This window comes from Amblyomma maculatum, chromosome 1 (genome assembly GCF_055883805.1).
Source record: "Amblyomma maculatum isolate TAMU_Amacu chromosome 1, ASM5588380v1, whole genome shotgun sequence".
NCBI classification, from domain to species: Eukaryota; Metazoa; Arthropoda; class Arachnida; order Ixodida; family Ixodidae; genus Amblyomma; species Amblyomma maculatum.
This window is the reverse complement of record NC_139344.1, coordinates 96376697-96437644: the sequence shown is the minus strand read 5'-3', so window position 1 is coordinate 96437644 and position 60948 is coordinate 96376697. Positions and strand designations below refer to the sequence as shown.

At 52.0% G+C, this 60948-nt stretch overlaps 1 protein-coding gene across 3 annotated transcripts; it reads left to right on the top strand.

Moving 5' to 3' along the window:
* The first annotated feature begins 4156 nt into the window (after positions 1 to 4156).
* Positions 4157 to 21070, top strand: LOC146203249 (E3 SUMO-protein ligase PIAS2-like). Of its 3 annotated transcripts, XM_084588617.1 has the most exons (4): positions 4157 to 4332; positions 8033 to 8203; positions 8330 to 8548; positions 19898 to 21070. In XM_084588617.1, the coding sequence occupies exons 2-4, from the start codon at positions 8078 to 8080 to the stop codon at positions 20165 to 20167; spliced, it is 615 nt and encodes a 204-aa protein (XP_084444743.1). In that variant the 5' UTR covers positions 4157 to 4332; positions 8033 to 8077; the 3' UTR covers positions 20168 to 21070. The 3 variants fall into 3 exon arrangements, with proteins under 3 accessions (XP_084444743.1, XP_084444741.1, XP_084444742.1); XM_084588615.1 differs by having other exon boundaries at positions 8033 to 8548; XM_084588616.1 differs by lacking the exon at positions 4157 to 4332 and adding an exon at positions 5676 to 6065 and having other exon boundaries at positions 8033 to 8548.
* The last annotated feature ends 39878 nt before the right edge of the window (positions 21071 to 60948 follow it).

Sequence of the window (60948 nt, the reverse complement as noted above, 5' to 3'; positions counted from 1 at the left end):
TCGGAGCAGCTGGTGGGAGGCTCGGGCTTCCAGGAACTAAGCTGTCTTGACCGGAGGGCTCCTCGCGTATAAAGGCACGGATAATAAAGCACAGGTTACCGTCAATGAGGGCGCCGTTATTGATATTGTCTTGCTGGAGGCGGCACGACTGAAGTTCGTCCAGGCGTTGACAAGTAGTGGTAATGTCTGACACAGTGGAGGGGTTCTGAGCCACAAGGCGTTTAAAGCAACGGTTCCGATGCCCTTAAGATTATGGCGAACACAGTCAGATTCCGTCATATCAGCATCGACTCGGCGGCAAAAGGCTAAAGCGTCATCGATGTACGAAGTGCAGGACACACCAGGCTGCTGAAGACGGGCGGCGAGCTTCTTAGTCAGCTCAGAACGACCAGATGGTGTGCCGAAAATTTTCTGCAGTTGCTCAATGAATGCTGGCCAGTCAGGGATGTGTTCCTCGTGATTGAGAAATCACGTTTTTGCGATGTCAGTCAAATAGAACACAACAATGAGTAGCTTGCGTGAGTCATCCCAGCGGTTGAACGAACTGTCTCTGGTGTAATTATCAAGCCAGTCTTCGACATCGTCACCGAGAAGGCCGGCAAAGAGATGGGGATCGCGTTGGCGGTTGGTGATGGTCCCGGCCGGTGTAGCCTCAATGGTAGGTGCAGATGCCGGCGGCGGGCGGGTGCCCTCGTCCATACCGGAGGGCTGTGAGGGCAAGCGAAAGCCGGAACAGAGCTCCAGGGGGAACAGTAGATGGGTCTAAAGCGTGAGGCTTAGGTTAACAACGGCACCTCCACCACTTGTGAGCCACCGCTCGAACCAACGTCTTTATTCTAACCTGTATCTGGAAATCTGCGCGTGATCTTCCGAACACCGGTGAATGATGACGGCTGCTATACGTACAGGTGAAAGAGGTGAAAGTTCGGGCACCGCGCTTACAATACTTACTTTTTTGCTCGATATGGAGCTCTGACAAAGTGAGATGAGGACCGGAACACAAAAATTAAATCCGCTTTTTCCCAGTCTTCTGTTGTACGTTTCATTCAGCTGTAAAAGAGACAAATTAGGCAAGCTCTCCAGCTGTTTCATGTGCGTCTAGCTATATATTTTCCCACGGGGCGCTAACACGAGAATGTGAGCAATGCTATCCGCAATGGCACGCCATATATAGCCGGAACGGTGCTGCAAAAAAACAAAAACGTGTTTTCTTTTAACTGCTCTAAATTCACGATCATGCGACCCCCTTTGCTGTTGGACTAGATGTTAAAACATATTTTTATAGGATACATGAAGCTAGCTGGCTCCCAATATGATCGATTAGAGCAGCATGACAACGACACGCATAATTGGTATTGTGCTCAAGTGCTGCTGGTCGAAAACATACAACTGTGGTACGCAGGATTTGAATGATTGGGTGAATTTATGGCTAAGGGATAGTGTGTATATACCTTGCACCACGGTCTGGTTTGGTTTCGTTTCGTTTCGTTTAGAGAGTTTAACGTCAAAAAGTGACTTAGGTTATGAGGGAAGCCCTAGTGTAGAGATCTGAAGTTTTCGACCACCAGAGGTTCTTAACGTAAACTGACAACGCACAGCACGCGTGCCTTACTTTCCACCTCCATCAAAAAGTGGCTGCTGGCGCTGCGTATCGCCGTTCCCAGAAAACTGCAGCAACGGAAGTGCCGGGTACGTGACTAAGATATAAAACACAACATAAAGCAAGTCATTACAGCCTTACGCTTTGTTCGAGAATACAGCGCAATACGCAATCAGAAATGCACTATTAATAAAATAGTTTTGTGGATGAACGCAACCTAAAGGTAACATACACTCACTGAAGGCAGGAATGATTACGATGAAGGTTATTGCATAGTGTAGCCATTGCAATATCGTCACCTCCTGGCTATGTTCACGGCTGATTTTGCGGCTATTAGGAATAAAATACTTGACATTATGCAGCCTAAAGGAAAACACACCCCAAGAAACGCGTTAGTAATTTATTTGAATGCTGTGAACTTAAAAAAAAAAAAAAAAGAATTGCACTCACAGGGTCCGAACAAATATTTTAGTGCTGAGATAAGTAGTGTTAATCTATCGCGCCAAAGAAGCGACGGGAATAGCAGACTTTAAATATGCTTTTATTCGTTACCGCACATCCAACTTATTCAACGTACTAAAGATGGCACGACGGACGCAACTGGCATGATCAGCGGATTACTACAAGCAATTTTAATCCAGCAAACTATGTTATTGAGTATTCGTTTTATTGTACTGTACTGTATTGTGCTGTACTGTACTGTATACTGAACAAAACATATGGCTTTATTGACTTGCTTTTTGTTGTGCTTTATTTCTTAGAGGTGAACCCGGCACTTCCGTAGCTGCAGTTTTCGGAATGGCAATACACGCCGGCGCTGGGTACAACAGTCAAGCGCCCTAATCAATGCACCACCGCGGCGGGGCATCACGACCAGGGCTAGGACTACCAGTTTTAATCATCCTCTTCAATCAGACTATACCCACTGTAGGGCGAACACCTTCCCCATACTCCTCTAATTAACCCGGTCCTGTGCTATAGCTGCATCCCCGTGACCCCTGCAAACTTCTCATCCACTCAACTAACTTCTGACCCCGTCGCAGTGGCGCAGTGATATAAGGGCGTTCGACTGCTGCGCCCAGGGATGCAGGATCGAATCCCGACCGCAGCGGCCGTTTTTCGATGGAGGCGAAAAGCAAGGCACCCGTGTGCTGTGCGATGTCAGTGCACGTTAAAGAATCTTAGGTGGTCGAAATTTTCAGATCCCTCCACTACGACGCCTCTCAGTCTGAGTCGCTTTGGGACGATAAACCCCATAAAACCAACCAAAACAACCAGCTAAATTTCTGCCGCCCCCTGCTGCGCTTTCCTTCCCCTGGAGACGTCGTAGTGGAGGGATCTGAAGATTTCGACCACCTGGAATTTTTTAACATGCACTAACGTCGCACAGTACACGGGTATCTTGCTTTTCGCCTCCATTGAAAAGCGGCCGCCGCGGCCGGTATTCGATCCTGCGTCCTTGGGCACAGTACTCGAGCACCCTAACCACGCACCACGGCGGGGATATGAAGAAATTTTGTCAATAATCTAAAGAACACAGCCGCAAGTGTGCACTGTATTCTACGAAAGGGAGTTCGATGGACATATGGTTCAAACATTTAATCCCTATTCGCTTGACGATTTATTAAAATATTGTTTCGCGATAAATGTTTGCCCAAAACACTTGAGGCAAAGTAGAGTTCAGTAAATGCTGTTATGGCAGGCTGCTCAGTACGCTTTGCAAAGTATTCGTACGCTTTGAAAAAATGAAACAGTCCTGTCATGTTCCCGTAACTTCTAGGTATAACATTGAAAGTGACTTGCATCAATACATTTGGGTACCTTGATTATGGAGATGCAACTTTCACTAGATACGACGCTTTTATAAGCCAGCATAGGTCAATAAATGAAGTATAGGCATCGCCATCATCGGGCGTTTATAGAAGCAAATTGCGGTAACCTGGACACTTTTTAGACACTCATTTTTGAGGCTAGCTACAGCTTCATTTACTTCAAATATGGGATCGCAGAGTCTTGTTCGGTCTCGACGTCACGAGTTGGAATCGAATGGCGAGAAAAATGGCCATTTTTTCTCCTCTCATCATTCACCTCTGGTTGACGTTTTTGTTTTTCTCACTCTCTATTCTTTCACTTTCACCTTTATCACTTCCTCACGGCGGGGTTAAAGTGTTCAACCAGAAATAAGACAGTGTTTCCTCTCCTGGAAACAAATTTCGGTATATATATATATATATATATATATATATATATATATATATATATATATATATATATATATATATATATATATATATATATATATATATATATGTATATATATATATATATATATATATATATATATATATATATATATATATATATATATATATATATATATATTTATATATTTTTTTACAGAAGTGAAAGTTTCACGAACTCTGAGTGGTAGTTATCTTGATTTTGATTTTCATGATAGCCTCCCCCGCCCCTCATTTCCTTTTCCTTTTTATGATAGCAAATGCTCGACCCATAGGCGACGTTAAGGCGGCGCCTGCGTCATATCGTGCGTAAGTCACGCCTGCACTGTTCGTTTTCTTCCTGTTCGCATCGTCGTGGTGGATGTTCGTCGCAAACTGTACAAAAGATTGATTTTCGAAGCGAACCATTTCTCTGGATGCCAGCGCGAAAAGCTCTTTTCCGTACAGAGGTGCACTGCCTTAGAAGCGACGGCTTCAACATCGTAACTTCAGGTGCGTAGCACTTCATCCTGGTAAGGCGTTTTCTTTTAAGCCTTTTGTTTGCCCTTCAAGTTCTGTTCCTCCATTGGTGTGGCTTTATGTGTAAAACTATTTGCTTGAGTTAGTGTTACATATGTAACCATCGGTACAAAATGGCCCTCAGAGCAGGCTATATGTGAAGGCATTTTCTGAATTCAAGGTTTTAGGAATAGTTCATTATCCAAAGCAAGGCTCATCTATTACACTGATTCACTACATGCGTCAGACAAAATTATTTAGGCATTCTTGCATTCCGCGGCAGAACGTTCGCACCTTAAGTAAGTATGTGCACAAAACCATTCACAAATCTTTCATGTAAAATGCTTCTTGAAGCTGGGTTCTTTCCAAGAATAATATCCACGGCGTGTCTTGGGAGAGCAGAAAGGAAGGGCAGCCCTGTTCAACTTGACAGATAATTTTCGTGGCAGGCATTTGTTCCAGTGGCGACGTGATTATATGGCTTAATTCTCTAAAACATTAAACAAAAGCTGCTCATAAATTAACCGAGCGATGTCAATTGTGAAAGTTTCTCACAAACGAGACGTCGTTTCATGTCGCCCTGGCTGCCAAAGTTTTAATGTGTGCCATACACCTTGTGCTGGCCTAAACCGATGCAGCGCTTCAACGTCCACTTTGTACCAACTGCACTGTATCTGTTTATTTCAGCCCTCATGCCTTCCGATTCGTCGAATAATTATTTTTATTGCGATAGAGGACCGATCAACATAAAACTGACGTCTGCCAGTGCCCGAATGGGCTGCTTTTGACTGCACGTGCGAAGCCTACCGATAACGCCTATAGTTCCAGATAGGCTACATCTGAGCATGCGCCCCTACACAGATTGCATTTCCCGACTATCGCCGCGCTGGTACTCGGCCAACGTCGCCAACGATCACCAGTGAAGGCGCTATACCGCAGAAACAGTCGAGATAACACGTCTCGAAAAATACTGGACTTTTTTAAATGTGCAAAATTTTCGGAGCCGCACATGACACTTGAGGCAATGCATGGCTCTCTCAAGCGCGCAAAATGCATTTCCGCATCCCAAAGCGAGCATGCTGTCGTGCTTATCACTGTTGCGAGCCGATAACTGTTATCCTAGTTTGTTTCCGCGGCCTGCAGCGCTTTCACCGCCAATCGTTCGCGATCGCTGCTATGAAAGAGCAGAGTGATATGAAGTAGCATGACCTCTAATCAGTGTGAGGGCGCATGCTCAAATGCAGGCTATCTGAAACCAGGCGTTATCAGTAGGCGTCAAGCGTTTGACCACAAGCAACCTGTTGAAGCGCTCTAGAAAGAAGTGCCGACAACTGTACAGCCTTTGTCAAAAGTTTAGAGCCCATGGGGTCTGTTTCTAATCCATCTAGTGGTGTTCCTATAGCATTCGTGGAAGTCGTTCACATTGTATAGGGAAGGAGGAAAATTTCCCTTACCTTCAGCAAAGTTGGAACTCTGAGAAAGCATTGCGAACCGCATGGTGGCTTAGAAGCACACCCCCTGCAAACAGGCCGGATTCCCGAAGTAAATATAGACTATTTTAGTTTCAATGCCTGGGCGCAGCCATCTTAATTTGATGGTGGCGCCCCGTGTGAGCAAAACTGGGAAAGTCCACTCCGACTCCTCTTGACGCACAAGGAAACAGGAACAGGACTGTCCATAAGGCCGCTGGCAAGCAGCCAGAGGAAGACCATCGGCATAGTCTCGACGTGAGTCCGCCGTTCAACTCTACGCTTATTGTTCTCCCATCCTCTCATAATACCTGACTCTTTCATTACACGACTTAAACATAAGCGGAGGTGTTTGTTTTGGGACCTTGTCTCCGGCATTACTTTTCCGATTCTTTCTGGTCTTTCTCGCCGGGCCCAAGTTCTCGCTCACAAGATGCAAGCCGGTGCAGCGTTCACACCGGACATTGAATCGATGGCGCCGAACCAGGAGGGCCCAGTTCCCTTGCTGACTCTGTTGATTATAACACCAGTCCTCCCACGGCGAGCCTCCGTGCCCACTACCTCTGCCCACCACATCCAGACATACGAAGAATGGATGACCCCCAGTGCCGACGCCATGCGCAAACTTAGTGCCCTGCTAGACTTCATTTCGGTTGCAGCGCCCTTACCTTCACCTAACCCACCCACTACAGCCCTAGGCCTTGGGTCACCGTCGGGAATAAATATTACGAATGAATGATGCCGTGCCAGGAGCGTTTTGCGCATGCGTGTCGTTTCATTTCAAGCAGGCATGTCTGGTCGCACGCTTTCCCGTGATGCTCTTGTGACACCCGTGACAGCTGCTCATGCGCCGTATAACCATCGGCGAGCTCCTTTTTCAGCTGCTGCGATGGACGACGGAGCTCCCGAGCGCGTTCTGCGTGGCGCGCAACGTTTTCTGACTCGATTGTATCTTTCTAAAGGCGTTACCTTTTGAGCATGGTTTATTTCATGAAAACCATTACATTAGTTAGTGGCTCGTGCCTGACAAAGTTGCCATCATATTTGTCTAAACACAGCACCGCAATCTCAATATATATATATATATATATATATATATATATATATATATATATATATATATATATATATATATATATATATATATATATATATATATAATCAGCCTTTCTCTTCTCCATATACTACCTACTTCTTGACATTTCAAATGTATTGACACTGCTTCGCCATCAAAGTAAGACCTGGGCCCGTAATGTAACAGGCGATGCGCCGTTTTCAGCTGAGCATGATGACAGGATAACTTTACGGCGACAACCGGCCGTTGTTTTTTTTTTTGTTTTTTTTTATGGCAAAATGCACAAAAAAAACGCGTGCAGTGCGATGAGGTAACGTGGCAATACATAAATGAGGCAGATCTCTGGAGAACATCTTATAGCCTCCTTATAACTGAAGTGAAACTGGAAACTTCTACATTCTCAGTAAATATTCTACTTCGTATTAGTGATGCTGAGAAGGTGCACTCTTTGTAAATGGTGGAACGCACAAGTGAGCTTAGATGAAAAGAAATGTCAAAAATTTTCTTGCTCGACCGGCACGGCTCGCCTGCTGAAAGATATGAGATTCGAGCAACGTTGCGCCGCGCGCAAAAGCCGCCCTGTGAGGCTCGGTTATCTATCGCACCAGCCAAAGCAGACTGACAGTGATGATCACCTGACGCCCAGCGGCAGCCGTAACCATGGGCACGAAGTGCGCGTCATGGAGAAGCGAGCGACACAACGCGTGCGTGGCTCACCATAGCACCCTTGACCACGCTGTGTGACAGCAGATGGCGAGCCATGCAGTTCTGCTTCAAGCACCCTAGTTTTGTTTCGCTCTATCACGCATTGCAGATCCCGCACAGTACAGTACTTTTATTGACAAAGCTCTTTATAGGCACAAAAAAAAACGCCGATTATCGGAGGCCACGTACTCACTGCCGCATTCTTATTCGCTGATCACTAAACAATCCTCCTTTAAAACTAGTTGGCCTTTAATGCTGAAGGAACCATTTTCTGGGGTTGAATGTTAAGGATTTCAACAAATGCAGTTATAAGTATCGGCTATGCATATTTTCTGTTAGGGCACACCACGCCCTTATGAAGCATAGTAAAAAGCCTAACCAAGTTGTTATGATCATGCGCCCTAACTACATGCGACGTTTCCTGACATTGAACTTTATTTTCCAGCTAGAAGAAAGACAGCGGCTCGTCTCATTCCTCACAGCAGTGTCAATGATTCCGGACCAGCCGTTCTACCTCCCAGTGAAGAGGTTGCGGCTGGATGTCGTCACCCAGCTCCAGGGCTCTGATTGCGACGAGAGAAAATTCTCAACAGTCACGGGAAGCCGACAGTATCCGGTAATGGTTCTCATTCACTTCGAGCTCCAATCGCACCATCGCGCTCTCGATGGTCGTACTGCAAGCTTGAGCGTGAACGGCAACACCTATCATGGTTTGCCGTTAACAATGGTCAACGTAACGCAGCTCCTCTCCTGCTTTCACGCTAATCAGCTGGTTGTTTGGGGCGAAGGCATCCCGGCGCACATCAAAGTGAACGTCGCCGAAGTTGTGAAAGTCTCTGAAAGCGAGCTGCTGCGCTGGAGTAACGAAAAAGCTCCTTTCGCGCACAAACGGGAAGACACACTGGCTCTAATGCGGGCCCACTTCGCAAGCAGAGGAGGATCTTACACGGAGGATCTGAAGGTGAGGCTGCATCCTTCATTGGAATATAAATATATCTTAAAAAAAGAACTGGTTGGGAAAATATCATCGCAACAGCATCCAGTTATCAGGGGACAGTGGCATGGCCTTTTATCGCTGAGAACCACTGCATTAGGGTTATTATATACGCCGACAGACTCAGACTTAGCGCTCAGCCATCTCCGATTAATTATTTCAAATCATTCTCTGTTACCTAATAAACATTACCCAGGTTATTTTTGGTGAACATTATTTTCTGGCCGAGGCCGCTATCATAAGTTTTCAAGCGGTAGCAAAATCTATACTCACACAAAATAAAATTGCAAAAATAAACTTCTTTGGGTGCAACTACAAAACTTTTTTGTTCAAATAAAACGGATTGCGCTTTCATGTGCACTAAATTCAACTGAATTTTTTATTTAAACATAAACCACAAAAGGTAGAAAAATATTTGAAATTTATCAAACTATGTTCTCGCAGTATCATTTCAGGTAAGTTTCCCAGAAGGCAGAGAAGCTAATATAAATGTCAGAGAAAAAACAACATAAGTTGTGTCAGATAGTGAATTCTTAATTTGAAAAAATTATTTGCGAGACATTATCAGCCGTCAATTGCGTAGTGAGGTGTCTTATAGTAAAAATATGAAAGAGTAAGTTTCACAGTATCATTCAATGGCAGTTATTCCTGTATGTTTAATCAGAATTATTTGTTTTTGGCAAGAAAATAATTTTGCAAATTTAGCCTTTCGTTCCCAGAGTTGGTCCGTATTTGCTCTTCACTCAGCGAAGGCTAGCCGACGTCAATGAGACACATAAGCAGCGTGCACGGTGCATGCCCTACGTGAATGCTTCTTATAGTTTATTGCTGACAAGGGCCGACTCCTTTTCGCGGAAACACAAGGACCGCGCAAAATGCGCTTCTCGGTCGAAGGGCAGCTCCGTATGGCTTGCATCGAAGAGGTTATAAAAAAAAAACTGCTGGAGTGGCAGTGGCACCCAAGACTTGAAGCCGGCGTCAGTCATCGTGGCAGGAGCAGAAACGGCGCAGTGTCGAAGGTTCGCTCCATATCAAACGACGCATATCTGACGCGCTGAACTGTTTCGCATTTGTCTAAATATTCACGCTCTTGTATCTCATCTAAAATATCATTTTGCCGCAAATTCTCTTCAAAGTGCCATTTTTGGTGATTTTAACACTAAAGTTTGCCGCTGGGTGCAAAGCTATCCGCCTTTTGCGCGAGTTTCCTGCGCATGCGCGAAGTCGTAGCGGCGACCGATGGAAACACATTGGACGGCGTCGACGGCGTTTCTCGGCGCCGCCAGTGCACGGGAGCTGGCGACACCGGGCACCGGACGGCACAGTGACCATCACAGGCTTGGCAAAGCGATGCCAACCACATCTGCCGCGTACGACTGCCACTCTCGAGGCGTGCCGGGATGCAAGACGCGGTTTTTCAGGCTTCCTTCGGCAAGCCGCGACCAACAACGACGTGAAGCTTGAATTAGGGCAACCAAGCGTCAAGATGTGAATGGCCGACCTTAGAAACAGACTGCGTACCCTCGACTGTGCGAAAAACACTTCGTTACAGGTATGTATGCATCTAAAGGAAATGTGCATGATGAAAAGTATCTACTGGAGTTTGCACCAAGCCTGTATAACCCATCAGTGATAGCCGCAATGAGCATTTGTTCGGCGCGTGTTTGCTTTATGTGCGACGGAGCCTGATGGCGATGTAATTTGTCGTTTGTTTTCTTTATGTGCGAAGGGGCTGGGTAGCGCAGATATCACGGGTGCCGCCTGACTAAAAAGAAGAAAAAAATGGGCGTTTGTTGTGATGCATCACCGTTCGCGAGCCGAGTGGTTGAGCTGGTCATGATGCTCGCGAACGGCAGTGCATTACAACAAACGCCGTATTTTTTTTTCTTGTTAGGTGGCAGCCACGATAAAACATGCTAAATATTACGGCCTAGCGCACACAGCCGCCTGTGATATCTGAGCTACCTAGCCCTTTCACACATAAAAAAAAGAAACGACAAAATACATCGCCATCAGGCCCCGGTGCAACTAAAGCAGACACACCCCGAATAAATCCTTATGGCAGCTATCGCTGGTGCGTTACAGGCTGGGTGCAAACTCCAGTAGGTACTTTTCATCATGCATATTTCCTTTAGAGGCATACATACCTGTATAGTATCTGTGTTTTTGCCGCTCGGAGCCTATGACGCACTTGACACTCTTGCACGACGCAGTTTTTTTTTTACCTTACAGGCTCGCCTTCGTACCCGCCAAAGCATTCGGATTTCGTTCCTTCGGTGTACGCAATCAGATGCACTTCGTTAGGAAGCTTGATAATCGTAGTCTTCGTCCAACCGTTTGCAATGGCCAGGAAACCGCGCCCGGTACAAATTTGTCTCCTGGAGGTTTCATGCTCGTTCACTCTCAAAGTGGATCGCTCTGGACCTAGAACAGCGTTGGTTCCTGACCGAGATGCGCATCCGATATGTAGGAGATGCCCATGTGTCACCAAGTCGTCGATTCCGCAGAAATCGCGGTGGAGGCAGAAAGGTTGTAGGTCCTTTCACAACAGAATGACCCTTATCTGTGCACCGAGTACCTTTCCATCGCTGCGACCACATCCGTTCTGAGGGCAGAAACCGGCTACAGCGCTGAATCATCCACTGCCAGAAAAATGCCGTGTGTTTCCTGCAGGTGTGCATTCCGGCCGAGACAATGCCCTTTTCAGCCCACCTAACTTTCTGCCGCCCCCTGCTACGCTTTCCTTCCCTTGGAATCCAGTTTGTTACCCTAAAGGTGGGTTCAGACGAAGGGACCGGAGCGCGGAGGGTCCGTGCGCGTCACCACAGATCTGGTGCCACGTGACCACGCGTCCGCGTGCCCATCCGGCCGTCGAGCATTCGCAGGAAGCCAGCGGACCATCCGCGTGTACCCTCCTCCCCCGCTGTTCGTGCGCGCTACCGAAAACCTTTCTACCGAGAGTTTCAACATGGACGCCGAGCGAAACCGTCGTCTCGCTGCTCAGGCTGTTCTACGTGAAGTGTGCGAGGACGACGAGGACGCCATAAAGCGTTCATTTATTGCAAGCATCTTCAATATTCCATATCGGTGGGCAGCTGCCTACGAGCGCTAAAAACTTGTCTGTCGCTTCATCACTGAGCGCTTTTTTCGCTACTTCACCCATAATAAGCACTAGAAGCCGAGTAAAGTTACAAATCTGGCACACCCACAAGCACAAACACACAAAAACGATGCACTGCTGCGAACACAGAGCGAACGACGCAGCGCATACACAAGAAACATACCCTGCTCGAACTGAATACGAGACGAAAAGCGCGGGCGTAGCAACGATAATGCAAAAAGAGCTAAAACAATCTCGGTCCGCGGCGGACGCTCGGTCCGCGCGGACTGAAAAAGGCTCTCGGCATGTTCAGTCCGCTCCGCGGTGCGGGGCCCCAGACGCGTATTTCGGTTTGCTCGGTACGGTGCATAGAGTTAATACAAAGACTCTAGAGGGAAAGCTGGGCAGGGAAACGAGCTTCTCATTGGTTAGCCGCCATCATCAAATTTATCATTGTGGCCAGTACAGTTTATGCTCACTGCGTCAAAAATGAACAAAGGTTTGAACAAAAGTTTTAAAAACCGCTGCCGATAACACAACTGTAGGAAATTTCTATACATTGTTTTCAAGTTTCAAGCATATTATATAATCTTTCAGGCACCCTCTTGGCCATAAAGGAATGATATAGAACAATTGGAAACCATGTTTGCGAGCAGACATAGCAGATCAACAGTAAACACACACGAGCACCCTTTGACATTTACTGTATGCAGCACTAGCCATCCCGGATAGACCAAGGGCCGTTGCTGTGGAATTCGTTTGTTTTTTTTTTTTAATATACTGTTGTCGTCGTCTTGCGCCAAAGCAAATTTCTGACATATTTTCAGGTGATCGGGCACAGAGGAGATGCATGTGCGCTCGACGGACGAAATGCATGCGAAGCGCGAAACAATCGCAGGGATAGCCGGCCTTGCGATAACAACTCAGAAGAATCAGGACACATATGTGATGTTACAGTAGGTACGCGAAGCATAATATCACAAGAAATGCTCCACACGCGACGATTCTGCCGTTGTTTACAGCACCTACTGAACAGTAGCCGCCCGCCGTCGGTTAACTGCACGCCGCCATATTCCCACGATCTAAGTTGCCAGCTTCAAACCATCTTCATGTGCCAGATTTAGCAAGTGAAATTCATCTGGCAACCAATGAACAGTGGAATAATGGCGGCAATCACGCGGTCACCCATCGAATGCATTGGGTGAACGGGCAGCTTTCCCTCTAGAGTCTTTGTATTAACTCTATGGTACGGTGGCTCCGCAATGGACAAAACGACAGAAGAGACGAAGAAAGCGGGCTGTTCCGACTAGCATCTACCGCCCCCAGTAGCCGAGCAGCCTAGCGATTAGCGACGCATGCTTTTTCAATTGGTGTCATGTTGGACGCAGCATTACCTTAGAGAGCCTATAATAATAATTAGTAGTAGTAGTAGTAGTAGTAGTAGTATGGAGGAAGACTCGTTTCACGAAGTTGGCACTGAACTGTCTGTAGGTAACGGCCGAATTAACTGGTTAAATATTATCTTCACAGTTTTAATTTAGCAGAGAAACATTAATGTGTGTATTATTATTATTATTATTATTATTATTATTATTATTATTATTATTATTATTATTATTATTATTATTATTATTATTATTATTATTATTATTATTATTATTATTTAGTAGTAGTAGTAGTAATAGTATTATAGGCTCTCTGAAGCTAGTGCCGCTTCCATCATCACGCCCATTGAAAAAGCATGCGTCTCTAATCACTAGCCTGCTCGGCTCCTGGGGGCGGTAGATGCTAGTCGGAACAGCCCGCTTTCTTCGTCTCTTCTGCCGTTTTGACCCTTGCGAAACCACCGTACCGAGCAAACCCATATAAATACGCGCCCCGGACGGAAACGCCACTCTCGCCGTCGCTCAGAGCAATGACGTCGGCGTCACGTGGGGCGCGGGTAGCGCTGACGCGCGCGGACCGTCCGCGCTCCGGTCCTCCCGTCAGAACCCACATTGCAGGTGGGTTCAGACGAAAGGCCCGGAGCGCGGATGATCCGCGCGCGTCAGCACGGATCTGGTGCCACGTGACCCCGCGTCCGCGCGTCGATCCGGCCGTCGAGCATTCACACGAAGCCAGCGGACCATCCGCGTGTACCCTCCTCCCCATCGGTGGCGGCGCGCTGCCGAAAACCTTTCTACCGAGAGTTTCAACATGGATGCCGAGCGAAACCATCGTCTCGCTAGGGTCCCTAGACAAATACTTCTAGGGACTCTAGTCTCGCTGCTCTGGCTGTTTTACGTGAAGTGTGCGAGGACGACGAGGAAGCGAAAAAGCGTTCATTTAATGCAAACATCATCAATATTCTATATCGGTGGGCAGCTCTCAACGAGCGCTAAAAACGTGACTGTCGCTTCATCACTGAGCGCTTTTTTCGCTACTTCACCCATAATAAGCACTAGAAACCGAGTAAAGCTACAACTCTGGCACAGCCACAAGCTCTAACACAGAAAACGATCGCAGCGAACACAGAGCGAACGACGCAGCGCATGCACCACAAACAATACGCCGCTCGAACAATGCGAGACGAAAAGCGCGGGCGTAGCAATGCGGAGACAGCAGCGATAAAGCAAAAAGAGCAAAAACAATCTCGGTCCGAAAAAGGCGCTTGGCATATTCAGTCCGCTCCGCCCGGACGACCACGCCGCTCGCCCGCCATCGCTCAGAGCAGTGACGTCGGCGTCACGTGGGGCGCGGGTAGCGATGACGCGCGCGGACCATCCGCGCTCCGGTCCTCCTGTCTGAACCCACCTTAAGCGACCATCGGTTAGCCTCTCTTCGCACTACATGTCCTTCCCATGCCCATTTCTTCTTCTTGATTTCTACTACAATGTCAGTAACTTGAGTTATTTCTCTGACCCACTCTGCACGCTTCCTTTCTCTTAATGTTACCCCTACAATTTTTCGTTCCATAGCCCTCTGCGTTGTCCTCAACTTAAGTAGAACCCTCTTGGTTAGCCTCCACGTTTCAACCCCATAGGTGAGTACAGGTAAGATGCAACTGTTGTATACTTTCCTCTTGAGCGATACCAGTAAGCTGATAGTCATAATCTGCGAGTGCTTGCCAAATGCGCTCCATCCCAATCTTATTCTTCTTGTTATTTCCTTTTCATGGTCCGGATCTGCGGTTACTAACTGTCCTAAGTAGACATATTCGCCTACTACTTCCAGTGCTTCACTACCTAACGTAAACTGCTGTTCCTTCCCGAGGCTGTTGAACATTACCTTAGTCTTCTGCATATTGATTTTTAAGCCTACCTTTCTACTTTTCCTGTCTAGGTCATCAATCATTATTTGCAGTTCATCCCCCGAGTTACTTAGCAAGGCAATGTCATCAGCAAATCACAGATTACTGAGGTATTCTCCATCTACCCTTATCCCTAACTGCTCCCATTCCAAGTCTCTGAATACTTCCTCTAAGCAAGCTGTGAATAGTACTGGGGAGATCGTGTCTCCTTGCCTAACACCTTCCTTTATGGGAATTTTGTTACTTTCTTTATGCGGAACTATGGTTGCTGTGCAGCCACTATATATATCTTCCAGCACTTTCACGTACGGCTCGATCGTCTGCCCCCTGTTTTCGCAGTGCCTGCATCACCGCCGAAATCCTATAGCTGCACGCATTTAGATGACGCGATGAGGAAGCGACGCCCATTGCACCATGCCGGCGCCGCAGTGACCGCATTGTGCTCGGTAACACAAGACACCCCGCGCATATGCGCCGCTCGTAAGTCACAGGAGACGATTCCACCTAGCTCTGCAGCATCAACAAACCCCTGGCTGCATTGCCCTTTGAGATCCCTCTCTCTCTCTCTCCCTCTCTCTCTCTCTCTCTCTCTGCCCCCGTGCTCTCCTGTCTGCCGAAAACCTGCACGCTGAGAGCGTCTCATTCTGTCACGTCGAACACAGCCCGCGCTACACGCTCTTGCAATGCGAAGGCAGTATATATGCGTGCGTTATGAGTGGATTGTGAAAACGCTGTAACATTCCCCCATACTGCGTGAACATGATATACTGCAATCACTGTCACTACTTCCCTTCCTGAGGGCAAAAAAAGGGACAGCTTTCGCTTTTTACCTGCGTTGGCGCAGCCATTTCGTATGGTGTGCTTTCGCGTCGTCTGCTACACTGCCGTCCAATGTGTTTCTTGCCCGTTCCCGCATGATGGCGCCACATCCTCCCGCAAAAGGCGGATTAAGGCTGTGGGAACAAAATGATTAAAGATTGGGTATTGCCGTAACCCCTCTGCCTGTATTTTTTTTATGCAAACAATCCTGTAAATAATGTGTAATGAACTAAGAAGTTAAATTAATTTCTCTATATCTGTATTTAAAATTTATTTTAAACCCCTCAAATTCTTGCTTCTTCAGGATTTCTTGAAGAAAATATTTTGCTGACTTTCGGCGCTAGTGTAAAAATTCAGAAAAGTATGTTCTATCTCCTTGGAGTACTCAACTAAAGACATACATTTTGTATGAATTATTAAAATTTCGATTGTTCACGGCCCATTCATCTATATTTCCGGATTATTTTAGCCAAGTGCACCGTTGGATCGACAAATTTTCATTGAAATGCTATACGATCGCACAAACAAAAAACCTGAGAAGTTTAATAAAATCGCCTGAAATTGAGTACGCTCAGTCCTAGAAATTGTGGGGGGGTTGAGGGGTTATATTTACGAAATTACTTTGGTTAGAGGCCGAGTTTGTCGAAAGGTCACCCGATTATTTACCAGCAAAAAGAAATAATGCAAGCTAAAATAATTCGACTAACAGAAAATTAGAAATTAATCCCAAATACTGTGAGGACCATTTCATTCAATTCCGTGTCGTCTATGGAGTCAACCGCTAACTAAAATACTTGTACAATCAGCTGCGCATGACTAAACAGTTATATATTAAAATTATAAAGTTATAATCACCATGTACACACGATTAATGCAGCTGCATAGATAGGTGCACTAGTGTATTAGGTGTAGGAAGCTGCCGTTTGATCAAATGCATTCTCTTTACGACGCTGTTGCAAATTGTAAACTGAATTGCAACAATACGCCTATAATCGATGGTAACATAGACAACAAACGTCGCTCGTTTCAGTCTAAAATTGCATACTGTCAGTGAATCATAGAGCGCAATCCGAGCATATATATCCATCGTAAAATAGTGCCCAGTAATCAGTGTGTCCACTAATTTTAGAGCTTTTAGGCTTAATAATGCTGCCCATATTAATGTGATGACCGGGTTTAATATATACAGCAGTGTTTCTTTTTATAAAGCATGGGAAGCTGTTTTCCCTCTTACTTTTAATTTTGCAAAATACTGAATTTGATTGTTACTTAGGTTTGTTGCGTGCATTGTTATTTCTCATGCCTTGATTTAGTTGTTTTTCTTTTTGTTGAAAACTTACATGATTGTCAGTTTCTGCGTCTCAAGAGAGTCCATTAAAGAATATGAAGAAACTCATATTATAGACATTTAGTTTACCGCTGCCCCTTACGGCGGCCGTCTACCGCTACCGCGCGCCGTCAGCACTACCATGGAAGGAGGCTAGGGCACTACACGCGCTGATTGGTCCCTGCGTTGGGAGTCCGCCGAAATTTGACTAGGGAGCCGGCGAGACATGTAGGCTCCCTAAATTTGACAGGAATACGGCGCCATCTGTCGCCCTCGGGGTGATCTGTACATGCGTACTGACGCTCGCGCGGTAGCGGCAGATGGTAGCGGTAAGCGGTAGCGTTAAACTAAAGGTCTCTATTATTTTCTACTTTAGGCCGGTGCCAGGTATATTTCAGTCTTAGAGGAAGCTTGTAAATCCAGCCTAGTGGTCCTTGGCAAAGGATTCCACCTGCTCATCCACGGGTCATGGGCCCGATTCCGATTGAGGAAGCTGCATTCTGGTGCCGCTAAAATGGAAAATAAAATGGCCGTCTAACTCCGTATAACCGAGTTAAACGAGTATTAGCTCTATTTTAAATAAATTTTTCGCTCCTTAGCGTTTTAATTTCAATGCTATTCGTCGATGACTTGAAGTTGCGGAATAAAGTACAATTTTAATCATAATTACTAATCATCAGAAGTTAGATAGATAGATGGCTTTATTGAAAGCAAAAGGCAAAGAGGTTGGCCCGAATAATTCAAATCTGGCCTGCTACTCTGCACTGGGGAAGGGGAAGGAGAGAAGAAAGAAGATTATGATGGGTGACGATGTGGGAGAAGGCATATGAAATACATATACAGGCACAGTAGCTTGCTTTACAAGCGCGAATCAAGTCCGATGGCTCACAAAAAATGGCAAAAAGCACGCACTGCATCAGAAGTTGGGACCCTAGTGTAGTGTAACGACATTAGTTTAGTGCAACTGTACTTGATATGAACTACGCAACGATACGACTTGGAAGTATAGCATAAATTTCAATTTTAGTCGCAATTAACTAATTATCATTAATTATGACGCGCAGTTAGTCCAGCGCAATTACACTAAGCATAAGTTTTCCAAGAATATACGACTCGATATTGCCCCAAGTTCAAAGTTTAATGGCAGTTTTATTTAGACGTACAGTTAATCCAGCGCTATTATACTCGACATAATCTACACAACTATATAACACTTGCGTTGCTATGGCTCGACTCAAAGGCTTGATGGTGGTTGAGCTGCGACTTTTGCACTGAGAGCTGAACACGCCCCAGTACTCGGATATAGTCGAAGTTCTTAAAAACCCAAATGAATTAAATAGGTTCGGAGGCATCCAGCATAACTTAAAAATCTTGTAAACACCTGAAACGGACTCGCAACGCCGGCGAACAGCGCTCCCAAGCGCTTGGCAGGCCGCTTCTTGCCCCCCATAAGAAGGCCGCCACAGGCTTCACCCAAGCCAATTGGCCAGAATAGGTGACTTCCACTCCAGCAGTTTTGATAGCCTCCTTGGTTTACACTGAGAAACACTCTAGTCGCTCTCCTCAAGCTCGCATAGAAAGCGGCACCCGCAGTTGATAGCCTTCTCGCAGCTAGGGGATAAGAACCATCGCTGCAGCCGTCTGAATCCGCATCTCCGCTCACTGTGCGGAGGTGTCCTAGTGTCCCTGCCACGCTGCTGATTTACTTTAATTTGTATCCTTGCCTTTTAGCAGATTTCTGTGTTGCCGAAGCTGGCAGCGCATCGGCTTAGCGCACAATTGTGTTCAAGCAGTGCAATGCAATGGTTCTGTATATGTTTGCAGCCGTCGAGAAGTGCGCTGCAGTAAAGAGCAAGAACGCCATGGCTGAATGCAAGGACAACTTGCAAAATTCTCTCGCCTAAAACAGATTACTCTAATTAAACGTTCAGAAATGAATACAATTGAATGGTACTGTGAAACCCCCTTTCATGTCTTTACAAATCCTACCTCCCTACACAATTTATGACTGAATATGCCTAAAAAAAAAATTCTGAAATTTAGATTTTTTTGCAACACACCTTACGTTGAGTGATATGGCATATTTTATAGGCTTTTTGCTTCTGAAAACTTTTAAAAAATTGCTGAAATGACTATTATGATAACATGAAATGAAGGATTTCAATATTCCATCATTTTGTACCTTCTTCTGTGGTTTGTATTTAAAAAAAAAAAACAAATTTAATCTAAGGCACAAGCACGATCAATGTGTATTATGTGTGCAAAAAACTGTTTAACAATTATGCGTAAAAACGTAAGTTTTACAATTGTTTTGTGTGACTAGGTTTTGCTGCTGCTTGCGTACTTAATATGGCGGCGAAAGGCTGAAGAAACTTTTTCGCCTAAAAGAGCTGTGATAATCTTTATCGTAGTAACACAGTAGGCCATGATCTTTTGAAAAGAAATCGAAGATGGTCTGGATCAGTTGACGTGCAATGCTTTTGTACCTTTCGAGTTTTAGACAGGCTGTAAAGGAAGGAAACGTTTATTTCTCTCTCTCTCTCTCTCTCTCTCTCTCTCTCTTGATCATTCTCTTTGTCGCGTTACTTATATTTCTGTTCAATAATTCGTACATACTTACTGCTTGCGCCCGAAGATGTAATTCGCGGTGAGCTCGAAGTCTGATGAGAGTCGTTACTCGTGTGACCATGTTACTTAATTGCCGCATGTGACATGGCGTCATACGTTTGTATTTGCAAAGACGACACACGCCATGACCAAGCATATTTTTGCCGCATGCAGGTGTCTTTACTCTGTCCGCTAACGATGACCAGGATGCGGGTTCCCAGCCGCGGAATCAGCTGCCTCCACATGCAGTGCTTCGACGCGTTCTCGTTCCTTACTGCCAACGAGTGTGTGCTTCGGCCGGCCTGGAACTGTCCCGTGTGCAGTGGAAAAATCCACGTCGAAGACATTCGCGTGGACCTATTCACTCTGGACATCCTCAACGCAACCGATAGCGACTCTACTTTCATGATCTTCCCAGCAAGTTTATATGCTGGCAGAATGTGACTTCGTGTGGCTGCCACTTCTTTGATATCGTCGTTGAGAAGCCAATAGAAGCAACAGCCCCTCCATGATAAGCGTGACTTATCACGTATTCGTCTGACGGGTACTGGAAGCCACCTCCTCCCCACTCATATGCGACCATCATCTGATTAGCTTCGGGGTCTCTTTCCTGCTAGCAAAAGTAAAGTTCTGTGGTAGGCCTAAAACAAAAAGGGGGAGGACGCTTATGCTTAATCTTAAGAGACGCGATAGCGCCTTAAACACTGCCTTTTGATTCTGTGAGTGTTTATTGTAGCGAAAGCTCAGCATAGCTAGAAGCTGTGATACACTAGGCTAGGTTTGCGCATTTCGCCAATGCCTCCAAAAGGCCGTTACTGCGCATGCGCCGTTGACAACCGGTTCCGGCCAAGCGCGACGGTCGCCCGATAGGGAAAACTAGGAGGGAGCTTCTAACTAGGAGAGCGAAAAAACGGGGGAGGGAGCGGCTTTATCGGCACTTCGCTTGCGAAGGCTGGCCGCGTGACGTCATGTTCGCTCCTCCATGATCGCCGGCTCCTCCTCCGCGCGACGCGTAACGTGGCACAAGCCGCTACTGAGCATGCGCCGTAATCATGGAAACCAGCCGCGCCGTTCCAGTGGTGTTCCGCTGCTGTGCTCGCTACAGAAAGGAGGAGGCGGGTAGCGGCATCTCTAAAGGCCCGCGCCGGCGCGGAGAGGAGCTGAAGGTAATTCCGATCCATGGCATGCACGCATGCGGCACCACCGCGAACTGACCGCAAAAAAATTGTACATTTTTACAGAAAACGAGGTTGTCTGCGATTTAGTCGTCCGCGATCGGCTCTATTTTGCCAACATACAGGAGAAATGAACAACAGGTGGAAATGATTGAAAAAAAAAAAAAAAAAAAAAAAAAAAAAACTTCCGAAGTGTTTTTATGCAAACTCAAAATTTAATGACGAGTGAAGCTCCCGTTCATGCTGATGGCATCAGCTATGCGCCGAGGAAGGGACTCGTATAAAGAGTCAGCGTAACCGAGTCGCTCTCAAAGATTGTCCCACCCCGTTTTGACGCCCCCCCCCCCCCCCTCCGCCCCCAAAGGTCATTTGAACGCGTGCTGTGGTTGATGCGTTTCGATTGCTTCACAATATTCCCCAAACATTCTCAATTTTATTAATATTGGTGACTTTTGGCGTCTACTTCAATAGCTGCACAGCCCGTTCTTCAAGCAAGGCTTTCACAACTCGCGCAGTATGGACGGGGCTATAGTCTTTCTGCAGGAGAAACACTCCATCTTTAAATGACACGGCCAACACGTAAGTGATGATAGTGGTCGAGGACGTCGCAGCAGCTTCTCCATTGAACTCTGGTGGCAGTCTAAGGAGAGGGCCGAGGCCTGTTGCACTGACAGCTCCCCAGATATTCGCGGCACAACGACCGCTGCTGATCACTTGCGTCGTGATGTTGGACAGGCACACCTAATGTGCGAAATAACCATGCGTTTATCAGATAAGCCCCTACATAGTGTATAATTAAAAAGGGATTCAACTCAAAAGCATTGTTGTCAGTGCACACAGAGAAAAAAAAAAACCTTTTCGGCTTACAAAACCTAATAACTGTGCGGAGATTCCATTCCCTTCGCCCGCACGACGCGGCGAACACCCTCACCCTCGTTTTTGAGAGGAACTCTCATGCTTTCCCTCCTGGCCTCGGAGCTACTGCGGAGAGGGCGGGAGTGGGAGGGCTGACGTCGCGCGCCGGGCGGCTGTCATGGGCAGTATCGAAGATACATGTATCTTCTATACTATCTTTAGATACACTTTGTGTATCGGTATTAGGTATCGTGTGCTGAAAATGAAAATACCATGGTATCGGTATCAAAAACATATTTTTGAAGTATCGTGTATTTTAAAGATAGTCGATACTAAAGAAAACTTCCAATATTGAAACCGCGCTGAGACTTTGGGTTGATGGCACTAGCTCAGACAGTAGTACAGGCCCTGAGACAGCTCGGCTTGTATAGTACCGTGTGAGTTCCTTACAAATGCCCCGGCCCCTGAACGTTAACCACATTTCCAGATTCCCTTTACTGAATGAGGAAGTTTGAGCACCGAGTGAGTACCACGAAGCTGCTAAGCCGTTAACAAACACGCACAAAGATATGAACGAATTTACGTGTAATAACGGACGCCCACACTCAAACCAGTACATTCATCGCAGCTATGGTTCACTGTAACACGTTGATAAAAGGCATCTTCATCTAATACAACACTGCAATGTGCTTGTGTGCGTATGTAGAGAGGCTTTTCTCATTAGTGTCACTTTTAGAACGCCCACATCACGCTCTTCCCGGACTAAATGACGTTCAGCCATTTTATTTTTGTTTTCCCTCTAGCTTTTAACAATATGCAGAGCCTCAAACGTTTATCACACTAATGGCAATATAACTGCTCAGTTCTCCAAACACAGGCGGGTTGCACATTTTAGCACAGAGAAATTTACGCAGGGGTCACCGGGTAAGTAGCAAATAGTATGAAATGAAAAACAGAATAAAAAGAAAATAAATTCAGATGCATAGTCTAGTGCTCACCGGTCAGTTCCCATGAACAGCATTAGTTTAAAGAAATTTCTCGCTAGGTTGCTTGTGGAGACAACCGCTTCATTGCAATCATGGCTTCAATTCAATGTGAAGTTCTGACAAGGACAGCTGTCCAAACAAAGGAGCTTCAATAACTCCGTGCTGGCGTATCCGTTTAAGCCCTTTCAGAAAAGCTACTCTATAGGAGTGCTCTAAAGATTCCAGAAAGCAGGTTAAAATTTCCTGATTTCGCTAATCGTATTACCACCTTTACTATGTTGTGATTTCAGTGATGTATCGAAGTATCGACGGTACAGTACCGAGTATCGGTATCGGAACTAGATTTCGATCTTGTATCTTGTAACGGCATCGAAAATACAATTTTTCAGGGTATCGAGTATCGGTATCGAAGAAGATTTCTTGCCTAGCCCTGCCGGGCGGCCCCTCTGTCCCCTTCCGCTCTCATCTTGATAGGTAGACTCGGCAGCGGACAGGGACTTTAGAGCGCGCTGACACGCTACTACGAATTGGAAACTCCCAATAAACAGCTTGGCCCGCTGATTGTGCCTCGGTGTGTCGTTCTTCCAGCCATGGATGTGATCGACATGGCTTTCGCCTCTGCAGCGGACAGGAGAGGACGCCGAGACTTCGGAGCGCGCTGACACGCTACTACGAATTGGAAACTCCCAATAAACAGCTTGGCCCGCTGATTGTACCTCGGTGTGTCGTTCTTCCCAGCCACGGATGTGATCGACATGGCTTTCGCCTCTGCAGCGGACAGGAGAGGACGCCGAGACTTCGGAGCGCGCTGACACGCTACTACGAATTGGAAACTCCCAATAAACAGCTTGGCCCGCTGATTGTACCTCGGTGTGTCGTTCTTCCCAGCCACGGATGTGATCGGCATAGCTTTCGCCTCTGCAGCGGACAGGAGAGGACGCCGAGACTTTAGAGCGCGCTGACATGCCACTACGAATTGGGAACTCCCAATAAACAGCTTGGCCCACTGATTGTTCCTCGGTGTCTCGTTCTTCCCAGCCACGGATGTGATCGACATGGCTTTCGCCTCTGCAGCGGACAGGAGAGGACGCCGAGACTTCAGAGCGTGCTGACATGCTACTACGAATTGGGAACTCCCAATAAACAGCTTGGCCCACTGATTGTGCCTCGGTGTCTCGTTCTTCCCAGCCACGGATGTGATCGACATGGCTTTCGCCTCTGCAGCGGACAGGAGAGGACGCCGAGACTTCAGAGCGTGCTGACATGCTACTACGAATTGGGAACTCAAAATAAACAGCTTGGCCCACTAATTGTGCCTCGGTGTCTCGTTCTTCCCAGCCACGGATGTGATCGACATGGCTTTCGCCTCTGCAGCGGACAGGAGAGGACGCCGAGACTTCAGAGCGTGCTGACATGCTACTACGAATTGGGAACTCCCAATAAACAGCTTGGCCCACTGATTGTGCCTCGGTGTCTCGTTCTTCCCAGCCACGGATGTGATCGACATGGCTTTCGCCTCTGCAGCGGACAGGAGAGGACGCCGAGACTTCAGAGCGTGCTGACATGCTACTACGAATTGGGAACTCCCAATAAACAGCTTGGCCCACTGATTGTGCCTCGGTGTCTCGTTCTTCCCAGCCACGGATGTGATCGACATGGCTTTCGCCTCTGCAGCGGACAGGAGAGGACGCCGAGACTTCAGAGCGTGCTGACATGCTACTACGAATTGGGAACTCCCAATAAACAGCTTGGCCCACTGATTGTGCCTCGGTGTCTCGTTCTTCCCAGCCACGGATGTGATCGACATGGCTTTCGCCTCTGCAGCGGACAGGAGAGGACGCCGAGACTTCAGGGCGCGCTGACATGCTACTACGAATTGGGAACTCCCAATAAACAGCTTGGCCCACTGATTGTGCCTCGGTGTCTCGTTCTTACCAGCCACGGATGTGATCGACATGGCTTTCGCCTCTGCAGCGGACAGGAGAGGACGCCGAGACTTCAGAGCGCGCTGACATGCTACTACGAATTGGATACTCCCAATAAACAGCTTGGCCCACTGATTGTGCCTCGGTGTGTCGTTCTTCCCAGCCAAGGATGTGATCGACATGGCTTTCGCCTCTGCAGCGGACAGGACAGGACGCCGAGACTTCAGAGCGCGCTGACGTGCTACTACGAATTGGGAACTCACCAATAAACAGCTTGGCCCACTGATTGTGCCTCGGTGTCTCGTTCTTCCCAGCCACGGATGTGATCGACATGGCTTTCGCCTCTGCAGCGGACAGGAGAGGACGCCGAGACTTCAGAGCGTGCTGACATCCTACTACGAATTGGGAACTCCCAATAAGCAGCTTGGCCCACTGATTGTGCCTCGGTGTCTCGTTCTTCCCAGCCACGGATGTGATCGACATGGCTTTCGCCTCTGCAGCGGACAGGAGAGGACGCCGAGACTTCAGAGCGTGCTGACATGCTACTACGAATTGGGAACTCCCAATAAACAGCTTGGCCCACTGATTGTGCCTCGGTGTCTCGTTCTTCCCAGCCACGGATGTGATCGACATGGCTTTCGCCTCTGCAGCGGACAGGAGAGGACGCCGAGACTTCAGGGCGCGCTGACATGCTACTACGAATTGGGAACTCCCAATAAACAGCTTGGCCCACTGATTGTGCCTCGGTGTCTCGTTCTTCCCAGCCACGGATGTGATCGACATGGCTTTCGCCTCTGCAGCGGACAGGAGTGGACGCCGAGACTTCAGGGCGCGCTGACATGCTACTACGAATTGGGAACTCCCAATAAACAGCTTGGCCCACTGATTGTTCCTCGGTGTCTCGTTCTTCCCAGCCACGGATGTGATCGACATGGCTTTCGCCTCTGCAGCGGACAGGAGAGGACGCCGAGACTTCAGAGCGTGCTGACATGCTACTACGAATTGGGAACTCACCAATAAACAGCTTGGCCCACTGATTGTGCCTCGGTGTCTCGTTCTTCCCAGCCACGGATGTGATCGACATGGCTTTCGCCTCTGCAGCGGACAGGAGAGGACGCCGAGACTTCAGAGCGTGCTGACATGCTACTACGAATTGGGAACTCCCAATAAACAGCTTGGCCCACTGATTGTGCCTCGGTGTTTCGTTCTTCCCAGCCACGGATGTGATCGACATGGCTTTCGCCTCTGCAGCGGACAGGAGAGGACGCCGAGACTTCAGGGCGCGCTGACATGCTACTACGAATTGGGAACTCCCAATAAACAGCTTGGCCCACTGATTGTGCCTCGGTGTCTCGTTCTTCCCAGCCACGGATGTGATCGACATGGCTTTCGCCTCTGCAGCGGACAGGAGAGGACGCCGAGACTTCAGGGCGCGCTGACATGCTACTACGAATTGGGAACTCCCAATAAACAGCTTGGCCCACTGATTGTGCCTCGGTGTCTCGTTCTTCCCAGCCACGGATGTGATCGACATGGCTTTCGCCTCTGCAGCGGACAGGAGAGGACGCCGAGACTTCAGAGCGTGCTGACATGCTACTACGAATTGGGAACTCACCAATAAACAGCTTGGCCCACTGATTGTGCTTCGGTGTCTCGTTCTTCCCAGCCACGGATGTGGTCGACATGGCTTTCGCCTCTGCAGCGCACAGGAGAGGACGCCGAGACTTCAGGGCGCGCTGACATGCTACTACGAATTGGGAACTCCCAATAAACAGCTTGGCCCACTGATTGTGCCTCGGTGTCTCGTTCTTCCCAGCCACGGATGTGATCGACATGGCTTTCGCCTCTGCAGCGGACAGGAGAGGACGCCGAGACTTCAGGGCGCGCTGACATGCTACTACGAATTGGGAACTCCCAATAAACAGCTTGGCCCACTGATTGTGCCTCGGTGTCTCGTTCTTCCCAGCCACGGATGTGATCGACATGGCTTTCGCCTCTGCAGCGGACAGGAGAGGACGCCGAGACTTCAGGGCGCGCTGACATGCTACTACGAATTGGGAACTCCCAATAAACAGCTTGGCCCACTGATTGTGCCTCGGTGTCTCGTTCTTCCCAGCCACGGATGCGATCGACATGGCTTTCGCCTCTGCAGCGGACAGGAGAGGACGCCGAGACTTCAGAGCGTGCTGACATGCTACTACGAATTGGGAACTCACCAATAAACAGCTTGGCCCACTGATTGTGCCTCGGTGTCTCGTTCTTCCCAGCCACGGATGTGATCGACATGGCTTTCGCCTCTGCAGCGGACAGGAGAGGACGCCGAGACTTCAGAGCGTGCTGACATGCTACTACGAATTGGGAACTCCCAATAAACAGCTTGGCCCACTGATTGTGCCTCGGTGTCTCGTTCTTCCCAGCCACGGATGTGATCGACATGGCTTTCGCCTCTGCAGCGGACAGGAGAGGACGCCGAGACTTCAGGGCGCGCTGACATGCTACTACGAATTGGGAACTCCCAATAAACAGCTTGGCCCACTGATTGTGCCTCGGTGTCTCGTTCTTCCCAGCCACGGATGTGATCGACATGGCTTTCGCCTCTGCAGCGGACAGGAGAGGACGCCGAGACTTCAGAGCGCGCTGACATGCTACTACGAATTGGATACTCCCAATAAACAGCTTGGCCCACTGATTGTGCCTCGGTGTGTCGTTCTTCCCAGCCAAGGATGTGATCGACATGGCTTTCGCCTCTGCAGCGGACAGGACAGGACGCCGAGACTTCAGAGCGCGCTGACGTGCTACTACGAATTGGGAACTCACCAATAAACAGCTTGGCCCACTGATTGTGCCTCGGTGTCTCGTTCTTCCCAGCCACGGATGTGATCGACATGGCTTTCGCCTCTGCAGCGGACAGGAGAGGACGCCGAGACTTCAGAGCGTGCTGACACGCTACTACGAATTGGGAACTCCCAATAAACTGCTTGGCCCACTGATTGTGCCTCGGTGTCTCGTTCTTCCCAGCCACGGATGTGATCGACATGGCTTTCGCCTCTGCAGCGGACAGGAGAGGACGCCGAGACTTCAGAGCGTGCTGACATGCTACTACGAATTGGGAACTCCCAATAAACAGCTTGGCCCACTGATTGTGCCTCGGTGTCTCGTTCTTCCCAGCCACGGATGTGATCGACATGGCTTTCGCCTCTGCAGCGGACAGGAGAGGACGCCGAGACTTCAGGGCGCGCTGACATGCTACTACGAATTGGGAACTCCCAATAAACAGCTTGGCCCACTGATTGTGCCTCGGTGTCTCGTTCTTCCCAGCCACGGATGTGATCGACATGGCTTTCGCCTTTGCAGCGGACAGGAGAGGACGCCGAGACTTCAGGGCGCGCTGACATGCTACTACGAATTGGGAACTCCCAATAAACAGCTTGGCCCACTGATTGTGCCTCGGTGTCTCGTTCTTCCCAGCCACGGATGTGATCGACATGGCTTTCGCCTCTGCAGCGGACAGGAGAGGACGCCGAGACTTCAGGGCGCGCTGACATGCTACTACGAATTGGGAACTCCCAATAAACAGCTTGGCCCACTGATTGTGCCTCGGTGTCTCGTTCTTCCCAGCCACGGATGTGATCGACATGGCTTTCGCCTCTGCAGCGGACAGGAGAGGACGCCGAGACTTCAGGGCGCGCTGACATGCTACTACGAATTGGGAACTCCCAATAAACAGCTTGGCCCACTGATTGTGCCTCGGTGTCTCGTTCTTCCCAGCCACGGATGTGATCGACATGGCTTTCGCCTCTGCAGCGGACAGGAGAGGACGCTGAGATTTCAGAGCGTGCTGACATGCCACTACGAATTGGGAACTCACCAATAAACAGCTTGGCCCACTGATTGTGCCTCGGTGTCTCGTTCTTCCCAGCCACGGATGTGATCGACATGGCTTTCGCCTCTGCAGCGGACAGGAGAGGACGCCGAGACTTCAGAGCGTGCTGACATGCTACTACGAATTGGGAACTCCCAATAAACAGCTTGGCCCACTGATTGTGCCTCGGTGTCTCGTTCTTCCCAGCCACGGATGTGATCGACATGGCTTTCGCCTCTGCAGCGGACAGGAGAGGACGCCGAGACTTCAGGGCGCGCTGACATGCTACTACGAATTGGGAACTCCCAATAAACAGCTTGGCCCACTGATTGTGCCTCGGTGTCTCGTTCTTCCCAGCCACGGATGTGATCGACATGGCTTTCGCCTCTGCAGCGGACAGGAGAGGACGCCGAGACTTCAGAGCGTGCTGACATGCTACTACGAATTGGGAACTCACCAATAAACAGCTTGGCCCACTGATTGTGCTTCGGTGTCTCGTTCTTCCCAGCCACGGATGTGATCGACATGGCTTTCGCCTCTGCAGCGGACAGGAGAGGACGCCGAGACTTCAGAGCGTGCTGACATGCTACTACGAATTGGGAACTCCCAATAAACAGCTTGGCCCACTGATTGTGCCTCGGTGTCTCGTTCTTCCCAGCCACGGATGTGATCGACATGGCTTTCGCCTCTGCAGCGGACAGGAGAGGACGCCGAGACTTCAGAGCGTGCTGACATGCTACTACGAATTGGGAACTCCCAATAAACAGCTTGGCCCACTGATTGTGCCTCGGTGTCTCGTTCTTCCCAGCCACGGATGTGATCGACATGGCTTTCGCCTCTGCAGCGGACAGGAGAGGACGCCGAGACTTCAGGGCGCGCTGACATGCTACTACGAATTGGGAACTCCCAATAAACAGCTTGGCCCACTGATTGTGCCTCGGTGTCTCGTTCTTCCCAGCCACGGATGTGATCGACATGGCTTTCGCCTCTGCAGCGGACAGGAGAGGACGCCGAGACTTCAGGGCGCGCTGACATGCTACTACGAATTGGGAACTCCCAATAAACAGCTTGGCCCACTGATTGTGCCTCGGTGTCTCGTTCTTCCCAGCCACGGATGCGATCGACATGGCTTTCGCCTCTGCAGCGGACAGGAGAGGACGCCGAGACTTCAGAGCGTGCTGACATGCTACTACGAATTGGGAACTCACCAATAAACAGCTTGGCCCACTGATTGTGCCTCGGTGTCTCGTTCTTCCCAGCCACGGATGTGATCGACATGGCTTTCGCCTCTGCAGCGGACAGGAGAGGACGCCGAGACTTCAGAGCGTGCTGACATGCTACTACGAATTGGGAACTCCCAATAAACAGCTTGGCCCACTGATTGTGCCTCGGTGTCTCGTTCTTCCCAGCCACGGATGTGATCGACATGGCTTTCGCCTCTGCAGCGGACAGGAGAGGACGCCGAGACTTCAGGGCGCGCTGACATGCTACTACGAATTGGGAACTCCCAATAAACAGCTTGGCCCACTGATTGTGCCTCGGTGTCTCGTTCTTCCCAGCCACGGATGTGATCGACATGGCTTTCGCCTCTGCAGCGGACAGGAGAGGACGCCGAGACTTCAGAGCGCGCTGACATGCTACTACGAATTGGATACTCCCAATAAACAGCTTGGCCCACTGATTGTGCCTCGGTGTGTCGTTCTTCCCAGCCAAGGATGTGATCGACATGGCTTTCGCCTCTGCAGCGGACAGGACAGGACGCCGAGACTTCAGAGCGCGCTGACGTGCTACTACGAATTGGGAACTCACCAATAAACAGCTTGGCCCACTGATTGTGCCTCGGTGTCTCGTTCTTCCCAGCCACGGATGTGATCGACATGGCTTTCGCCTCTGCAGCGGACAGGAGAGGACGCCGAGACTTCAGAGCGTGCTGACACGCTACTACGAATTGGGAACTCCCAATAAACTGCTTGGCCCACTGATTGTGCCTCGGTGTCTCGTTCTTCCCAGCCACGGATGTGATCGACATGGCTTTCGCCTCTGCAGCGGACAGGAGAGGACGCCGAGACTTCAGAGCGTGCTGACATGCTACTACGAATTGGGAACTCCCAATAAACAGCTTGGCCCACTGATTGTGCCTCGGTGTCTCGTTCTTCCCAGCCACGGATGTGATCGACATGGCTTTCGCCTCTGCAGCGGACAGGAGAGGACGCCGAGACTTCAGGGCGCGCTGACATGCTACTACGAATTGGGAACTCCCAATAAACAGCTTGGCCCACTGATTGTGCCTCGGTGTCTCGTTCTTCCCAGCCACGGATGTGATCGACATGGCTTTCGCCTCTGCAGCGGACAGGAGAGGACGCCGAGACTTCAGGGCGCGCTGACATGCTACTACGAATTGGGAACTCCCAATAAACAGCTTGGCCCACTGATTGTGCCTCGGTGTCTCGTTCTTCCCAGCCACGGATGTGATCGACATGGCTTTCGCCTCTGCAGCGGACAGGAGAGGACGCCGAGACTTCAGGGCGCGCTGACATGCTACTACGAATTGGGAACTCCCAATAAACAGCTTGGCCCACTGATTGTGCCTCGGTGTCTCGTTCTTCCCAGCCACGGATGTGATCGACATGGCTTTCGCCTCTGCAGCGGACAGGAGAGGACGCCGAGACTTCAGGGCGCGCTGACATGCTACTACGAATTGGGAACTCCCAATAAACAGCTTGGCCCACTGATTGTGCCTCGGTGTCTCGTTCTTCCCAGCCACGGATGTGATCGACATGGCTTTCGCCTCTGCAGCGGACAGGAGAGGACGCTGAGATTTCAGAGCGTGCTGACATGCCACTACGAATTGGGAACTCACCAATAAACAGCTTGGCCCACTGATTGTGCCTCGGTGTCTCGTTCTTCCCAGCCACGGATGTGGTCGACATGGCTTTCGCCTCTGCAGCGGACAGGAGAGGACGCCGAGACTTCAGGGCGCGCTGACATGCTACTACGAATTGGGAACTCCCAATAAACAGCTTGGCCCACTGATTGTGCCTCGGTGTCTCGTTCTTCCCAGCCACGGATGTGATCGACATGGCTTTCGCCTCTGCAGCGGACAGGAGAGGACGCCGAGACTTCAGGGCGCGCTGACATGCTACTACGAATTGGGAACTCCCAATAAACAGCTTGGCCCACTGATTGTGCCTCGGTGTCTCGTTCTTCCCAGCCACGGATGTGATCGACATGGCTTTCGCCTCTGCAGCGGACAGGAGAGGACGCCGAGACTTCAGAGCGTGCTGACATGCTACTACGAATTGGGAACTCACCAATAAACAGCTTGGCCCACTGATTGTGCCTCGGTGTCTCGTTCTTCCCAGCCACGGATGTGATCGACATGGCTTTCGCCTCTGCAGCGGACAGGAGAGGACGCCGAGACTTCAGAGCGTGCTGACATGCTACTACGAATTGGGAACTCCCAATAAACAGCTTGGCCCACTGATTGTGCCTCGGTGTCTCGTTCTTCCCAGCCACGGATGTGATCGACATGGCTTTCGCCTCTGCAGCGGACAGGAGAGGACGCCGAGACTTCAGGGCGCGCTGACATGCTACTACGAATTGGGAACTCCCAATAAACAGCTTGGCCCACTGATTGTGCCTCGGTGTCTCGTTCTTCCCAGCCACGGATGTGATCGACATGGCTTTCGCCTCTGCAGCGGACAGGAGAGGACGCCGAGACTTCAGAGCGCGCTGACATGCTACTACGAATTGGATACTCCCAATAAACAGCTTGGCCCACTGATTGTGCCTCGGTGTGTCGTTCTTCCCAGCCAAGGATGTGATCGACATGGCTTTCGCCTCTGCAGCGGACAGGACAGGACGCCGAGACTTCAGAGCGCGCTGACGTGCTACTACGAATTGGGAACTCACCAATAAACAGCTTGGCCCACTGATTGTGCCCCGTTGTGTCGTTCTTCCCAGCCACGGATGTGATCGACATAGCTTTCGCCTCTGCAGCGGACAGGAGAGGACGCCGAGACTTCAGAGCGCGCTGACATGCTACTACGAATTGGGAACTCCCAATAAACAGCTTGGCCCACTGATTGTGCCTCGGTGTGTCGTTCTTCCCAGCCACGGATGTGATCGCCTCTGCCGTGGACAGGAGAGGACGCCGAGACTTCAGAGCGCACTGACATGCTACTATGATTTGGGAACTCCCAATAAACAGCTTGGCCCACTCATTGTGCCTCAGTGTGTCGTTCTTCCCAGCCACGGATGTGATCGACATAGCTTTCGCCTCTGCAGCGGACAGGAAAGAACGCCGATACTTCAGAGCGTGCTGACATGCTACTACGAACTGGGAACTCCCAATAAACAGCTTGGCCCGCTGATTGTGCCTCGGTGTGTCGTTTTTCCCAGCCACGGATGTGATCGGCATGGCTTTCGCCTCTGCAGCGGACAGGAGAGGACGCCGAGACTTCAGAGCGCGCTGACATGCTACTACGAATTGGGAACTCCCAATAAACATTTTGGCCCACTGATTGTGCCTCGCTGTGTCGTTCTTCCCAGCCACGGATGTGATCGACATGGCTTTCGCCTCTGCAGCGGACAGGAGAGGATGCCGAGACTTCAGAGCGCGCTGACATGCTACTACGAACTGGGAACTTCCAATAAACAGCTTGGCCCGCTCATTGTGCCTCGGTGTGTCGTTCTTCCCAGCCACGGATGTGATCGACATGGCTTGCGCCTCTGCAGCGGACAGGAGAGGATGCCGAGACTTCAGAGCGCGCTGACATGCTACTACGAATTGGGAACTCCCAATAAACAGCTTGGCCCACTGATTGTGCCTCGGTGTGTCGTTCCTCCCAGCCACGGATGTGATCGGCATGGCTTTCGCCTCTGCAGCGGACAGGAGAGGATGCCGAGACTTCAGAGCGCGCTGACATGCTACTACGAATTGGGAACTCACCAATAAACAGCTTGGCCCACTGATTGTGCCTCGGTGTCTCGTTCTTCCCAGCCACGGATGTGATCGACATGGCTTTCGCCTCTGCAGCGGACAGGAGAGGACGCCGAGACTTCAGAGCGTGCTGACATGCTACTACGAATTGGGAACTCCCAATAAACAGCTTGGCCCACTGATTGTGCCTCGGTGTCTCGTTCTTCCCAGCCACGGATGTGATCGACATGGCTTTCGCCTCTGCAGCGGACAGGAGAGGACGCCGAGACTTCAGGGCGCGCTGACATGCTACTACGAATTGGGAACTCCCAATAAACAGCTTGGCCCACTGATTGTGCCTCGGTGTCTCGTTCTTCCCAGCCACGGATGTGATCGACATGGCTTTCGCCTCTGCAGCGGACAGGAGAGGACGCCGAGACTTCAGAGCGCGCTGACATGCTACTACGAATTGGATACTCCCAATAAACAGCTTGGCCCACTGATTGTGCCTCGGTGTGTCGTTCTTCCCAGCCAAGGATGTGATCGACATGGCTTTCGCCTCTGCAGCGGACAGGACAGGACGCCGAGACTTCAGAGCGCGCTGACGTGCTACTACGAATTGGGAACTCACCAATAAACAGCTTGGCCCACTGATTGTGCCTCGGTGTCTCGTTCTTCCCAGCCACGGATGTGATCGACATGGCTTTCGCCTCTGCAGCGGACAGGAGAGGACGCCGAGACTTCAGAGCGTGCTGACACGCTACTACGAATTGGGAACTCCCAATAAACTGCTTGGCCCACTGATTGTGCCTCGGTGTCTCGTTCTTCCCAGCCACGGATGTGATCGACATGGCTTTCGCCTCTGCAGCGGACAGGAGAGGACGCCGAGACTTCAGAGCGTGCTGACATGCTACTACGAATTGGGAACTCCCAATAAACAGCTTGGCCCACTGATTGTGCCTCGGTGTCTCGTTCTTCCCAGCCACGGATGTGATCGACATGGCTTTCGCCTCTGCAGCGGACAGGAGAGGACGCCGAGACTTCAGGGCGCGCTGACATGCTACTACGAATTGGGAACTCCCAATAAACAGCTTGGCCCACTGATTGTGCCTCGGTGTCTCGTTCTTCCCAGCCACGGATGTGATCGACATGGCTTTCGCCTCTGCAGCGGACAGGAGAGGACGCCGAGACTTCAGGGCGCGCTGACATGCTACTACGAATTGGGAACTCCCAATAAACAGCTTGGCCCACTGATTGTGCCTCGGTGTCTCGTTCTTCCCAGCCACGGATGTGATCGACATGGCTTTCGCCTCTGCAGCGGACAGGAGAGGACGCCGAGACTTCAGGGCGCGCTGACATGCTACTACGAATTGGGAACTCCCAATAAACAGCTTGGCCCACTGATTGTGCCTCGGTGTCTCGTTCTTCCCAGCCACGGATGTGATCGACATGGCTTTCGCCTCTGCAGCGGACAGGAGAGGACGCCGAGACTTCAGGGCGCGCTGACATGCTACTACGAATTGGGAACTCCCAATAAACAGCTTGGCCCACTGATTGTGCCTCGGTGTCTCGTTCTTCCCAGCCACGGATGTGATCGACATGGCTTTCGCCTCTGCAGCGGACAGGAGAGGACGCTGAGATTTCAGAGCGTGCTGACATGCCACTACGAATTGGGAACTCACCAATAAACAGCTTGGCCCACTGATTGTGCCTCGGTGTCTCGTTCTTCCCAGCCACGGATGTGATCGACATGGCTTTCGCCTCTGCAGCGGACAGGAGAGGACGCCGAGACTTCAGAGCGTGCTGACATGCTACTACGAATTGGGAACTCCCAATAAACAGCTTGGCCCACTGATTGTGCCTCGGTGTCTCGTTCTTCCCAGCCACGGATGTGATCGACATGGCTTTCGCCTCTGCAGCGGACAGGAGAGGACGCCGAGACTTCAGGGCGCGCTGACATGCTACTACGAATTGGGAACTCCCAATAAACAGCTTGGCCCACTGATTGTGCCTCGGTGTCTCGTTCTTCCCAGCCACGGATGTGATCGACATGGCTTTCGCCTCTGCAGCGGACAGGAGAGGACGCCGAGACTTCAGAGCGTGCTGACATGCTACTACGAATTGGGAACTCACCAATAAACAGCTTGGCCCACTGATTGTGCTTCGGTGTCTCGTTCTTCCCAGCCACGGATGTGATCGACATGGCTTTCGCCTCTGCAGCGGACAGGAGAGGACGCCGAGACTTCAGAGCGTGCTGACATGCTACTACGAATTGGGAACTCCCAATAAACAGCTTGGCCCACTGATTGTGCCTCGGTGTCTCGTTCTTCCCAGCCACGGATGTGGTCGACATGGCTTTCGCCTCTGCAGCGGACAGGAGAGGACGCCGAGACTTCAGGGCGCGCTGACATGCTACTACGAATTGGGAACTCCCAATAAACAGCTTGGCCCACTGATTGTGCCTCGGTGTCTCGTTCTTCCCAGCCACGGATGTGATCGACATGGCTTTCGCCTCTGCAGCGGACAGGAGAGGACGCCGAGACTTCAGGGCGCGCTGACATGCTACTACGAATTGGGAACTCCCAATAAACAGCTTGGCCCACTGATTGTGCCTCGGTGTCTCGTTCTTCCCAGCCACGGATGTGATCGACATGGCTTTCGCCTCTGCAGCGGACAGGAGAGGACGCCGAGACTTCAGAGCGTGCTGACATGCTACTACGAATTGGGAACTCACCAATAAACAGCTTGGCCCACTGATTGTGCCTCGGTGTCTCGTTCTTCCCAGCCACGGATGTGATCGACATGGCTTTCGCCTCTGCAGCGGACAGGAGAGGACGCCGAGACTTCAGAGCGTGCTGACATGCTACTACGAATTGGGAACTCCCAATAAACAGCTTGGCCCACTGATTGTGCCTCGGTGTCTCGTTCTTCCCAGCCACGGATGTGATCGACATGGCTTTCGCCTCTGCAGCGGACAGGAGAGGACGCCGAGACTTCAGGGCGCGCTGACATGCTACTACGAATTGGGAACTCCCAATAAACAGCTTGGCCCACTGATTGTGCCTCGGTGTCTCGTTCTTCCCAGCCACGGATGTGATCGACATGGCTTTCGCCTCTGCACCGGACAGGAGAGGACGCCGAGACTTCAGAGCGCGCTGACATGCTACTACGAATTGGATACTCCCAATAAACAGCTTGGCCCACTGATTGTGCCTCGGTGTGTCGTTCTTCCCAGCCAAGGATGTGATCGACATGGCTTTCGCCTCTGCAGCGGACAGGACAGGACGCCGAGACTTCAGAGCGCGCTGACGTGCTACTACGAATTGGGAACTCACCAATAAACAGCTTGGCCCACTGATTGTGCCCCGTTGTGTCGTTCTTCCCAGCCACGGATGTGATCGACATAGCTTTCGCCTCTGCAGCGGACAGGAGAGGACGCCGAGACTTCAGAGCGCGCTGACATGCTACTACGAATTGGGAACTCCCAATAAACAGCTTGGCCCACTGATTGTGCCTCGGTGTGTCGTTCTTCCCAGCCACGGATGTGATCGCCTCTGCCGTGGACAGGAGAGGACGCCGAGACTTCAGAGCGCACTGACATGCTACTATGATTTGGGAACTCCCAATAAACAGCTTGGCCCACTCATTGTGCCTCAGTGTGTCGTTCTTCCCAGCCACGGATGTGATCGACATAGCTTTCGCCTCTGCAGCGGACAGGAAAGAACGCCGATACTTCAGAGCGTGCTGACATGCTACTACGAACTGGGAACTCCCAATAAACAGCTTGGCCCGCTGATTGTGCCTCGGTGTGTCGTTTTTCCCAGCCACGGATGTGATCGGCATGGCTTTCGCCTCTGCAGCGGACAGGAGAGGACGCCGAGACTTCAGAGCGCGCTGACATGCTACTACGAATTGGGAACTCCCAATAAACATTTTGGCCCACTGATTGTGCCTCGCTGTGTCGTTCTTCCCAGCCACGGATGTGATCGACATGGCTTTCGCCTCTGCAGCGGACAGGAGAGGATGCCGAGACTTCAGAGCGCGCTGACATGCTACTACGAACTGGGAACTTCCAATAAACAGCTTGGCCCGCTCATTGTGCCTCGGTGTGTCGTTCTTCCCAGCCACGGATGTGATCGACATGGCTTGCGCCTCTGCAGCGGACAGGAGAGGATGCCGAGACTTCAGAGCGCGCTGACATGCTACTACGAATTGGGAACTCCCAATAAACAGCTTGGCCCACTGATTGTGCCTCGGTGTGTCGTTCCTCCCAGCCACGGATGTGATCGGCATGGCTTTCGCCTCTGCAGCGGACAGGAGAGGATGCCGAGACTTCAGAGCGCGCTGACATGCTACTACGAACTGGGAACTTCCAATAAACAGCTTGGCCCGCTGATTGTGCCTCGGTGTGTCGTTCTTCCCAGCCACGGATGTGATCGACATGGCTTGCGCCTCTGCAGCGGACAGGAGAGGATGCCGAGACTTCAGAGCGCGCTGACATGCTACTACGAATTGGGAACTCCCAATAAACATTTTGGCCCACTGATTGTGCCTCGCTGTGTCGTTCTTCCCAGCCACGGATGTGATCGACATGGCTTTCGCCTCTGCAGCGGACAGGAGAGGATGCCGAGACTTCAGAGCGCGCTGACATGCTACTACGAACTGGGAAGTTCCAATAAACAGCTTGGCCCGCTGATTGTGCCTCGGTGTGTCGTTCTTCCCAGCCACGGATGTGATCGACATGGCTTGCGCCTCTGCAGCGGACAGGAGAGGATGCCGAGACTTCAGAGCGCGCTGACATGCTACTACGAATTGGGAACTCCCAATAAACAGCTTGGCCCACTGATTGTGCCTCGGTGTGTCGTTCCTCCCAGCCACGGATGTGATCGGCATGGCTTTCGCCTCTGCAGCGGACAGGAGAGGATGCCGAGACTTCAGAGCGCGCTGACATGCTACTACGAACTGGGAACTCCCAATAAACAGCTTGGCCCCCTGATTGTGCCTCGCTGTGTCGTTCTTCCCAGCCACGGATGTGATCGACATGGCTTTCGCCTCTGCAGCGGACAGGAGAGGATGCCGAGACTTCAGAGCGCGCTGACATGCTACTACGAATTGGGAACTCCCAATAAACAGCTTGGCCCCCTGATTGTGCCTCGCTGTGTCGTTCTTCCCAGCCACGGATGTGATCGACATGGCTTTCGCCTCTGCAGCGGACAGGAGAGGATGCCTAGACTTCAGAGCGCGCTGACATGCTACTACGAATTGGGAACTCCCAATAAACAGCTTGGCCCACTGATTGTGCCTCGGTGTGTCGTTCTTCCCAGCCACGGATGTGATCGACATGGCTTTCGCCTCTGCAGCGGACAGGAGAGGATGCCGAGACTTCAGAGCGCGCTGACATGCTACTACGAATTGGGAACTCCCAATAAACAGCTTGGCCCACTGATTGTGCCTCGGTGTGTCGTTCTTCCCAGCCACGGATGTGATCGACATAGCTTTCGCCTCTGCAGCGGACAGGAAAGGACGCCGAGACTTCAGAGCGTGCTGACATGCTACTACGAACTGGGAACTCCCAATAAACAGCTTGGCCCGCTGATTGTGCCTCGGTGTGTCGTTCTTCCCAGACACGGATGTGATCGACATGGCTTTCGCCTCTGCAGCGGACAGGAGAGGACGCTGAGACCTCAGGGCGCGCTGACATGCTACTACGAATTGGGAACTCCCAGTAAACAGCTTGGCCCACTGATTGTGTCTCGGTGTGTCGTTCTTCCCAGCCACGGATGCGATCGAGATGGCTTTCGCCTCTGCAGCGGACAGGAGAGGACGCCGAGACTTCAGAGCGCGCTGACGTGCTACTACGAATTGGGAACTCACCAATAAACAGCTTGGCCCACTGATTGTGCCTCGTTGTGTCGTTCTTCCCAGCCACGGATGTGATCGACATAGCTTTCGCCTCTGCAGCGGACAGAAGAGGACGCCGAGACTTCAGAGCGCGCTGACATGCTACTACGAATTGGGAACTCCCAATAAACAGCTTTGCCCACTGATTGTGCCTCGGTGTGTCGTTCTTCCCAGCAACGGATGTGATCGACATGGCTTTCGCCTCTGCAGCAGACAGGAGAGAATGCCGAGACTTCAGAGCACGCTGACATGCTACTACGAATTGGGAACTCCAAATAAACATTTTGGCCCACTGATTGTGCCTCGGTGTGTCGTTCTTCCCAGCCACGGATGTGATCGCCTCTGCCGTGGACAGGAGAGGACGCCGAGACTTCAGAGCGCGCTGACATGCTACTACGAATTGGGAACTCCCAATAAACATTTTGGCCCACTGATTGTGCCTCGCTGTGTCGTTCTTCCCAGCCACGGATGTGATCGACATAGCTTTCGCCTCTGCAGCGGACAGGAAAGAACGCCGATACTTCAGAGCGTGCTGACATGCTACTACGAACTGGGAACTCCCAATAAACAGTTGGCCCGCTGATTGTGCCTCGGTGTGTCGTTCTTCCCAGCCACGGATGTGATCGGCATGGCTTTCGCCTCTGCAGCGGACAGGAGAGGACGCCGAGACTTCAGAGCGCGCTGACATGCTACTACGGATTGGGAACTCCCAATAAACATTTTGGCCCACTGATTGTGCCTCGCTGTGTCGTTCTTCCCAGCCACGGATGTGATCGACATGGCTTTCGCCTCTGCAGCGGACAGGAGAGGATGCCGAGACTTCAGAGCGCGCTGACATGCTACTACGAACTGGGAACTTCCAATAAACAGCTTGGCCCGCTGATTGTGCCTCGGTGTGTCGTTCTTCCCAGCCACGGATGTGATCGACATGGCTTTCGCCTCTGCAGCGGACAGGAGAGGACGCCGAGACTTCAGAGCGCGCTGACATGCTACTACGAACTGGGAACTTCCAATAAACAGCTCGACCCACTTATTGTGCCTCGGTGTGTCGTTCGTCCCAGCCACGGATGTGATCGACATAGCTTTCGCCTCTGCAGCGGACAGGGAAGGACGCCGAGACTTCAGAGCGCGCTGACACGCTACTACGAACTGGGAACTCCCAATAAACAGCTTGGCCCGCTGATTGTGCCTCGGTGTGTCGTTCTTCCCAGCCACGGATGTGATCGTCATGGCTTTCGCCTCTGCAGCGGACAGGAGACGACGCTGAGACTTCAGAGCGCGCTGACATGCTACTACGAATTGAGAACTCCCAATAAACAGCTTGACCCACTGATTGTGCCTCGGTGTGTCGTTCGTCCCAGCCACGGATGTGATCGACATAGCTTTCGCCTCTGCAGCGGACAGGAAAGGACGCCGAGACTTCAGAGCGCGCTGACATGCTACTACGAACTGGGAACTCCCAATAAATAGCTTGGCCCGCTGATTGTGCCTCGGTGTGTCGTTCTTCCCAGCCACGGATGTGATCGACATAGCTTTCGCCTCTGCAGCGGACAGGAGAGGACGCCGAGACTTCAGAGCGCGCTGACATGCTACTACGAACTGGGAACTCCCAATAAACAGCTTGGCCCGCTGATTGTGCCTCGGTGTGTCGTTCTTCCCAGCCACGGATGTGATCGACATAGCTTTCGCCTCTGCAGCGGACAGGAAAGGACGCTGAGACTTCAGAGCGCGCTGACATGCTACTACGAACTGGGAACTCCCAATAAACAGCTTGGCCCGCTGATTGTGCCTCGGTGTGTCGTTCTTCCCAGCCACGGATGTGATCGACATAGCTTTCGCCTCTGTAGCGGACAGGAGAGGACGCCGAGACTTCAGAGCGCGCTGACATGCTACTACGAACTGGGAACTCCCAATAAACAGCTTGGCCCGCTGATTGTGCCTCGGTGTGTCGTTCTTCCCAGCCACGGATGTGATCGACATAGCTTTCGCCTCTGCAGCGGACAGGAGAGGACGCCGAGACTTCAGAGCGTGCTGACATGCTACTACGAACTGGGAACTCCCAATAAACAGCTTGGCCCGCTGATTGTGCCTCGGTGTGTCGTTCTTCCCAGCCACGGATGTGATCGACATAGCTTTCGCCTCTGCAGCGGACAGGAAAGGACGCTGAGACTTCAGAGCGCGCTGACATGCTACTACGAACTGGGAACTCCCAATAAACAGCTTGGCCCGCTGATTGTGCCTCGGTGTCTCGTTCTTCCCAGCCACGGATGTGATCGACATAGCTTTCGCCTCTGCAGCGGACAAGAGAGGACGCCGAGACTTCAGAGCGCGCTGACATGCTACTACGAACTGGGAACTCCCAATAAATAGCTTGGCCCGCTGATTGTGCCTCGGTGTGTCGTTCTTCCCAGCCACGGATGTGATCGACATAGCTTTCGCCTCTGCAGCGGACTGGAGAGGACGCCGAGACTTCAGAGCGCACTGACATGCTACTACGAACTGGGAACTCCCAATAAATAGCTTGGCCCGCTGATTGTGCCTCGGTGTGTCGTTCTTCCCAGCCACGGATGTGATCGACATAGCTTTCGCCTCTGCAGCGGACAGGAGCGGACGCCGAGACTTCAGAGCGCGCTGACATGCTACTACGAACTGGGAACTCCCAATAAATAGCTTGGCCCGCTGATTGTGCCTCGGTGTGTCGTTCTTCCCAGCCATGGATGTGATCGACATAGCTTTCGCCTCTGCAGCGGACAGGAGAGGACACCGAGACTTCAGAGCGCGCTGACATGCTACTACGAACTGGGAACTCCCAATAAATAGCTTGGCCCGCTGATTGTGCCTCGGTGTGTCGTTCTTCCCAGCCACGGATGTGATCGACATAGCTTTCGCCTCTGCAGCGGACAGGAGAGGACGCCGAGACTTCAGAGCGCGCTGACATGCTACTACGAACTGGGAACTCCCAATAAACAGCTTGGCCCGCTGATTGTGCCTCGGTGTGTCGTTCTTCCCAGCCACGGATGTGATCGACATAGCTTTCGCCTCTGCAGCGGACAGGAAAGGACGCTGAGACTTCAGAGCGCGCTGACATGCTACTACGAACTGGGAACTCCCAATAAACAGCTTGGCCCGCTGATTGTGCCTCGGTGTGTCGTTCTTCCCAGCCACGGATGTGATCGACATAGCTTTCGCCTCTGCAGCGGACAGGAGAGGACGCCGAGACTTCAGAGCGCGCTGACATGCTACTACGAACTGGGAACTCCCAATAAACAGCTTGGCCCGCTGATTGTGCCTCGGTGTGTCGTTCTTCCCAGCCACGGATGTGATCGACATAGCTTTCGCCTCTGCAGCGGACAGGAAAGGACGCTGAGACTTCAGAGCGCGCTGACATGCTACTACGAACTGGGAACTCCCAATAAACAGCTTGGCCCGCTGATTGTGCCTCGGTGTGTCGTTCTTCCCAGCCACGGATGTGATCGACATAGCTTTCGCCTCTGCAGCGGACAAGAGAGGACGCCGAGACTTCAGAGCGCGCTGACATGCTACTGCGAACTGGGAACTCCCAATAAATAGCTTGGCCCGCTGATTGTGCCTCGGTGTGTCGTTCTTCCCAGCCACGGATGTGATCGACATAGCTTTCGCCTCTGCAGCGGACAGGAGAGGACGCCGAGACTTCAGAGCGCGCTGACATGCTACTACGAACTGGGAACTCCCAATAAATAGCTTGGCCCGCTGATTGTGCCTCGGTGTGTCGTTCTTCCCAGCCACGGATGTGATCGACATAGCTTTCGCCTCTGCAGCGGACAGGAGAGGACGCCGAGACTTCAGAGCGCGCTGACATGCTACTACGAACTGGGAACTCCCAATAAATAGCTTGGCCCGCTGATTGTGCCTCGGTGTGTCGTTCTTCCCAGCCATGGATGTGATCGACATAGCTTTCGCCTCTGCAGCGGACAGGAGAGGACACCGAGACTTCAGAGCGCGCTGACATGCTACTACGAACTGGGAACTCCCAATAAATAGCTTGGCCCGCTGATTGTGCCTCGGTGTGTCGTTCTTCCCAGCCACGGATGTGATCGACATAGCTTTCGCCTCTGCAGCGGACAGGAGAGGACGCCGAGACTTCAGAGCGCGCTGACATGCTACTACGAACTGGGAACTCCCAATAAACAGCTTGGCCCGCTGATTGTGCCTCGGTGTGTCGTTCTTCCCAGCCACGGATGTGATCGACATAGCTTTCGCCTCTGCAGCGGACAGGAAAGGACGCTTAGACTTCAGAGCGCGCTGACATGCTACTACGAACTGGGAACTCCCAATAAACAGCTTGGCCCGCTGATTGTGCCTCGGTGTGTCGTTCTTCCCAGCCACGGATGTGATCGACATAGCTTTCGCCTCTGCAGCGGACAGGAGAGGACGCCGAGACTTCAGAGCGCGCTGACATGCTACTACGAACTGGGAACTCCCAATAAACAGCTTGGCCCGCTGATTGTGCCTCGGTGTGTCGTTCTTCCCAGCCACGGATGTGATCAACATAGCTTTCGCCTCTGCAGCGGACAGGAGAGGACGCCGAGACTTCAGAGCGCGCTGACATGCTACTACGAACTGGGAACTCCCAATAAACAGCTTGGCCCGCTAATTGTGCCTCGGTGTGTCGTTCTTCCCAGCCACGGATGTGATCGACATAGCTTTCGCCTCTGCAGCGGACAGGGAAGGACGCCGAGACTTCAGAGCGCGCTGACACGCTACTACGAACTGGGAACTCCCAATAAACAGCTTGGCCCGCTGATTGTGCCTCGGTGTGTCGTTCTTCCCAGCCACGGATGTGATCGTCATGGCTTTCGCCTCTGCAGCGGACAGGAGACGACGCTGAGACTTCAGAGCGCGCTGACATGCTACTACGAATTGAGAACTCCCAATAAACAGCTTGACCCACTGATTGTGCCTCGGTGTGTCGTTCGTCCCAGCCACGGATGTGATCGACATAGCTTTCGCCTCTGCAGCGGACAGGAAAGGACGCCGAGACTTCAGAGCGCGCTGACATGCTACTACGAACTGGGAACTCCCAATAAATAACTTGGCCCGCTGATTGTGCCTCGGTGTGTCGTTCTTCCCAGCCACGGATGTGATCGACATAGCTTTCGCCTCTGCAGCGGACAGGAGAGGACGCCGAGACTTCAGAGCGCGCTGACATGATACTACGAACTGGGAACTCCCAATAAACAGCTTGGCCCGCTGATTGTGCCTCGGTGTGTCGTTCTTCCCAGCCACGGATGTGATCGACATAGCTTTCGCCTCTGCAGCGGACAGGAAAGGACGCTGAGACTTCAGAGCGCGCTGACATGCTACTACGAACTGGGAACTCCCAATAAACAGCTTGGCCCGCTGATTGTGCCTCGGTGTGTCGTTCTTCCCAGCCACGGATGTGATCGACATAGCTTTCGCCTCTGTAGCGGACAGGAGAGGACGCCGAGACTTCAGAGCGCGCTGACATGCTACTACGAACTGGGAACTCCCAATAAACAGCTTGGCCCGCTGATTGTGCCTCGGTGTGTCGTTCTTCCCAGCCACGGATGTGATCGACATAGCTTTCGCCTCTGCAGCGGACAGGAGAGGACGCCGAGACTTCAGAGCGCGCTGACATGCTACTACGAACTGGGAACTCCCAATAAACAGCTTGGCCCGCTGATTGTGCCTCGGTGTGTCGTTCTTCCCAGCCACGGATGTGATCGACATAGCTTTCGCCTCTGCAGCGGACAGGAAAGGACGCTGAGACTTCAGAGCGCGCTGACATGCTACTACGAACTGGGAACTCCCAATAAACAGCTTGGCCCGCTGATTGTGCCTCGGTGTGTCGTTCTTCCCAGCCACGGATGTGATCGACATAGCTTTCGCCTCTGCAGCGGACAAGAGAGGACGCCGAGACTTCAGAGCGCGCTGACATGCTACTACGAACTGGGAACTCCCAATAAATAGCTTGGCCCGCTGATTGTGCCTCGGTGTGTCGTTCTTCCCAGCCACGGATGTGATCGACATAGCTTTCGCCTCTGCAGCGGACAGGAGAGGACGCCGAGACTTCAGAGCGCGCTGACATGCTACTACGAACTGGGAACTCCCAATAAATAGCTTGGCCCGCTGATTGTGCCTCGGTGTGTCGTTCTTCCCAGCCACGGATGTGATCGACATAGCTTTCGCCTCTGCAGCGGACAGGAGAGGACGCCGAGACTTCAGAGCGCGCTGACATGCTACTACGAACTGGGAACTCCCAATAAATAGCTTGGCCCGCTGATTGTGCCTCGGTGTGTCGTTCTTCCCAGCCATGGATGTGATCGACATAGCTTTCGCCTCTGCAGCGGACAGGAGAGGACACCGAGACTTCAGAGCGCGCTGACATGCTACTACGAACTGGGAACTCCCAATAAATAGCTTGGCCCGCTGATTGTGCCTCGGTGTGTCGTTCTTCCCAGCCACGGATGTGATCGACATAGCTTTCGCCTCTGCAGCGGACAGGAGAGGACGCCGAGACTTCAGAGCGCGCTGACATGCTACTACGAACTGGGAACTCCCAATAAACAGCTTGGCCCGCTGATTGTGCCTCGGTGTGTCGTTCTTCCCAGCCACGGATGTGATCGACATAGCTTTCGCCTCTGCAGCGGACAGGAAAGGACGCTGAGACTTCAGAGCGCGCTGACATGCTACTACGAACTGGGAACTCCCAATAAACAGCTTGGCCCGCTGATTGTGCCTCGGTGTGTCGTTCTTCCCAGCCACGGATGTGATCGACATAGCTTTCGCCTCTGCAGCGGACAGGAGAGGACGCCGAGACTTCAGAGCGCGCTGACATGCTACTACGAACTGGGAACTCCCAATAAACAGCTTGGCCCGCTGATTGTGCCTCGGTGTGTCGTTCTTCCCAGCCACGGATGTGATCAACATAGCTTTCGCCTCTGCAGCGGACAGGAGAGGACGCCGAGACTTCAGAGCGCGCTGACATGCTACTACGAACTGGGAACTCCCAATAAACAGCTTGGCCCGCTAATTGTGCCTCGGTGTGTCGTTCTTCCCAGCCACGGATGTGATCGACATAGCTTTCGCCTCTGCAGCGGACAGGAAAGGACGCTCAGACTTCAGAGCGCGCTGACATGCTACTACGAACTGGGAACTCCCAATAAATAGCTTGGCCCGCTTATTGTGCCTCGGTGTGTCGTTCTTCCCAGCCACGGATGTGATCGACATAGCTTTCGCCTCTGCAGCGGACAGGAGAGGACGCCGAGACTTCAGAGCGCGCTGACATGCTACTACGAACTGGGAACTCCCAATAAATAGCTTGGCCCGCTGATTGTGCCTCGGTGTGTCGTTCTTCCCAGCCACGGATGTGATCGACATAGCTTTCGCCTCTGCAGCGGACAGGAGAGGACGCCGAGACTTCAGAGCGCGCTGACATGCTACTACGAACTGGGAACTCCCAATAAATAGCTTGGCCCGCTGATTGTGCCTCGGTGTGTCGTTCTTCCCAGCCACGGATGTGATCGACATAGCTTTCGCCTCTGCAGCGGACAGGAGAGGACGCCGAGACTTCAGAGCTCGCTGACATGCTACTACGAACTGGGAACTCCCAATAAATAGCTTGGCCCGCTGATTGTGCCTCGGTGTGTCGTTCTTCCCAGCCACGGATGTGATCGACATAGCTTTCGCCTCTGCAGCGGACAGGAGAGGACGCCGAGACTTCAGAGCACGCTGACATGCTACTACGAACTGGGAACTCCCAATAAATAGCTTGGCCCGCTGATTGTGCCTCGGTGTGTCGTTCTTCCCAGCCACGGATGTGATCGACATAGCTTTCGCCTCTGCAGCGGACAGGACAGGACGCCGAGACTTCAGAGCGCGCTGACGTGCTACTACGAATTGGGAACTCACCAATAAACTGCTTGGCCCACTGATTGTGCCCCGTTGTGTCGTTCTTCCCAGCCACGGATGTGATCGACATAGCTTTCGCCTCTGCAGCGGACAAAAGAGGACGCCGAGACTTCAGAGCGCGCTGACATGCTACTACGAATTGGGAACTCCCAATAAACAGCTTGGCCCACTGATTGTGCCTCGGTGTGTCGTTCTTCCCAGCCACGGATGTGATCGCCTCTGCCGTGGACAGGAGAGGACGCCGAGACTTCAGAGCGCACTGACATGCTACTATGATTTGGGAACTCCCAATAAACAGCTTGGCCCACTCATTGTGCCTCAGTGTGTCGTTCTTCCCAGCCACGGATGTGATCGACATAGCTTTCGCCTCTGCAGCGGACAGGAAAGAACGCCGATACTTCAGAGCGTGCTGACATGCTACTACGAACTGGGAACTCCCAATAAACAGCTTGGCCCGCTGATTGTGCCTCGGTGTGTCGTTTTTCCCAGCCACGGATGTGATCGGCATGGCTTTCGCCTCTGCAGCGGACAGGAGAGGACGCCGAGACTTCAGAGCGCGCTGACATGCTACTACGAATTGGGAACTCCCAATAAACATTTTGGCCCACTGATTGTGCCTCGCTGTGTCGTTCTTCCCAGCCACGGATGTGATCGGCATGGCTTTCGCCTCTGCAGCGGACAGGAGAGGATGCCGAGACTTCAGAGCGCGCTGACATGCTACTACGAACTGTGAACTTCCAATAAACAGCTTTGCCCGCTGATTGTGCCTCGGTGTGTCGTTCTTCCCAGCCACGGATGTGATCGACATGGCTTGCGCCTCTGCAGCGGACAGGAGAGGATGCCGAGACTTCAGAGCGCGCTGACATGCTACTACGAATTGGGAACTCCCAATAAACAGCTTGGCCCACTGATTGTGCCTCGGTGTGTCGTTCCTCCCAGCCACGGATGTGATCGGCATGGCTTTCGCCTCTGCAGCGGACAGGAGAGGATGCCGAGACTTCAGAGCGCGCTGACATGCTACTACGAACTGGGAACTTCCAATAAACAGCTTGGCCCGCTGATTGTGCCTCGGTGTGTCGTTCTTCCCAGCCACGGATGTGATCGACATGGCTTGCGCCTCCGCAGCGGACAGGAGAGGATGCCGAGACTTCAGAGCGCGCTGACATGCTACTACGAATTGGGAACTCCCAATAAACATTTTGGCCCACTGATTGTGCCTCGCTGTGTCGTTCTTCCCAGCCACGGATGTGATCGACATGGCTTTCGCCTCTGCAGCGGACAGGAGAGGATGCCGAGACTTCAGAGCGCGCTGACATGCTACTACGAACTGGGAAGTTCCAATAAACAGCTTGGCCCGCTGATTGTGCCTCGGTGTGTCGTTCTTCCCAGCCACGGATGTGATCGACATGGCTTGCGCCTCTGCAGCGGACAGGAGAGGATGCCGAGACTTCAGAGCGCGCTGACATGCTACTACGAATTGGGAACTCCCAATAAACAGCTTAGCCCACTGATTGTGCCTCGGTGTGTCGTTCCTCCCAGCCACGGATGTGATCGGCATGGCTTTCGCCTCTGCAGCGGACAGGAGAGGATGCCGAGACTTCAGAGCGCGCTGACATGCTACTACGAACTGGGAACTCCCAATAAACAGCTTGGCCCCCTGATTGTGCCTCGCTGTGTCGTTCTTCCCAGCCACGGATGTGATCGACATGGCTTTCGCCTCTGCAGCGGACAGGAGAGGATGCCGAGACTTCAGAGCGCGCTGACATGCTACTACGAATTGGGAACTCCCAATAAACAGCTTGGCCCCCTGATTGTGCCTCGCTGTGTCGTTCTTCCCAGCCACGGATGTGATCGACATGGCTTTCGCCTCTGCAGCGGACAGGAGAGGATGCCTAGACTTCAGAGCGCGCTGACATGCTACTACGAATTGGGAACTCCCAATAAACAGCTTGGCCCACTGATTGTGCCTCGGTGTGTCGTTCTTCCCAGCCACGGATGTGATCGACATGGCTTTCGCCTCTGCAGCGGACAGGAGAGGATGCCGAGACTTCAGAGCGCGCTGACATGCTACTACGAATTGGGAACTCCCAATAAACAGCTTGGCCCACTGATTGTGCCTCGGTGTGTCGTTCTTCCCAGCCACGGATGTGATCGACATAGCTTTCGCCTCTGCAGCGGACAGGAAAGGACGCCGAGACTTCAGAGCGTGCTGACATGCTACTACGAACTGGGAACTCCCAATAAATAGCTTGTCCCGCTGATTGTGCCTCGGTGTGTCGTTCTTCCCAGACACGGATGTGATCGACATGGCTTTCGCCTCTGCAGCGGACAGGAGAGGACGCTGAGACCTCAGGGCGCGCTGACATGCTACTACGAATTGGGAACTCCCAGTAAACAGCTTGGCCCACTGATTGTGTCTCGGTGTGTCGTTCTTCCCAGCCACGGATGCGATCGAGATGGCTTTCGCCTCTGCAGCGGACAGGAGAGGACGCCGAGACTTCAGAGCGCGCTGACGTGCTACTACGAATTGGGAACTCACCAATAAACAGCTTGGCCCACTGATTGTGCCTCGTTGTGTCGTTCTTCCCAGCCACGGATGTGATCGACATAGCTTTCGCCTCTGCAGCGGACAGAAGAGGACGCCGAGACTTCAGAGCGCGCTGACATGCTACTACGAATTGGGAACTCCCAATAAACAGCTTGGCCCACTGATTGTGCCTCGGTGTGTCGTTCTTCCCAGCAACGGATGTGATCGACATGGCTTTCGCCTCTGCAGCAGACAGGAGAGAATGCCGAGACTTCAGAGCACGCTGACATGCTACTACGAATTGGGAACTCCAAATAAACATTTTGGCCCACTGATTGTGCCTCGGTGTGTCGTTCTTCCCAGCCACGGATGTGATCGCCTCTGCCGTGGACAGGAGAGGACGCCGAGACTTCAGAGCGCGCTGACATGCTACTACGAATTGGGAACTCCCAATAAACATTTTGGCCCACTGATTGTGCCTCGCTGTGTCGTTCTTCCCAGCCACGGATGTGATCGACATAGCTTTCGCCTCTGCAGCGGACAGGAAAGAACGCCGATACTTCAGAGCGTGCTGACATGCTACTACGAACTGGGAACTCCCAATAAACAGCTTGGCCCGCTGATTGTGCCTCGGTGTGTCGTTCTTCCCAGCCACGGATGTGATCGGCATGGCTTTCGCCTCTGCAGCGGACAGGAGAGGACGCCGAGACTTCAGAGCGCGCTGACATGCTACTACGGATTGGGAACTCCCAATAAACATTTTGGCCCACTGATTGTGCCTCGCTGTGTCGTTCTTCCCAGCCACGGATGTGATCGACATGGCTTTCGCCTCTGCAGCGGACAGGAGAGGATGCCGAGACTTCAGAGCGCGCTGACATGCTACTACGAACTGGGAACTTCCAATAAACAGCTTGGCCCGCTGATTGTGCCTCGGTGTGTCGTTCTTCCCAGCCACGGATGTGATCGACATGGCTTTCGCCTCTGCAGCGGACAGGAGAGGACGCCGAGACTTCAGAGCGCGCTGACATGCTACTACGAACTGGGAACTTCCAATAAACAGCTCGACCCACTTATTGTGCCTCGGTGTGTCGTTCGTCCCAGCCACGGATGTGATCGACATAGCTTTCGCCTCTGCAGCGGACAGGGAAGGACGCCGAGACTTCAGAGCGCGCTGACACGCTACTACGAACTGGGAACTCCCAATAAACAGCTTGGCCCGCTGATTGTGCCTCGGTGTGTCGTTCTTCCCAGCCACGGATGTGATCGACATGGCTTTCGCCTCTGCAGCGGACAGGAGACGACGCCGAGACTTCAGAGCGCGCTGACATGCTACTACGAACTGGGAACTCCCAATAAACAGCTTGGCCCGCTAATTGTGCCTCGGTGTGTCGTTCTTCCCAGCCACGGATGTGATCGACATAGCTTTCGCCTCTGCAGCGGACAGGAAAGGACGCTGAGACTTCAGAGCGCGCTGACATGCTACTACGAACTGGGAACTCCCAATAAATAGCTTGGCCCGCTGATTGTGCCTCGGTGTGTCGTTCTTCCCAGCCACGGATGTGATCGACATAGCTTTCGCCTCTGCAGCGGACAGGAGACGACGCCGAGACATCAGAGCGCGCTGACATGCTACTACGAACTGGGAACTCCCAATAAATAGCTTGGCCCGCTGATTGTGCCTCGGTGTGTCGTTCTTCCCAGCCACGGATGTGATCGACATAGCTTTCGCCTCTGCAGCGGACAGGAGAGGACGCCGAGACTTCAGAGCGCGCTGACATGCTACTACGAACTGGGAACTCCCAATAAATAGCTTGGCCCGCTGATTGTGCCTCGGTGTGTCGTTCTTCCCAGCCAAGGATGTGATCGACATAGCTTTCGCCTCTGCAGCGGACAGGAGAGGACGCCGAGACTTCAGAGCGCGCTGACATGCTACTACGAACTGGGAACTCCCAATAAATAGCTTGGCCCGCTGATTGTGCCTCGGTGTGTCGTTCTTCCCAGCCACGGATGTGATCGACATAGCTTTCGCCTCTGCAGCGGACAGGAGAGGACGCCGAGACTTCAGAGCGCGCTGACATGCTACTACGAACTGGGAACTCCCAATAAATAGCTTCGCCCGCTGATTGTGCCTCGGTGTGTCGTTCTTCCCAGCCACGGATGTGATCGACATAGCTTTCGCCTCTGCAGCGGACAGGAGAGGACGCCGAGACTTCAGAGCGCGCTGACATGCTACTACGAACTGGGAACTCCCAATAAACAGCTTGGCCCGCTGATTGTGCCTCGGTGTGTCGTTCTTCCCAGCCACGGATGTGATCGACATAGCTTTCGCCTCTGTAGCGGACAGGAGAGGACGCCGAGACTTCAGAGCGCGCTGACATGCTACTACGAACTGGGAACTCCCAATAAACAGCTTGGCCCGCTGATTGTGCCTCGGTGTGTCGTTCTTCCCAGCCACGGATGTGATCGACATAGCTTTCGCCTCTGCAGCGGACAGGAGAGGACGCCGAGACTTCAGAGCGCGCTGACATGCTACTACGAACTGGGAACTCCCAATAAACAGCTTGGCCCGCTGATTGTGCCTCGGTGTGTCGTTCTTCCCAGCCACGGATGTGATCGACATAGCTTTCGCCTCTGCAGCGGACAGGAAAGGACGCTGAGACTTCAGAGCGCGCTGACATGCTACTACGAACTGGGAACTCCCAATAAACAGCTTGGCCCGCTGATTGTGCCTCGGTGTGTCGTTCTTCCCAGCCACGGATGTGATAGACATAGCTTTCGCCTCTGCAGCGGACAGGAGAGGACGCCGAGACTTCAGAGCGCGCTGACATGCTACTACGAACTGGGAACTCCCAACAAACATTTTGGCCCACTGATTGTGCCTCGCTGTGTCGTTCTTCCCAGCCACGGATGTGATCGAAATGGCTTTCGCCTCTGCAGCGGACAGGAGAGGATGCCGAGACTTCAGAGCGCGCTGACATGCTACTACGAACTGGGAACTTCCAATAAACAGCTTGGCCCGCTGATTGTGCCTCGGTGTGTCGTTCTTCCCAGCCACGGATGTGATCGACATGGCTTTCGCCTCTGCAGCGGACAGGAGAGGACGCCGAGACTTCAGAGCGCGCTGACATGCTACTACGAACTGGGAACTTCCAATAAACAGCTCGACCCACTTATTGTGCCTCGGTGTGTCGTTCGTCCCAGCCACGGATGTGATCGACATAGCTTTCGCCTCTGCAGCGGACAGGGAAGGACGCCGAGACTTCAGAGCGCGCTGACACGCTACTACGAACTGGGAACTCCCAATAAACAGCTTGGCCCGCTGATTGTGCCTCGGTGTGTCGTTCTTCCCAGCCACGGATGTGATCGACATGGCTTTCGCCTCTGCAGCGGACAGGAGACGACGCTGAGACTTCAGAGCGCGCTGACATGCTACTACGAATTGAGAACTCCCAATAAACAGCTTGGCCCGCTGATTGTGCCTCGGTGTGTCGTTCTTCCCAGCCACGGATGTGATCGACATAGCTTTCGCCTCTGCAGCGGACAGGAAAGGACGCTGAGACTTCAGAGCGCGCTGACATGCTACTACGAACTGGGAACTCCCAATAAACAGCTTGGCCCGCTGATTGTGCCTCGGTGTGTCGTTCTTCCCAGCCACGGATGTGATCGACATAGCTTTCGCCTCTGCAGCGGACAGGAGAGGACGCCGAGACTTCAGAGCGCGCTGACATGCTACTACGAACTGGGAACTCCCAATAAATAGCTTGGCCCGCTGATTGTGCCTCGGTGTGTCGTTCTTCCCAGCCACGGATGTGATCGACATAGCTTTCGCCTCTGCAGCGGACAGGAGAGGACGCCGAGACTTCAGAGCGCGCTGACATGCTACTACGAACTGGGAACTCCCAATAAATAGCTTGGCCCGCTGATTGTGCCTCGGTGTGTCGTTCTTCCCAGCCACGGATGTGATCGACATAGCTTTCGCCTCTGCAGCGGACAGGAGAGGACGCCGAGACTTCAGAGCGCGCTGACATGCTACTACGAACTGGGAACTCCCAATAAATAGCTTGGCCCGCTGATTGTGCCTCGGTGTGTCGTTCTTCCCAGCCATGGATGTGATCGACATAGCTTTCGCCTCTGCAGCGGACAGGAGAGGACGCCGAGACTTCAGAGCGCGCTGACATGCTACTACGAACTGGGAACTCCCAATAAATAGCTTGGTCCGCTGATTGTGCCTCGGTGTGTCGTTCTTCCCAGCCACGGATGTGATCGACATAGCTTTCGCCTCTGCAGCGGACAGGAGAGGACGCCGAGACTTCAGAGCGCGCTGACATGCTACTACGAACTGGGAACTCCCAATAAACAGCTTGGCCCGCTGATTGTGCCTCGGTGTGTCGTTCTTCCCAGCCACGGATGTGATCGACATAGCTTTCGCCTCTGCAGCGGACAGGAAAGGACGCTGAGACTTCAGAGCGCGCTGACATGCTACTACGAACTGGGAACTCCCAATAAACAGCTTGGCCCGCTGATTGTGCCTCGGTGTGTCGTTCTTCCCAGCCACGGATGTGATCGACATAGCTTTCGCCTCTGCAGCGGACAGGAGAGGACGCCGAGACTTCAGAGCGCGCTGACATGCTACTACGAACTGGGAACTCCCAATAAACAGCTTGGCCCGCTGATTGTGCCTCGGTGTGTCGTTCTTCCCAGCCACGGATGTGATCAACATAGCTTTCGCCTCTGCAGCGGACAGGAGAGGACGCCGAGACTTCAGAGCGCGCTGACATGCTACTACGAACTGGGAACTCCCAATAAACAGCTTGGCCCGCTAATTGTGCCTCGGTGTGTCGTTCTTCCCAGCCACGGATGTGATCGACATAGCTTTCGCCTCTGCAGCGGACAGGAAAGGACGCTCAGACTTCAGAGCGCGCTGACATGCTACTACGAACTGGGAACTCCCAATAAATAGCTTGGCCCGCTGATTGTGCCTCGGTGTGTCGTTCTTCCCAGCCACGGATGTGATCGACATAGCTTTCGCCTCTGCAGCGGACAGGAGAGGACGCCGAGACATCAGAGCGCGCTGACATGCTACTACGAACTGGGAACTCCCAATAAATAGCTTGGCCCGCTGATTGTGCCTCGGTGTGTCGTTCTTCCCAGCCACGGATGTGATCGACATAGCTTTCGCCTCTGCAGCGGACAGGAGAGGACGCCGAGACTTCAGAGCGCGCTGACATGCTACTACGAACTGGGAACTCCCAATAAATAGCTTGGCCCGCTGATTGTGCCTCGGTGTGTCGTTCTTCCCAGCCACGGATGTGATCGACATAGCTTTCGCCTCTGCAGCGGACAGGAGAGGACGCCGAGACTTCAGAGCGCGCTGACATGCTACTACGAACTGGGAACTCCCAATAAATAGCTTGGCCCGCTGATTGTGCCTCGGTGTGTCGTTCTTCCCAGCCACGGATGTGATCGACATAGCTTTCGCCTCTGCAGCGGACAGGAGAGGACGCCGAGACTTCAGAGCGCGCTGACATGCTACTACGAACTGGGAACTCCCAATAAATAGCTTGGCCCGCTGATTGTGCCTCGGTGTGTCGTTCTTCCCAGCCACGGATGTGATCGACATAGCTTTCGCCTCTGCAGCGGACAGGAGAGGACGCCGAGACTTCAGAGCGCGCTGACATGCTACTACGAACTGGGAACTCCCAATAAATAGCTTGGCCCGCTGATTGTGCCTCGGTGTGTCGTTCTTCCCAGCCATGGATGTGATCGACATAGCTTTCGCCTCTGCAGCGGACAGGAGAGGACGCCGAGACTTCAGAGCGCGCTGACATGCTACTACGAACTGGGAACTCGCAATAAATAGCTTGGCCCGCTGATTGTGCCTCGGTGTGTCGTTCTTCCCAGCCACGGATGTGATCGACATGGCTTTCGCCTCTGCAGCGGACAGGAAAGGACGCCGAGACTTCAGAGCGCGCTGACATGCTACTACGAATTGGGAACTCCCAATAAACAGCTTGGCCCGCTGATTGTGCCTCGGTGTGTCGTTCTTCCCAGCCACGGATGTGATCGACATAGCTTTCGCCTCTGCAGCGGACAGGAAAGGACGCTGAGACTTCAGAGCGCGCTGACATGCTACTACGAACTGGGAACTCCCAATAAATAGCTTGGCCCGCTGATTGTGCCTCGGTGTGTCGTTCTTCCCAGCCACGGATGTGATCGACATAGCTTTCGCCTCTGCAGCGGACAGGAAAGGACGCTGAGACTTCAGAGCGCGCTGACATGCTACTACGAACTGGGAACTCCCAATAAATAGCTTGGCCCGCTGATTGTTCCTCGGTGTGTCGTTCTTCCCAGCCACGGATGTGATCGACATAGCTTTCGCCTCTGCAGCGGACAGGAAAGGACGCTGAGACTTCAGAGCGCGCTGACATGCTACTACGAACTGGGAACTCCCAATAAATAGCTTGGCCCGCTGATTGTGCCTCGGTGTGTCGTTCTTCCCAGCCACGGATGTGATCGACATAGCTTTCGCCTCTGCAGCGGACAGGAAAGGACGCTGAGACTTCAGAGCGCGCTGACATGCTACTACGAACTGGGAACTCCCAATAAACAGCTTGGCCCGCTGATTGTGCCTCGGTGTGTCGTTCTTCCCAGCCACGGATGTGATCGACATAGCTTTCGCCTCTGCAGCGGACAGGAAAGGACGCTGAGACTTCAGAGCGCGCTGACATGCTACTACGAACTGGGAACTCCCAATAAATAGCTTGGCCCGCTGATTGTGCCTCGGTGTGTCGTTCTTCCCAGCCACGGATGTGATCGACATAGCTTTCGCCTCTGCAGCGGACAGGAAAGGACGCTGAGACTTCAGAGCGCGCTGACATGCTACTACGAACTGGGAACTCCCAATAAATAGCTTGGCCCGCTGATTGTGCCTCGGTGTGTCGTTCTTCCCAGCCACGGATGTGATCGACATAGCTTTCGCCTCTGCAGCGGACAGGAAAGGACGCTGAGACTTCAGAGCGCGCTGACATGCTACTACGAACTGGGAACTCCCAATAAACAGCTTGGCCCGCTGATTGTGCCTCGGTGTGTCGTTCTTCCCAGCCACGGATGTGATCGACATAGCTTTCGCCTCTGCAGCGGACAGGAAAGGACGCTGAGACTTCAGAGCGCGCTGACATGCTACTACGAACTGGGAACTCCCAATAAATAGCTTGGCCCGCTGATTGTGCCTCGGTGTGTCGTTCTTCCCAGCCACGGATGTGATCGACATAGCTTTCGCCTCTGCAGCGGACAGGAAAGGACGCTGAGACTTCAGAGCGCGCTGACATGCTACTACGAACTGGGAACTCCCAATAAATAGCTTGGCCCGCTGATTGTGCCTCGGTGTGTCGTTCTTCCCAGCCACGGATGTGATCGACATGGCTTTCGCCTCTGCAGCGGACAGGAAAGGACGCTGAGACTTCAGAGCGCGCTGACATGCTACTACGAACTGGGAACTCCCAATAAACAGCTTGGCCCGCTGATTGTGCCTCGGTGTGTCGTTCTTCCCAGCCACGGATGTGATCGACATAGCTTTCGCCTCTGCAGCGGACAGGAAAGGACGCTGAGACTTCAGAGCGCGCTGACATGCTACTACGAACTGGGAACTCCCAATAAATAGCTTGGCCCGCTGATTGTGCCTCGGTGTGTCGTTCTTCCCAGCCACGGATGTGATCGACATAGCTTTCGCCTCTGCAGCGGACAGGAAAGGACGCTGAGACTTCAGAGCGCGCTGACATGCTACTACGAACTGGGAACTCCCAATAAATAGCTTGGCCCGCTGATTGTGCCTCGGTGTGTCGTTCGTCCCAGCCACGGATGTGATCGACATAGCTTTCGCCTCTGCAGTGGACAGGAAAGGACGCCGAGACTTCAGAGCGCGCTGACATGCTACTACGAACTGGGAACTCCCAATAAACAGCTTGGCCCGCTGATTGTGCCTCGGTGTGTCGTTCTTCCCAGCCACGGATGTGATCGACATAGCTTTCGCCTCTGCAGCGGACAGGAAAGGACGCCGAGACTTCAGAGCGCGCTGACATGCTACTACGAACTGGGAACTCCCAATAAATAGCTTGGCCCGCTGATTGTGCCTCGGTGTGTCGTTCTTCCCAGCCACGGATGTGATCGACATAGCTTTCGCCTCTGCAGCGGACAGGAAAGGACGCTGAGACTTCAGAGCGCGCTGACATGCTACTACGAACTGGGAACTCCCAATAAACAGCTTGGCCCGCTGATTGTGCCTCGGTGTGTCGTTCTTCCCAGCCACGGATGTGATCGACATGGCTTTCGCCTCTGCAGCGGACAGGAAAGGACGCTGAGACTTCAGAGCGCTGACATGCTACTACGAATTGAGAACTCCCAATAAACAGCTTGGCCCGCTGATTGTGCCTCGGTGTGTCGTTCTTCCCAGCCACGGATGTGATCGACATAGCTTTCGCCTCTGCAGCGGACAGGAAAGGACGCTGAGACTTCAGAGCGCGCTGACATGCTACTACGAACTGGGAACTCCCAATAAACAGCTTGGCCCGCTGATTGTGCCTCGGTGTGTCGTTCTTCCCAGCCACGGATGTGATCGACATAGCTTTCGCCTCTGCAGCGGACAGGAAAGGACGCTGAGACTTCAGAGCGCGCTGACATGCTACTACGAATTGAGAACTCCCAATAAACAGCTTGGCCCGCTGATTGTGCCTCGGTGTGTCGTTCTTCCCAGCCACGGATGTGATCGACATAGCTTTCGCCTCTGCAGCGGACAGGAAAGGACGCTGAGACTTCAGAGCGCGCTGACATGCTACTACGAACTGGGAACTCCCAATAAATAGCTTGGCCCGCTGATTGTGCCTCGGTGTGTCGTTCTTCCCAGCCACGGATGTGATCGACATAGCTTTCGCCTCTGCAGCGGACAGGAAAGGACGCTGAGACTTCAGAGCGCGCTGACATGCTACTACGAATTGGGAACTCCCAGTAAACAGCTTGGCCCGCTGATTGTGCCTCGGTGTGTCGTTCTTCCCAGCCAAGGATGTGATCGACATAGCTTTCGCCTCTGCAGCGGACAGGAGAGGACGCCGAGACTTCAGAGCGCGCTGACATGCTACTACGAATTGGGAACTCCCAATAAACAGCTTGGCCCGCTGATTGTACCTCGGTGTGTCGTTCTTCCCAGCCACGGTTGTGATCGACATGGCTTTCGCCTCTGAGAGCAGAGCCCGAGACCCGCAGAAACCCCACAACTGAGAACTAGCCAAGAAAAAGTTTCATTTCTCTACTTTTACTTTCCCATAGATTACTGTGATTTATAACGCTGTGGTCTTGAAAAATATCAATTTTATTCGGACCCACTTGGAACTGTATGAACTCCAAACACTGCGCGGCTTTTCCCATCTCTAAAGTCGATTCATCTGCAAAGGTGACTTGTCGCCAGTCGTGCACAGTCCATTGCTAGTGGACACGCGAGCAATTGTTAGGCACTGTGCCTTCTGTCTTGTTGTCAAATACGGCTTCTGCGCCGCCACACATGCGCTTAATCCGTCTTCTGTATTCCTGTGTTCACTGCAGTCACCGACCTTCCAGTCTTTCGGGAAATTTCGTCTTGTGGCACAGCTTGTGCGCATAGTACAAATTCATTCATAACTGTGCAGGGGGTCTCAGGGCGGCATTTTTCTCCAAAAGGGGATTTCCACAACGTCCGTTGATATATATATGTGCGTGTGGGAGCGTCTTGTAAAATGTATCTAGCCTTCTCATGTATTGTCAAAATGAGCACGAACAAGTAGTTCGGTGATCTAGGGATTCCCACCAAGGCATTACGCGCACGGTGGCCACGTGAGCTGGGCTCTGAAAGCGATATCGCTTTCTTGACGAAACAAACAGGGCAGATTAAAAACTGGTTGATCGTATCAGAAAACTTATTTAGGTGCAGAGCCAAGCATTCGCAAGAACCCGCCAGCAGTGCAGTGAAGGCGACGGGCGACAGGCCATCTTCAGTAATGAACCAACGTAATGAAATCGACAGCGGCGCGTTTCGCCTCGTAGAGTTGCAAATATGTTCGAAAAAGACTGGTTTCTGTGAAGTGACGAGCACACATTTTTAAAGCTCACTAATCCACGCGCAAGTAAAAGTAGAGAAATTAAACTGTTCTTTTTTTTTCTTTAGCTAGTTCTCTTGCAGCAGGTATTTATTATATGTAAGCCGCAAAGTGATTTTTTTGTGCGCCGTCAGTCAGTTATGAGGTAAAAAAGTACTCCCGCGCCTCACTGACGAGTATTCGCGTGTGTCGAAAAGACAGCACAGGGACGCCGCGAAACCGCACAAGCTCTAGATTTACCCGTTCTTTCTCCAGTAAAAGGGCATCTCGGGATTCATTGTAGAGACTGTGAAAACAAAACTTGCCACCCTGACTTCACTAGCACACAAATTTTAAGTAAACACAGTGACCAATTAACACGCGAAATAATCGAAGCAGCGCACATCGCCTGGTCTAAAGACGCATGCGTCAGTAGCCCCTCTTTATCGATCAGTTCAAAAGAATTGGCATTTTTAGTGAAGGGAAAATGATAATGTTGTTATCGTCCTTGTTCAGTGTGACATGCATGAATTGACTATGAATCTATGAAGGATGGTTGTTTTTCCTTGTGTTGTTGGAACTGTGTATATATGCCTCGTTCCAAACAATAAACACCAGTTGTAAGTCAGCGCTCGTGTGTGTCGTGTCTCTCTTCTTGTCTGTGTCTTAGTGCGCGCTGTTCCGGTCAAAATGAGTTACCAACTTGCCCAAGCATCTGTTTCTCCATGTTATTTTGAAATCGGCCAAAATTCAGAAATATACAAAATGGACAATTTGATTAAAATTTAAAAACTACCGCATCTTGGATTATTATCTAATCTCCTAAAAACAATCCTAAGTACTTTATAAAAATCAGGCACTAAAAGTATTGCGTTATGTAAACCAGAAGTAAAAAAAAATAAATATGAAACTGCAGGCATGTTTTCATTCTACAGAAATGTTTCTGGCTTCCCCTGGCGTCAAACGTTCGATTTATTATTTGCTGCGTTTAGTTAAATTTTAGCTTATGCAATATCCAAGGCCTTCTCAATGCTTATAAAGTCGTTTTCTGCTTGTTGGCAG

Coding starts and splice junctions, on each gene's coding strand:
- LOC146203249 (XM_084588615.1), top strand. CDS start 8,078: ATGATTCCGGACCAGCCGTTCTACCTCCCAGTGAAGAGGTTGCGGCTG. Junction 8,549..19,897: donor CTTACACGGAGGATCTGAAG/GTGAGGCTGCAT, acceptor TGCCGCATGCAG/GTGTCTTTACTCTGTCCGCT.